Below are 60,948 nucleotides of genomic sequence, written 5' to 3'. Positions count from 1 at the left end.
CCCCAGACCCCCGCCTCGACTCCCCACAGCCCCCGGGGGACACCCGGCCCCCAGGGACCATCACCACTCCCCGGGCACGCGCCCCGAGGCAGCCACCCCACGGAGGACCCCGTGGGCCCGGCACGGCCCCGTGTCCTGCCATGGGCCTGGCACAGCCATGAGCACCTCTGGGGCAGGGGGAAGCCCTCTGCTGCATCTCGCTGAGGTTTTTGGATTTTTCATGCAAGTGTCAAAGAATGTTTAAAGAAAGTCTTAGTGCTGGTTGTTTCTCCGGCAGCTGAGATATCCCAGACTGCCCAAACCACGTGCACAGCTTATAGAGGACAGCAGCTCAGCTGGCTGGGCAGCAGTTCCAATTACCGATGATGAAAATCTAATTATTGACTTTAATGGGAGCTGAATCCAGCCTGAAAAATCCAGGAAAAATTATTCTGTGTTCCTGATATATTAAAAAGGAACGATAGAATAGCTTCATTCCCCTGTCATGCAGAAGTCAGAGCCGTGTAAGAGCTGAATAAAAACTTTGTCCATCGGATTTTGTTTTCTTCTAAATGCAGGAAGTAAGACAACGGTGCTTGTGAGAGCTGAACCCGTCCCAGGGTGCAGGGAGCGCGTGCAGGGGGCAGCCAGGCTGATACGGACCCCTCCTTCCTGATTTGTTCGGGACCTCTGTCATACTTGAGACAATAAAAAAGGAAAGCTCAGTAAAATGCGTGTGCGCCTAGGTAGAAAGTTCACAACCAGCAGTGACAACTTGCTGGGACAAGGGCAGCCTTGCCAGCACAGCCTTCCATATCGGTTCACGCATTCTTAGACATTTGTTTGAATCAGAACAATAAATGCCCAGCTAAATTAATGCACGTGCACATGCAGGCGTGCAGCCTAACGACAGCTTTGCATGGTTCGCAGGTACCAGGTCTCTTTCCTTCAGCCCCAGCTCGCCAGGCATGGGGGGCAGGACCCATGGGAGCATCGCCAGTGCCCTCGGGATGCTCAGGGTCTGGTCTGGCCTCAAGCCCTGCAGCTGCCTGCAGCTGCCCAAGCCTCCAGATTTATCACTCCTGCAAGTCTCTGAGAACTGAGACAATTTTTAAGATGTGCATTATCCACCCGCTAGACTGTGACGGCTCTTTGTGAGCTGTAACGCTCTATTGTATAAAAGCAGTATTTAGGATCTATTTTAAAATTCATATTTTCTACCACATAGAACATAACGGCTCCTTGGGAGGCAATTTAATGATTATCAGATAGATATGTTTTTGGAGTTATTTTTTTTAAGACACACATTTATTTAGAGACTCTTTTAGAACACGCATTATGTACCAGCCACCACGGGAATGCCCCGCCGGCCTGGCCGGTGCCTGCGGGGAGCGCGGGGCCTTGCTGGGAGGAGCTGTGGGGCACGGGGGGCCTGGGCTCTGCCCCCACACCCAGGGCCAGCAGCAACCCTGCGGTGCGTGGGGCCAGCTGGGCAGGAGATGCCAAGGGCAGCCCCACCAGGAGCGAGGATTCAAGCATTTCCTCTTCCTAATGCACTTTGCTCTGTTCATACAGAATTTTCAAGGATTTTGTAGTGTCTGTGCGCTCTCCCAACACTTTGTGCCCGAGGAAGCAGCGGAGGTGCCTCCCTTTCCCTGAGCTTGCTCCAGTCTTGCTGCACATCCTCGGTGCTCCAGCCCCTGTGCCCCAAATACCGCCTTAAACACAGCCTCCTTTATGTGTGACCCGTGTGATTAAAACTTGCCAGAGTACCTGGAAATAACGACCCCGGTTTGCTGGTCTAATCACCGCTCTGTCTTCCCTCCTGGCACTGGGAGGCATCTGAAGCTGCGCTGTTTTTTTCCACGTTCACATTAGAGTTTATTAAATTCTCATTCCGATCTTAACATATTAGGTTCCTAATCCCATTACAGCCAATTAGCCCGCTCTCCATGTATCAGCAGGGTGGGTGGGCTCACAGCCCGCGCCGGGGCCACGAGCGGCGCGCTGCAGAGCGTGGCAGAGCGCTCCCCTCGCCGGGGGCACAGGGCACCGCCTGTGCCCATCGGGGCAGCGTCAGGATCTGCCTTTCCCCAGAAACACAGGGGCTGTTTCGCCTTCTGAACCAGCAGCCCTTAAGGCAGCCCTGCTCGGCGTGTGCAGAAATGGGGGAAAAAAAATGAGAAGAAAGAGCCCTGTGCTTGAGGGGCTCTGCTGCTGTCTGCAAAGCAAACGAGTGGTGCCGCTGCCGCCGGGTCCCTGTCCCGCACTGCAAAGTGCTCCAGGAGCGTGGTGGGTGCAGCTCTGCAGCAGGCAGGGAGCAAGCCCAACGAGGGGACCGGCTTTAGAATGAAGGCAGAAAACCTCTTTCGGGGGCAAAATTTTCCTTTGTTTATCGCAAAAGGCAGATTTATGGGTTAATAAACATCTACAATCGACCTCTGAAAAAATATACCCAGGTAGACAGGAATTATTCATTCAAATTAACTATAAATTAAAATCAGCCTAATTTACGTCCATTAAAATGGAAAAGCATATTATCTCCCATTCAAAGGAATTTGTATTTGATGCAAATAGAACAAATTCAGAAACTTTAGAAATGTTCTCTGATTGTTCATTTGCATCGTTAACCAATGTAGAATGGGACTGTGATTCAAAAATGGGAGAACAGAAGGAACAATAATTAGTTATGTAAATAATGTGGCATTCTTGTTTATAATTAGTTCAAGAATAAAATAAAATTCACGCATGTCACAGGACTAATTTTCGTATGCAAATTAACAATCAAAATTATAAACGGTAATAATGCAGTTTGGGAGAATGTGGCATTTCTAATTTATTAGCCGCGGCATAAGCTAGAGCTGATTCCAGTTGACGTTGGGAGATTTTGAAGGTACCTCTGGGATGAGAAAAACAAGCAAAAGAAGAGAGAAATGAGAGAGAAAGGGAAAAAACAGTGTGGCAGGCACCTGTGAGAGCTTTCTGCCAAAGGGAAGAGAATGCAGCGCTCCCCTGGGCTCCAGGAGGATGCGGTGTGGTGGGATGGGGCTGGGGGTGGGACGGGGTTAGGGGTGGGATGGGGCCAGTGGTGGGATGGGGCTGGGGGTGGGATGGGGTTGGGGGTGGCTTTCACACCGAGAATGCTCATCTTGAACCAAAAAGTCAGAGGGATGCAGGAAAGCTGTAAATTCTTCAAACTTGCCATGGTCAGTAGCCACTGATGCAGTCTCTTTTTTCCCAGGACAATGCAGTGCAGAAGAAAGCGGAGCTCAGAAACCCTTTCAGCTGTGGCCTGAAATGCCACTGATTTTCAAAGCAACCAGGGGGAGCTCCACCACATTTTTAGAGTGGGTTCCACCCAGCGTCCCATTGGAAATACCCATCCCACGCCCTTACAACAGTCTGGTTCCACTCCTTCCTGCCGCTCTGCATTGCAGACCCTGCCGTGAATTTTAGTCCGTGAGGATCAGCACCAACAGCTTTCTGCAGCGACAGCTTGGGAGATCTCTTCTCTTCTCTCCCACTGGGGCTGAGGCCAGGGACAGGAACGTGACCCCAGGTTTTTGTACCCTGTTCCCACCTAACCTCACCGTGAGCCCGGTGCCCGGTGCCTCCTCCGAGGATGCGAGGAGGTGCAGAAACCTTCGCTCCCGGCCGCGGCTGCTGCCCACCCCGCACGGCCCCATGAGCCTGGGGATGCTTCAGGACAAGCGGAGCTATAGGAATGTAAGGGATTATTTGGTATTAATTATTAATTATGGCTTATCTTGCTTCAGAGTGTGGAACAGGAGTCAGATCCTGCATCAGGGAGGACAGGACATCTTGGGGAACAGTAATTCTTAGGCTTCTCTCTTAAAATATGCTTTCCACCTCAGCTCAACACTGGAGCTGAAATCTCTCAGCGGAGCAGTGGAGCCGAGACAAGCATGTTTTATAATAAAAGCGAGCACAGGAACTTTAATTAAGGCTCCTCAGCCTCGTGCTCCCGAAGCCGTGCACAAGGGCAGGCAGCGCAGGCTCTCCTGGAGCACCTCTGCCGGAGGCTGAGGCGGGCACGGGGGGTGCTGGGGGGTGCTGGGGGGTGCTGGGAGCTGGGAACTGGGAGCTGGGAGCTGGGAACTGGGAGCTGGGAGCAACGAGGTCCCGTTCCTGGCTCCCGCAAGCCGGGCGCCTGCAGCGAGGCGTCTGCAACTGTTTGCGTGCGTCACTTAGGCCCTTGGATGCCAAACCACTGACTGAACCTTTCTGTCAATCCGACACTTTTAGGGTAATTTAACTTAATAATACCTTTGTCTGCACAGGCATTTGTATCTGAAGGGTTATTACCATAGGAGTTATTTTAGGTTGGTTAATGGTATGTAGTAGACTCTAAATTGACAGAGCAGCTACGCAGGCTGCTGTTCAAAGTGTTTACCTTTCAAATCCTTCCCTCACTTTGCAAAACTTACTACCCTTACCTAAAAGTGCCATCATAAATTATTAGCAATTTTCCCCCAGGTTCTCATGCATCATTAATTCTTTGTTTAGAAGGAAAAAAAAAAAATAAATCAAACTGTCCAGGTCTTAATTGTTATCACTTTGTGAAGAGTCTGAAATGGGTGCTGGGCCTGTTGGCACTGTCAGAATTTTTGACTTGCTGCAGTTGATATTTAACTCATTGTGTCGGGGGGGTCACAAAGAAAGGGGGCAGGAGGAAATAAGCCTTCTAGAAAGAAGAAAGGAAAATCCTTGTAGAAAATCAACAGGAATTTTGCAAGACCAGGGAGGAGCCCGGTCTCCCTTCCTGCTCCCCATCCATGATTTTTGTAGGGGAACCCGTGACCACAGGCAGCAGAAGTGCCACAGCCCACTGCCCCTGGGGTCCTTGTTGCAAAGCAGAGGGGAAAGCAGCTTTGTTGGGAGCATCCCCTGTTGCTGGCAGCACAGGGGAACACCCTCCCTCACGTTCTGTTTGCTGTAATGCAGGTGTGGAGGAAGAAAAGCGAGGCTCCTCCAGCACCTGCTCTGCATCACAGGCTGCAATAAATGCGTGCCCCGTCCCTAGAGCACTGCGGCTGACACCGTCCTGGTTGGAGCCAGCTGCAGGGCCACCCCCGGCCTTTCCCCTTCTGAGGGGTGGCTTTGGGGTTGGGTCAGGTTTTGGCCTCAGGTGAGGTTATGGGCAGTGCCACCTGCCCCTGTGCCAGGGCTGGCCCCTCGCCTGGCGCTGCCACCGGGTCCCCACCGGGTCCCTGCGCTGCCACCCCTGGGGCAGGTGACCTTGAGGTGGCTTTGCTCTTTGGCTCAGCTGCAGCCGGAAGATTAAATTCTGCTCCTGTCCTGGGAATCTGATGATAAAAAGTCCTTTCTAGACAGAATCCAGATAATGAACAGCTCCCTGGCTTCGCAGGGGAAGAGGGAGAGTGGAGTTATTACTGCATTAAAAAATCTCCAAAGTCAACTAAATTCACCACAGAAGCCGAGAACCAGAATTCTTCTTCATTACAGCAAGGTAGTGCATTAAACATTATAAATAACACTATGCTAATTGCCAGATGGGCAGCGCGGGAGCTGCGCTCAGCCTGCAGCAGCCGCCCTCTCGCCCTCGCTCCCCCTGCTAGCGGCCCACCGCAGCTCCTCCGGGGCCATGGGGTGGCTCCTTCGGTAGGAAAACACTTCTCCAGAGCATGTCAGAAACATGCTGTGGGGTGTGAGAGGCCGAGCGGTGCTGCTGGTTAACTGCCAGCCCACGGCGAGCGGAGGGGCCCTGTCTCACTGCCCCCTGCCCAGGGCAAGCTGCCCTCCGGCCGGGCTGAGTACAGCCATGCTCTGTCCAACCAGCAGGGCAGCACGGGTTTCTCCAGAGCGTTTTGCCCATAATCTGTTTGGGTATTGTTTGTCTTTTGTTTTTAATATAACCCGCAAGAAGCTAAGAGAACCCCTCAGCTGTCAGGCTGCAGCAGCCAAGGTAAAGGATGGCCCCAGCACCGCGGCGCAGCGAGGCTGGGGGGGCTGAGCACTTGTGACGGGCAGGAATGGTGATTAGGCCGGAGGAGAGACCCATGTCTGTGTTCTCCAGGTGGTCAGAGACTCGGCTTCAGCGGCCAGCAGGGAGGTGAAACCTAATTCAGTGAAATGCCCGGTCCCCTCGGCACAGCCAGGTCCAGCAGCCTTGGTGGCAATGCCAATGGCACCTTCATGAGTGTAATCAAGGAACAGGGAGACCTAAGCCAGCTGTCCCAGCTCAGATGTGGTGGCTCGGGACTGAAGCAGGGGACCTGGTCCCTCGCCCTGCACTGCTGGGACGTCTCCAGCCGTGGTGCAGCCACAGAGAGGTGCAGCCACAGCCACAGAGGGAAACAGGGGCAGCACCGGGCGTCACGGGGACCTGGCCTGGCCGGGCATTTGGGTACAAACACCGTGCTTTAATTGTGCAGAACAAAAGGAGAGGACAGGCCAAGATAGAGAACAGCTGCAGTAAACAATGCTGTGACAAGTCCCTGGTGTTAGTCACAGGCAAACGGGGAAGTGGGACATATATCTGGGAGGGTATTCGGCTGCCCGCTAATTAAAAAAGCCTCTGACTGCCGCAGACAGTGCTTATTCATAGAAAGTGTGGTCCCCCTGGACTGTATTTAGGGCAAGAAAGGATTTACACCTTGTAAAAAGTTATTCTTTATGTGAAGCTTGCGCTTAATATGAATTTTTCAGGAAAGTTTGTTAAATAAGAAAGGAATTGAGCCCCTGATGGAAAGTCTTTCGCTTTCCTTGGTGCTTTCATTTAGCTAAAGCCATAACATCGCTCTTGCACACACCAGCTTTCATTTGTCCGTGCAGCATGTCACACAGCCCAAACCTCGCTCGCTGTAACGTCACCGCTGTCACGTCTGAACCCTGAGCTAAACCATTCTGGCTGGGTCAATAGATTTTATGTTCCTCTCTCTGGTTCAAGGGGATTGTAGAAAGCCAGCATCTTGCAGCATTCGCCCGCTCTCCCTGATGGATTATTTTCTGGGAGATGGGAATGAAGCAGGAAGATGCCAAGAGGTCTCATTGCCTTCCCTTGCCTTGATAGGAAGCAGCAAGGGCTATTTAGAGATGGCAGAAACTTTCAGCGTGAAGATGCTTTCTGACCTTCAAAAACATCATTGCAAAATTGCCAGAAAACAATCCAGCAGGCAAGCTGAGCCAAATCCAAACCCGGAGGTTCACCCATCACTGCGCGCTGCGAACAGACATCTCTGACAGCATAGAATAAAAGCAGAAATAGCAATTTCTCACTGAAGATCGCGCCTGACATCTCTCTGACCTGTAAGCAGCAGGGACTCTCTGCACACAGGTATAGCCTGTTTGTTTGCTGTTGCTTTAGTTGACACTGCTGATTAGAGAAGACAGCCAGACAGTTGGACACAGCGCGAGGGAGCAGACGCTCCGGCCAGTGATTGGGATGCCTCCTTCTGACCCCAAACCTGAGTGCTATTGCCCTGCATCTGCAGCTAAATAAACGAAGTAAATCATCCTGGCAGATAGATAATTAAATAATTATCAGCCACTTAATAACAAGGAGTGGGTGTTCAGCATTAGCATATTAGACAGTGTCTTTAAGGGCTAATTGTTGCATTACATCAGAGTTACTCATTCATTATTCTTGTCATTTCGGGTGATAATTTGCACTTTAGGAGACAGAGACAATTTTAGCAGGCAATTAGAGACATGTCAGGCTTGGCCTAGTGAGTTACTGTCACAATTATTGCATTTTTTCCGGTGTCCTCATTTGCAGGAGTGTATTTAAGGGCAGTCTAGTAATTTCATGGTTAGGCAAAACAGGCATCGGCACCAGGAGATGCAGCCTGGGCTGGGAACAAACCCGATGCTGCGGGGCTGGGGGCAGCACCAGGGGTGCTGCTGGCTCCTGCCTGGACAGGGGCTGCCTGCCTGGGCTGCTGGTACTGCACGGGAAAAGAAAACAAAGGAAGAAAGGGGTTCTGCTCATGGAAATGCATCGTGTATGCTTGTTTGGGCTCCCGTCCGGTTGTGGAACCCGGCCCCGTAGGATGGCTGTCACAGGGAGGAGCTGCCCACACCCCGTGTTTGTGTTGTTTCCCCTCCCTCACCCCACGCTGCAGCTGGCTGTGCCCTGACCCGGGCATGTCCGCACGGTGCCACGACCCCTGTGGGCACCCAGCACTGAGCCTGGCCGCGCTCCCACCACGGCGGCTCCTCAGGGATGTGTGGGCGCTGCCGGCAGTGGGGTGCAGGGCTCCTGGTGGGGCCTGGGCACGGACATCCCCAGCGGCAGCGGGCGTGCACAAGAATTCATCTCAGAGATGTGCTCTTGGAAGCTTGGAACCCATTTGCCAGCTTTCACTTTTCAGTGAAGCTCTGCGAAATAAGCCAAATTGCTATAAAGCAGCTGGATGAGGGGCTAAAGTGTCCACGCCAGCTACGACATAGCGGGGGTGCAGAGGGCCACGAAGGCTGTCGGCAGCAGCGCCAGCCTGCTTTGCCGTGCGTGCTCCCGCCGAGCCGCAGCCACCTCTGCCAGCCCAAAAGCACAGTCCCGTGCTCCACCCGGCCTTCCGGCAGAGCTGCTGTGGATGTGTAGGCCCACGGGGCACCGATGCCAAAGGGGTGAGGATGCCCCCAGCCCACAGCCCCACGTCCCACGCCCGGTGCAGAGCTGGCACACGCAGGGATGTGAGTTCCCCCGGAGAACAGCGCGCCTGCACATCAGGCAGATGTAAATTGTACGGCTCCTTCATCAGCCAGACTAAATACAGGGATGCGCCCCGCGATTCTGCAGACCAGCGCCTGAGAATTATGGCGAGGATTAAATATTTCTTAAACTACAATTGAAGGGAAAAGCTAGATATGTAACAGATGCACCTTGGGATACATGCATTATAAGGGCATATACAGTCAAATCGAGTTAATTAAGCTAAAACCACAGTAAATCTATCAGACCCATATTAACACTATAGTCAAAATTGTGGAAAATATAGTATTTTCTATAATAAATCCTGTTCTGTTACAGATTTATGTTGGCGTCTGCATAGTTACCATAGTTTTACAATAATCATTGATCAATCAAAGTTTTATGACAAAACTATAATTTTACTGTGTTTCTTTCTTACTTAGTTTCCTAGTTTGCTTAATTCCCAGAATGCAATACAGTAAATCTTTTGATCCGAGATATTAAGTAGATAATAAGAATGCCATGTAAGATTTGCTTATATTTTAAACTGTCTTTACAAATGATTTATAATTAGGACCAAATCTAAGACAAAACATTATTAAAGTCCAAACCCTCCATAAATTACTGGAGTTTGCTTATGCCTGTAGTAATTTATTAGGGTTTTACTACAGTATTTTCTCTGGTGATATCCAAAGCTTTATATGTCATAAATGGAAAATATGAGTTTATAAACCATACAGAAAACTAGAATGATCCCCAGTGACCTGAGATGACAAACTCATACTCTGATATAACATCAAAATCATTTTTCATTGGAAATATAATGGTGTGGATAATACAATTGTGCCAGACTCAAAATGCATCTTTCTTTTTTCAAAATTAAATCTTTATTTATATGTTTTTTTAAGTTATCCCATTTACAGGAGGTATATAACCTGTAGCTAGGCTGGCAGAAGGAAACACTCTGTGTTTCCTGGCATCCCGCAGAGCGCTCTCCCAGGAGGAGCCGCTGTGCTGAGCTGTGGCTGGTGCTGGTGCTGGCGCTGGTACCCAGTGCCGAGCACGGCAGCATTTTCTGTGCCATGGCAGCCGGCTCCTGACCCTCTCTGCTGGGTAGCAAGCGGACAAAGCTCCAGAACAAGAATTAAACACAATGCTTAGCCCCTCTTGGCGCTACCTGCCCTGGTGCCGATGTGATAATTTGTCTCTGCCCCTTTTTGTAGCTCTCTTCTCCGCCCATGAAGCTGCCGAGCCCACAAACCACATGAGCCCATCCAGACGGCATTTGTGAGCCACCCTAGCAGCGACCAAACATTTAATTTTCCGCTGTGCTGGAATGACACCGCTGCGTCGCATGGGGCAGCGCGCACGGCTCGGCAAGGCGGGAGCGTGATGGACAGGCGGGGGGCACAGGGGGTGTTGAGGGTGGCTGTAGGCAGCGAGGAATAAGTCAATTGTACATGAAGATGAAAACTAGATGTGGGCAATCTCAGTTTGCTGCTTGGCTGCTGGAAGGGCTGAGTGCGGGGTGCAGGGAGGCAGCTGAGTGAGGAGCCACTGCTCCTTTCAGCGAAAAGATCCTTCCTCGTGCCTCACTGCAAATAGCAGCAGTGAAACCTGCAGCCACTTCGGTCATCTGTTAAAACAGAGAAAAACAAAACTAAATAAAATTAAGTAAAAGAATATAAAATAAAATAATAACAGATAAGAAGACAAAAAGACTGACTGCAAAAGCCATACTAGTGCATGGTTGTGGCCATCTCTGGAGCTGCTCCATCACTGCTCCCCAGCTTGTGATACCATCAGAAGGCACTGATTGAATTGCAGGTTTGTTATCAGTCTCTCACTATCCATCACTGCAGATAATCCTTTAGCTCTGACATCGGATGATGATGATCCCTGTTGTACACCTGGTACGATGAGCCCGGGATGCTCTCAAAAGCCACAGAGATTGTTTTAGGCAAATCACTGCAAACAGACGAGCAATAGCAGAAGGGGACAGGCAGCCTCGTCGAACAGCAACTTCCATAGGAACGTCTTTTATTGCCCAGAAGAGCAGCAAAAAGGCAGAGATTTTTCCTGAAAGTGATTTGTATTCCTGAGAACAATCACTCATACCTTGTCTGATGTGTTTTGTGGGGTGGATGTATAATTTCAAGTCTATTTGATAACACTGAATTAATCTGCTCTCAGGTTTTGCCAGGTTGTGGACACTCAGGAAAACAATTTGAATTAAACTTCCATGCAAACAGAACACGGATTACTTAACTTGCTTTAAACTCATTTGCGGACATTCATTCAGAATCAAAATCCCGTTAATTTGGTTTAGTTCAATTTATGAGCACTTTAATTCTAAATAAAACTTTCACTGCAGGAGGGGATTTAATGAGGTTTAGCTAATCCAGTGTAAATTCATACCTTAAATTAATTCTAATTAAATTTCCTGAGCAACCCTGGAAAAGCAGGACCGAGGGCAGCGGGCCCGCAGCTGCACCCCCGGTGGGGTGCGGGGCACCGTGCCAGGGACTGCTCAGCCCCAGTGCAGCGGGACAGCTTTGCAGCAACACGACGCTTTAAACAGGAAAATTTCAAGGTGATTCACGCAGACTTCGCTTTTGTATTCCCCTACTCTCAACACATTGTATTCCGTTATATCAGTGTTATCATTTATCTTTTACACCGTTGTATGTGTTTCGCAGTATTGTGACTTTGCCTAAGTGGGATGATTCACTGTTATCAAGGCAAAGTCTTTCAACACTCCAGAGCCGAAATTGCAAATTTCTGCTGAGAGTTTCGAAGTTTAATATTGCATGCCAGTATAGTTTTGATTTTTTTTGATTTTTTTATTTTTTTACAATATAGTTCCAATAGATAAAAGATTTTATTCCAACAGAACCTTGTTATAAGTCATCACTAGAAGCTTTATTGTTCTGCTTTGTCTGGGGCACGCGGAGGCTGGGATGTGTGGCCCCAGAGCAGAGCTGCCACCAGCGCTGTGCGTGGCACTGTGCCCTAACACCGACACTGCCCCTGCCAGGACAGCAGCACTGGCTCCCAGTGACCGCGGCAGCAGCTAGCTCTCGCACAGCAAGGCAATTAACAGCGGCCATTAATTCTCAGCGTCCCCTGACGTGAGGGACATCTCAGTCCCCTCACAGAGGCAGAAGCTGAAGGAGGGTGCATGTGCTCTCCAAAGAGAGACATCTGGGGAGAAATCATTGCCACAGTGAACACCCCCCGGCTGCAGAAGCGGCTTCAGCCTGCACACCAGCAGCCAAATCCAGCATATCTGTGGCCAAAACCACCATCCCGCGTGGATGAAAGCTCCCACGTCCCCGGTCCACGTGTGCCGCATCCCCCTCCTGCTCCTCGCAGGATGCCCGGCCCTGGAGCCAGCTGTGGCCCCGCTGCCGGAGGACCGCGCGCCGTGCTGCTCCCGTGGGCAGCCCCGCACCCACGGGGACAATGCTCCTGGTCCCTGTCCTCTCCTGGGGAGGGGGGCGGAGAGGAGCCCGCGCTGAAATATAGACATATGCAGATTACACCATTAATTTTTTATGTGAATTCAAAAAATTCAGTGTTGACTTCATGACGCAAATAGGTATGAAAATTCTGGTGAGCACGCTCATTGTTACAGAAATCAAATGGCTGAACAGCCACTAATGAGGCAGACAAGAAGCTTCACTCATCCTCTGAGGATTTGAAGGCAAGAAGAGAAGAAGGAGCGCATTACATTATTCATGCTGCCTTGTTTGAGTTTCAAATCATGGGAAGTCACAGCGAGGGGGGATTTGGGATGTGCTGGTGACCCGCTCGGCTCGGGGAGGGGCCGCGAGGAGCCCTGTCACCTCGCTGACAGCCCCCGATCGCAAACCCGGCTCTCGCCTGGCCACCACCGCCCTGCCTGCACGGAGCCGGCAGGGACAGCGGGAGGGGACACGGGGAGGGCACCCTGGGGATGCCGCAGGAGCCTGTGCGTGGCCACTGCCACGGGGAGATGTCCTCGCGGTGCCACGCAGCCCCCACGCAGCCAGGGCTGCACCAAGTGCCCTGCCCGCAGCCGCAGCACCTGCTGGCAGCCCCCAGTGCCTCCCCCCCAGGAGCTGCACGGCTGCCGTGCAGGGGCACCGGTGCTCAGCAGTGGGGCGGTGTGCGCTGCTCGCAGAGCCCCAGGGAGCTGGGGCACCCAGGGCAGGCTCTGCCGGGAGCTGGAGCACCCAGGGCAGGCTCTGCCGGCACCTGGGAACCCCACGAACCCAAACCTGTGCCCTGGGAAATGCACCTGAACCTCTCCCCTGTGCAGCCCCCCCCCCCGCCTGCACCCTGTGCGGCATCACAAGGAGGAGGGCGGGTCGCATTGGTAACTGTTTTAAACACCCTGTGATGTGCTGGAACACACGCAGAGTCTTTTTAGAGGAAAACTAAAGGGAAAACATGAGATAATAACGAACTGGAGAAGTAGGCATGTGGGCAAGTGTTCCATAAAGCAGAGACAAGGCATACGGTATAACTGTTGACCAAGCACTCACAACTAATAAACAGATTCCCTGAGTACTTCTGCATTTTGTAATTATTACTTACCCATAAAAATCCCTTCTCCCTCCTGCCAACATTATCTTAGTAAACTTTATGAGTGCTCATGAGGTTAATGCAGAACCATAAATCTGCAGTGGGTCGAACAAGTGAGAGGAGAGGAAGTGTTCGTAAATCTGCTGGAATTGCTCCAGTTTGTTTATTTAATAAAATACAGTTTCATAAAAATGCTCACAGCCTGCGGCGGGCGGAGGAGGCGAGGGGCCGCACGCTGCCAGCTCTGCTGTGCGCATGGCAGTCGTGTGCCCCGTCTGTCCGTCTGTCTGTCTGACGCACCACATGCCCGCAGCCACCCTGCCCTGGCGCCGATTTCCCTGGGCCGTGTTGGGTGTTTTGCGCTGTGTAGAAAGCAGGGCACAGACAAAGGGGCGTGGGAGCAGCTCGGGGGGCAGCAGCTCGGGGGCTGCTGGCAGCGACGGGGGCTGTCAGGGCCACCCCTGGCCTCGGCTCCCCTGCCCGGGCAGCGCAGGGTTAAACCCACACCTTGCTCTCCGGGGCCGGGGTGTGTTTGCCTGGATTTTGCATTGGAATTTGAAATCCACAGTTACAAGGAAACATTTATTTTCTTGCCCTTCAATGATCAAACGAGTGGCGTTGAGGCACAAGGAAGCGGAGTTTCCATTAGTAGAGCTGTTTTCTTTTTGCTGTAAAATATCAAATATTTTGACATTTCCATCAGACTTTTCTTTGTATCAAAGCTTTAATGGCAGAATAATCTCAAGGCTTTTATACTTCATAGGTTTTCGTATTTCCGAGCCCTCCCTTCTGAGTAAGGGGACACTTCTGAAGGTCCCTGCTCGTCCTCCCTCCGAGACCGAAGGGAAGGCACCAGCACCGCCAGCCCCGCCACAGGCAGGCAGGATGCGGGGGGCAGCGCCCGGCCCCTCTGCGGGGAGCGGCTGCAGGGCTGGCGTGCAGGTAAGCTATTGTCCTCGCTGCAGCCTCTGACAGCCGGGGAGATGAACACCAGGGCACCATCATCACCCCCGTCATGTTCGCGAGGTGGAAAAACAAGCGCGTCACTTAAAGGCGAGATCCACCACGGTGCTCTGCGCTCCCCGGGGAAGCAGCTCCGGTCCCTCTCACGCCGAGCTGCAGGATCTGCAGCAGCTCCCCGAGGGCAGATCCCTGTCCCGGCCCTGCTCGGCCTGCCCAGCGTGGATCAGGAGAAGTCTGTGCTGTGCCCGGGGCCGAGCTGCACTTGGGTCCGATACGGACACAGCGTCCGTAGACACTGTTTTGACAGCAGGGCTGTTTTTGAGGACAGGTTCCCAGGCGTGCCGTTGCTTATATCACATTTTCACCCTCATCCTATGTAGCTCACTCGGTATCTGCGAGCTGCCGGTTCCGGCTGCTGCCCTCCAGTCTCCGGTGCTGGCTCTTGCTGCATTTCGTGGCAGCGACCCCGCACAGAGCTGGCGAGCTGCCTGCCCCCTCTGCCGTCCCGCTGCGCCTCCACCGGGGTCAGCTCATCTTCTGAACATTTCCATTGCTGAAACCAGGGCCACTGGGCAACACAGCTGGGTGCGTACACAGTCCTGCTCACGACAGCCATCTTCCCTTGTGTTGTTTTTTTTTTTTCCTATTTTTTCTTGATTTTTCCATTCCGGTTTGCTACAGAACAGCCTGGGAACCCTGCCGCTCCCTTCACGCCTCCCCCACCAGGCAGCCCCGTGCCGGATCGCCACCGCAGGTGCCCGGCTGCTCTCGTACATCAGTTGGGGAGGTGATGGGAAGTGAAGAGAGAATGAGCTGGAAAATGGGTGCTGGAGGAGGATGGATGAGTGCTCTGTCGCCATGGCAATGGAGGATGCCGAGGGTGCCGCGGGGCTGCCCCAGCCCAGAGCTCCCCTGGGTCCCGCCGGGGGGCGAGTTGGGGAGCAGAGGTTCCTGAGGTGAGGCATCAGCGGGGGGAGAGGGGAAGCGGGGCCCCAGCTCTGCGAATGTCTTCTTAGAGAGAAATTGCTTTGAAGTTACTGTTTATCTCACTTTGATAATAATCTGCTTAATGTCTTGTGTCAAAGTAATTACAGTGTAATTGCCTTCTTTTTTTTTTTTTTTTTAAATAACAGGTATTTTAATTGCCACAGGGTTAGACAATTCTGCTGTGGGAATACCTGGTTCTGCCCTCGTGGCCTCTGCTGTGTGGCTGTGCTGGGCTCACCCGTGCCTGTCCCCGTGAAGGGCGGCATCACCCGCTGCACCTCGCACCGGGTTCCTTGGGCGCTTCTCCCGGCTCTGTCTCCACCTTGTCTGGGTCCCCTTGTCCTGCCCTGCTGTGGGGCCGCTGCCCCCTCCCCAGAGCTGGGGGTCCTCAGGTTCTGGAACCCCCCGGCTGCTGGTTTTTCAGCACAAAGAGTGACAAAAAAATAATGCGACGGCTACATTTGGGACGATTCAACCTGTTGTTAGCTTTGTTAGAAACCTACCGAAGTCAAAGAGCGGCTGCTCTTTTGCGTTCGGGGGAAACACAAGCTTCGCCTCTTGTGGCGGCGAGCAGCGAGCAGGTCCAAGAGAGCCGCGCAGGGCCCCCACGGGTGCCTCGGGTGCCCGCGGTCCCTCGGGGCGAGGTCTCCGCTCAGCAGCATCGCGCCGCGAGGCGTGCGGCGTACCGCTCGAGAGGCCGCTCTGAAGCTTCCTAAGTGCGATGCTCCAACAATTATAGAGAGATTAAACAAAGACAGCGCTCAGCAGGGAGGAATTACGGGTAAGAGGGATCCTGACAAGAAATGACAATGAAGAGTGGCCCAAAGAGAGTTATTCAAGATTAATAACTTTGTTATTGGAGGCGTTTCTTGCGCCTGAGGGCAGGCAAAAACACACTCGGAAGGTTCTGGAAGGGCACTCAGAGCTGTGCTCCCCACGCCGGTGTTCGGTGGTTGTCAGCTCACGGCCAAGCACCCCCGACAGCAAACCCCACCAGCATACCCCCCTGGGGTGGGAGGTGCAGCAGGGCCCCCAGCACCAAAACATGCCCAAATTTTCCCCATATTTGCCCAAAATTTGCTTTCCACCCAGTCAGAAGCAGCCAAATATGGCCCACGCGGGTTTGCTGCCCCGAATCCCGTGGCCCTGCCAGCCCCCAGCGCTTCGGCCCTGCCCCGCTGAGCTGCCGTGAGCCCCTCGGCTTCCCCACAGAAGGGGGTTAGACTTTTCTCTCTCTTCTTTATTTTTTTCGTACTGCAGGGTGTTAAAACCAGTCTTCCTATTAGGGGCTAGACATATTCAGAGCCTTAATGATAGATTAAATACCAAATACCTTAACATTTGAAAAATGACATTTATTATACAGAGTTGTAAATAGAGAAAAAAAAAATGACAATAGAACACAGTGTAGATCTTACATAAACTGCACCAGTTCTGTGTAATGACTATGATAATGTCAGTGCTAACAAGCAGATAATTGGCATCACTGAGATAATTTTTGGCACCTTATGCAGAGGGGAAACTGTTCTGCATAATTATTTTACCTAGGAATATTCTTCATTTAACAGGTCTATTTGCATAGCGGTTGGAACTTTTTAAGCTATAAAGGGTGTTTAATACATTGATTTGTTTTATCCATGAAACAATTGTTTATTCATGAGAACTGGCACCTGAGGACTTTAGTAATTAAGCAACAGTGACCCAGTTGGAAGCAACAGCCTTTTATTGGATTTACAGGTCCAGGCGGAGGCAGGATTAGCAGACCACTCACAAACACCAAGCAGGCTTTTATAGGTGTTATAAAGCTGAGTCATTCCCCGTAGTAAAACTTTATTTCCTTAACTTTTACAGAGTTGATAACTTCGACATTTCGCTATTGGTGGAACACAGCTGCCTGGTGCTGCGCATCGCCGGCACTGCGGCTCTCCTGCGGGATGCGCGTCCCACCGCCAGCAGCTCCACAGAGCACAAGGGAAAACACACCCTGAGCACCGGGCCCCTCGGCTGAGGCACCGCAACGAGCCAGAGGAATTCCCAAGACCTGCTGGAAGCGGGGCTAAAGCAGCTGTGACTGGAGCGGACCTAACCGGGCTGGCTCAGCCGCAGCACCCTCCCCGTGCTGCGCCTGCCCGCAGTGCTGCTCAGCTCTTCCCATGGGATGTGCAGCAGCAGCAGAAGAGATTCTCCTCCGGCTCTCATGCACATCTCTGCCTTGCAATTAAGAAGGGGTATGCGAAAAAAAAAAAAAGATGAGCAGTGTGATGCATGCAAGCTGTGTTTATGCAGTAATTATAATTGGATCGGCATGTAGTAGGTCAGTATTACCAACACATTTCAGTGCAGAGATGAGTGCATTTTTCAGTCCAAGTGCAGTCTTGACAGGTCAGGCTGATGAGCTTTCATAGTGTCCCGGCAATGTCCCTGCAAGCATGTGCCAAGCTGTCTGGAAACATAAAAGATCCTGGACGCCAGCCTTGGCTTCCTAGCGCAAGCACAGATCTGGCCAGGGGCCAGGCGCTCAGTGGTGCTTTTTCTGAGGCTCTGAGCATCCCGCATTTGTCTTCCTTTGCCACCCCTGACTCAAGGGAACTTCAAGTCATCCTTGCCAGATTCTGTGCAATATATCAGGCCCAGGTTTGTCCCATCCAAAGTACATTTCCAAAACAAGGTACGAACTCTGGCTTAGACTGGCTGTTCCATACCAAAACCTCAGCATGTTCATCAACACAGCCCCGATCAGTGTGATTCATAGCAATCCTGAAGCTTAAAGTCTGCATTGGAAAAGTTCAAATTCCCCACAGGTTACACGTTGACACTTACTTGGCTTCCCTAGCTCCATTTCTGAGTCTGCTGGCGAACCGTTCCTGTAGCTAGGAAAGCAGCAGATACTCCCTGACAAACACTTTGCATCCAGCAAAGCATTCTTGACACTTGGAGAGAAGGAAGCACCACTCGAGAACCCACTGCTGTCTGAAATTTCCTAGCGGACACTCAGAGCCTCTAACGCCATCCTCCCTTCGTCCTTGTGCCTTGCGCAGCCATTACTTACAAAGAAAACCCTCAGAAAATATAATTACAAGCAAGAACTGTGCCAGAAACCAGCATGTCAGTAGGGAACCTTTTAAACTCTGGTCTTACGAAAAACACATCCAGCCCTTTAGATCCCACATCAACAAGGCCAAAAAGAGTTGTTAGTAAATCATTGCTATGGCTTTGATTCTGCAAGGTCTCGCGTATCCCTAAAGTTTCAGTCTGTGAGAACTCCTATTGACTTCCAAATTAATCATGTGCTTAAGTACCTTGCTGAATAAAAGCTCTAGAAATGATTTGCCAACAGACTTATCGCCAGGCAGCTCCACACTCTGCCGAAGCAGAACCAGGCAATGTCTGCATTCAGAAGCCTGAAACCAAAGCGCTGTTCCCAGGGATGTTATCCCGGCGCCGTGCTGGTGCGGTGACACTGCCCCGGGGGGGGTGGCCAGGCAGGGCTGGTGTCCCCTGCAGCACAGCTCAGCCCCGGGGGGGATGCCCTAAGGTTCGGTCTTTGCAGCTGTGATATTGCTCTTTAATTTCTGTTAGCTTTTCTCCTACCTGCCCAAATAAACCGTGCTTGAGATGAGCAGCAAAATAATCATCATGTTCGCATATGCACGCACAGTGTGTGTCCCGGGCTCGCAGGGTCGGAGACTTCCCAGTTCCGTGCACAACGACACTGATTTGAAAGTAACACTTCCAGGGCCAGCTGAAATATGTGTTAAATATGATCACGCTAGGGTGTTATTAGCAGCGCTGTAACTCGGGGAAAGTTCTGGCACGTCGTGCAGCGTGTTTTACTGATCAGGCATGCATTGAGTCCAGCCTGTTGTCAAACAACAAGCACTTTCTGGCAGCGAAGCTGACCTTTGTGGCGGTGATTGCCACCGGCAGGAGCCCATGCTCACCACTGAGTGGCCCTGCACGGAGCGGCCGTGCCAGGGGGGACAGGGGCTGCGGGGCGTGGGGCACCACCGTGCCCCCGGGGCAAGCCTCGCCTCTCTCCAGCCTGGCCGCTGGGTCTCCGCATGACTTGCTCAAGCTGTTTAACGTCTCTGCTTCTGGCTCTCGGCTTGCAGTCGTGAAATGTCTCCCCTGCGTGCAGCCAGGCTCCAACCCGGGCGATGGGAAACCCCCCAGGCAGGAGGGAGCCTCTGGTGCTACCATCCCAGAGACAACCCCGAATGTTCCTCTGCGCGGCTTGCAGGTACCTGGCTTCTGCCTTTAAAAAACCTCTTCCTGCTGCCTGTCGTCTCCCCTGCTTTAGGGAAAACTATTACATTTGCTAAAAAAAGGTATTTATTCCCTGAACCTGCAGACCAATTATTTCTCTGAAAAATATTCCTATTTTTTTTATTATGCACGTCCGTATGTGCAAATGTATGCATGTGTGTACATACTTGTCTGCGTTCCTCTGCAAAAATAGGGGCCTGCAACTTTCAGCTCAGTTAACTTTTTATAGATTAAGTTGAATTTCTTCCCAAACAAGGCTCTTGGCTCTAGAGAAGAGAGGTCTGTAATGTGTTTGCACATGAGACATTTGACTTCTGACTGTGTTTTGATGAGGTTTCCCTAACCTTCGTTCTAGCATATCTGCTGGAAGGAATAGCCTGTACCAAAGAGATGGACTCGGAGTCAATACATCACATACTCATTCCTTCAAGGCCATCTCACTGGCCTCTAATGTTCTGCAAAATGTTGCATTCTCTGCTGTTTTATAAACTTTATGTACAAGCATGCAATTTTTCAGCTATCACCTGGAGTTTCCAGCACATCGAGCCACCCTCACCTCCCCCTCGCCCTTGCTGGCACACGGGCTCCGGGAGCATGCCAGCATAAAAGCTCAGACATTTCCAATAGGAACACTCCATCTGCTGCATTAAAAAATGTTAAGCGCCTGCCTTAAATCACAGTCCTTGCCTAGTTAGAGACAGGTGTCCAACCTTCTTAGGGATTAGCAGGTGATAGCTGGAAGCCACTCTGCTCTTACTCATTGAAGGATCATAATTACTGCATCCCGTTCCGCCCACAAGTTCTGTACCACTTTTTTTTATGACTCCACCAGGCCATCTGTCTCAGGGATGGAGACCACACTCACTCCTGTTTGATTTTTCTCCTTTTCAATTCCCAAGTCAGCTCTAGTTCAGTGGGTAGATTTATTACTACTCCTCTCTGCTCCTTGGCTTCGTGCCACAGCAGGCAAAGCAGTGGCTCCGATAATGCTCTAAATGCACGGGGCTCGGTCCTGCGCTGCCAGCCCCGGGCTCACGTCCCCGCTGTCCCCCAGGCGAGGCGGTGATGCCCTGCCCGGATCTACCAGCGCTGCCTGCCATTGCCTGCAGCACTTGAGATGGTACAAAATGCTGTACAAAATGCTGCAGGTGACTGCATCTACCACGGCACGGAGAAACCCGCGCAGGACCCCAGACTGTGTGCACGGAGCAGGCGGGGAGACCCCAGCCTTTGCAGCAGCTCCACCAAGGAGAGTCCTGGGGCCTGGCTTTTGCTTGTTTGGCTGATGGAGCCCATCTTGATTCAAGACGCTGAGGACATTATTGATCTAAACAAGTTGTCAGTGAAGGAAAAGTTGTAATTGCTGCTGTAGTTCCATTGTAACACACCAGCCCCGAAGGGAAATTAAAGTTTGCAGCTAATAGGGTTGTATGATCCTTCAACCTTTGATGTATTGAATCTAGAGCAGCCCATGGAATACTGATTTGATGCACAAAGGATCATTTTTAACAGCGGCTGTACCTCCAATTTCCTCACATCTAACTCTGCTTTCAAACCCGAGGCCGGTGTCGGTGTGTGCAGGGGCGGCGCGGCGGCGAGGGGAGGGCTCACGGTGCGCGGGCAGCGTCCGCCCGCCCGGCTCCGCATCCTCGCTCCCCCAGCCGCGGGTCTCTGGGTTGAAGCGCTGCATTTCTGAGCCCCTCGCTCCTACTGTGTGGGTGACACACGCATGAGTGACAGCCAGGATGGGGCAGCACTGCCTGTGTGCGTGTGCGTGCTTTCGGAATTAGGCAGAGATTGCTCACCTTCGCGCGGCTCCCTGCATGAAGGATTGTTTCTTAGCTTTGGATATTTTTCTCTGTGCCTCAACGACAACCAGATCAGCTGGCTGCATGGCTGATCAACGGGGGGAAATTCAGCCCTGGTGTCCAAAAAGTACAGCGTGTCAGTGCACTGCCAACAGTGAGGAGCTCGCGTGTGCCTTGCACGCCTGTGCCCAGCTCCACGTGTGGCCGCGCCATTGCTCCGTCCCGCGGCTCTCACCACCCGCACCCACACCGCAACCCCAGCGCCTGGCGAGGCTCCAGCTCCAGCCTGTGTGGGAAGCAGCTTACGCTGTGACTCCTCTAATTCATGCCGTACCTGGCGCTGCCACATCCATTCAGAGAATATGAATTTTGCAGCAGGAGCATCAGTTTTCTGAATTCAGTTTTCAGCGAGAGTGCAATGTGTCATCTTCCTGCCTGGACGTGATTTCCTTAAAGAAGCAATTACTGGTGTTTCTAAGCACAATTGCCTGCTCCCCATTAATCACCCGTAATTACAAAGCAGAACTCTGCCACGCAGCCGGTCCCTGGTGTCACCAGCCAGGGCAGTCGGTGGTGGACGTGGAGTCCCCGTGCTGGGCGCTGGGCACTGGGTCCCAGCCTGGCCGCAGGGGAGAACCCGGCTGCCCCCAGCCCCTCTCTGCATCCCAGGCTCTGCGAGCTGCCTGCTGTGCCTGCTCTGTCTGCCCGGCCTCACACGGCACAGCAAATCCATGCCATGAAGGCACTCTCCCTAATTACTTCAGTTAATTAGCACCTCGCAGCCTCCTCAGGTTGCCCAGGAGCCCCCGAGGCCGTCCCACCGCCACCAAGACTGCGCCGGGGACCCTGCACCACCAGGACCCCGCTCCCGGCCGGGGACAGTGCCCGGCGCCTAAATCCCTGCTGAGGACAGCAGGCAATTTAGACCAGAGTGCAGCAACTAATTAAATCAATATGAGATAATGAACAGCAATTAGAGGTCCAGCTAGGCACATCTTCTCTTGTAAATACTGTTTCTCTCCCAACGGGAAGCTCTTTTTTAATAATCTGTTTGTGTTTCATTTCCAGGAGCCGTAATTCCCCAAAGAAGCAATTTGGGAAAGTGATTTGTTTGTCTGTATAATTGCCAAAGCACTTAGTTAGACTTGTTTGTTTTTCTTAGCTCCTGCTACTCCCGGAAAGAAACAATGCAGGTATTTCTCCTGTTGTTTCCACCTCTCTCTGGCTTCTTCATGTTCTAGGGCTGGGGTGGCGGGTCCGCCACCAGGCACCACCAGGCGCTCCTCCCTTCGGCCGCGACAAAACGAGCTGCCACGAGGGAGCTGTGGGAGCTGAGCCCCACGAGCATCGAATCCACAGCGAGCTGCTGCAGCGAGTGCCACGCTCCAGCCTTCTGCCGTAGGACAAAGCATTTCCTTCTATAGCTTCCAGAGCACGGCCTCCCCGTGGACTGCTCTTTCTTTTTTTTTTTTGTTTTACAGCAAAAGTTCTGCAGATGTTCCCCATCCAAATACCCTTATCTCTCCCGCGGTGCCGCACGCTTCTCTGCTTTGTGTCAGCCCCGGCAGGATCTCCTTATGTGGAAGTTTCTGCAGACACCACGAGCTGACAGCCCCTCGCCGCCCGCTCCGCCCGTCCTCCGCGCGGGGCTGGGAGCAGCTCGCCCCGCGCCGGGCCGAGCTCGGCGTCACCGTGCCAAGCACAGCATCGCCGCACCACGGGCAGCAGGCGCTCCCTGCACCGCTTCTGGTGCGCTCCCCGCAGCCCCCGACGTGCCATTTCCTTTTCACTCCCGTTCCTTTGCACGAGCTCTCCCCGAGCTGTCCACGGTCCCAGCCGGGGCCCGCTCCCAGCTGCCCGCAGCTCGCTGCCAGCTCCCGGCAGGCGCACAGGCAGGGCAGCGTGTTCCTGCTGCTAGGTGCTGATGGCAGCTGGGCAGTGACGCGCTTCCCCTGCTGAGGGCTGCCCCCTCGCAGCTTTGGGGGTCTTCCACCGGTGCCTCCGCTCCCCTCCGCGCCTCTGCCTCCACCACCGGGCAGGGCAGCAAACCACCAACACCACAGAGGTTGCTGTCAGCTCCTGTCCCTCTCTCCATCCATTTTCCTCCCACTTTTCAAGGTTGTGTAAACCTTGTTTAAGTCCAGAGAGGAAATCACGCTTTTCCCGGCTGCCATCTCCTCACGACATTCCCCGGGGTTAAGGAAGCAGCATCCTTTCAGGAGGCTTCCACCTCCCGTCTGGGCCAGTAGGACCACCAGGAAGCAAAACCCACCCCGAGTACGTCCCGCATCGGTGCCTGAGGGTTTCGCACTGACCAGATGCTTCGGAAACTGCACACACTGCCTTTGTATGATAATGGCCCCAGCAGTGTGCCATGCGAGTGCTCACCGCCATTGAGTCATATTAAATTGCAATAACCTTTCAAATTAAACCAAGCACCTTGTTTATTAGCAGTTAAATGCTTCCCTGAGCCTCTGAGCTACGGCAGGACATAGGATGCTCTGTATACAATCACATAATTGGATATCTATGGCTTGTTTAGTTTGCAGCCAATTAGAGAGCAAACAGGTTATAGTCTGCGTACATATTAAATATGACTTTAAGCACTTCCTGCAGGGATTAGCTATTATTTAATCCAGCCACACCACAGGCTCCGTGCTACGTCAGGCAGTGCTGAAGGCCTCGGGATGGGAGGTGCCTGGGAGCAGCCCTGCAGGAGCAGGGGCAGGGGCAGGGGCAGCGGCCTGGGGCCACGGGGCAGCACAGGGGGCTGCGGGGCTGGGGGCTTGCAGGGGGAGCAGCGCAGAGAGCCCCCGCTGCAGCCCGTCCTGCGGCCAGCACCCCCCGGCTGCGCACCCGGAGCTGCAGGAGTGGAAACGCTGCCTGCTGCCAAAAATCATACGCTGTATTTTTCTTCTCCGTCTCGTACGGCTGAGCTGACTCCTCCAGGGCAAATACTCATACTGTCTCTCTGTTTAACATCTCAAAACCTGAAGCTGCACAGTGTTTTCCTTGCAGCTTTGAAAGGAGACAGGCATATTTTGACAAACCGAGATTATCTGAAATCATCTCTGTTAGAGTGAGCGGTTGGTGTATAGAACTTAATTATAAATTAATTAATAGCAGCAAATTTACAACCCAAACGAGAGGGAGAAAGAGGTAGAAGAGATGATTTCAAAGTGAAGGCGGCAAGCCTGGAACACGCACAGCCAAAACACAAATGCCTCTGCCGGCAGAACCCCGCAGTGCCCGGAGCCGTGGGCACCGACCTCTGTGCTGTGGGGTCCGCGGGCCGTCACCCCGTGGGGTCAGCGCTGCCGGTGCTGCTGTGTGCGGGCAGCGGGTGCCGGGGTTGGCTGTGATGGCAGGGCCGGGACCGCCTGCAGCAGCCCGGGCACCCGCTGGCCCCTGCACCGAGAGGGGAGCAGCGCGAAGTGACCGAGGGTCCTGCCGGTCTGCCCGTCCCCAGCCAGCAGGGAGCGAACCCCGGCGGTGCGTGCCACCCATCTGTCTTAAAAGCAGTTGCTTTCTTGTCAAAACTTTCACAGCAGCTGTGTGGCAAAGACTTTTACTTTTGCTTACAAAACAGTGCTGGGATTTCTCCAGGGAGGCAATGGATTCTGAATTTGTAAAGCTGCTTTCACCAGCACTCAAGACTGAAGGAGGAATTGAGATAAACATTTGCATTTTTATTTTGCTGCTACAGATCTCTGATGGAGCTTTACAAGCAAAAGGATGGCCCCTTTTGTGTATGTTGCTGGGCTAAGCGTCAATCACTTACAGAACGCACGGCTTCAAGCCATCTCCAAACGCAACGTGTTTGAGCCCAGGTGGGGCTGAGCTGGTCCAGCACCCCGACCCCGTGCGGTGCTGCCCCTGCCGCCTGCCCCGGCCACCGGCTGCCCCGCTCCTCCGCGTGGTCGCGAGGGAACCTGCGGTGGGGGAGACGAGCAGAACACGCGGGCAGCTCGGGAAGTTTCAGTTCCTGCACTTGCATGCCAGGTGCAGTGCGAGGGAGCCAGGAAAGCACCGACCAGCATCAGAAGCTGCCTTTCCAACAGAACAGCCATGGCCCAAAGCTGGGAGGACCTGGGGGGTCTGGAGGGCAAACCAGTGACCTGAGCAGGCAGGACGCTGGCAGGACACCAGCAGGACACCAGAAGGACACCAGCAGGACACCAGGACACCAGCAGGACACCTCCAGGACACCTCCAGGACAGCCCCTTGCCTCGGTGCCGTGACCGAAGAGCGCCCTGGTGCCCGGAGCCCTGCCCGGGGCAGGGGCAGCAGCTGCCCTGTATTCGGGGCTGATGTGCGGAAACCATCGCTTTGTTCCGGCTCCAGATGTTTTCCCCAAAAGTGCCTTTACATCCCCATCAAAACATCCCGAGGGGACTTGCGCATCGTGATGATTTTTTCAATTAAATAATCCAAGATTAAAACTGATCCGTTTTGACTTTCTTTACTCTCGCAAACATTTCAAAGATAGTAATGAATTATGGTATATTTCTCTTTTTTCTTACATTTTATTATAATATTTTAACAGCTGTCAGATTGTGTCATTCTAATAAGATTGTTTCAGTGTTTATGAATTGGAACATTTCTCGAAATTTTCCGTTCTGTGAAACACAGATTTCCGTCTCTGCAAACCAGCTCGGGGGGAGAGAAAAAAGATTTCAGATACTGAAATTCCTCCCGGAAAAGTGTTTTGTTTTCCAAATAGGCTAAAGTTAACATGAAGTGAAAATGCTCCACATTCCACCCCAACGTCACACCATGGTTGACTGAATATTCATTTTTCTACTGCAGGTCTCACAAATCAGGGTTTCGCCATGCCGAATCCTGTTCCGTCAGATAAGATAAAGCTGCTCCGAAGGTTAGAACCCCTCTCTAATTAAGCCCTCCATAAGCACCTCTATTAATTTGTGGTATTTATGCCTAAATACAAAGAAAAAAAATCTCTCTTTTTCCTTACAGTAGTGTTATTTTGAACTCTCCACGTCTTCTGGAGAGAGCGCTCAAGTTTTGTAGACTTCTTAAAATTCTTGTCGTAATTTTTTGTTGTTGTTGTTACAGAGCATCATAAATTAGCTGTCACCATTTTTTAAAGGTTACTGAATGTGTAAAATAATGTTTGCCCGATTCAGGAGTGCAGTAGTTTATGCAATTATAAAATAGCACATCAAAAAAGCCAGCTTTTCCCTCGCTACTTGCATAATTCATCACTCATTCTGTTGTCATGGGCAAGACCTCTCATATCTTTCAGACAACAAAAAATTAAGTTTACATTCTCTTACCTAATTAAAAATTTAAAAGTTTAAAGGAAGAGAGTTTGTAAGCTGTACAATCATTAAAAAGCAGCAGACGTAGAATTAAAAAACACAAAATCCAGTGACAGGAATAAAACACAGCTCTGCGGTGGGGCGCCGCGGGGAGCGGGCGCGGAGCTCCGTGGCAGAGATGGGCGGCGAGGACGGGGACGGGGACGCCAGGGCATCGGTGGCCCGGCCAGAGCATGAGAGGGGCGACCGAGCCCTGGGTGGGCACAGGACCCTGGCACCAGGCACCAGAGACCGGGCATGGGAGGAGCACCGCTATTTGTGCACACACGTACATGCACAGACACATATGGACGTGTCTATTTATATGCAGGTGAGTGTGTGCGTACACGTGTGTGTGTGGATGGGTATACACCGGGGTGTGTGTCTGCATACACACGTGCAGCTGCAGCTTGAAGGAATCAACAGGCTCACTTATCTCGAATCTGCACCGGCACAGCTTGTGACATCGCTCCACGCAGACGTGGCTTTTCAGGCACCCTACAGCTTTTGGCCTGAGCAAGCAGATGCCCAGAGGCAAGCCCCACGGAGGATGCCCTGCAGCAGCCAGCCGTGCTGGGCCAGCAGCCCTGGGGAGGCAGGGGCGGCTGCTGGGACTCGCGTCCCCAAGAGGTGTCCTCCACGGAGGTCACGCCACACGGCAGAGCTGCCGACGTGCCGGCGCAGCAGGGACGAGCCGCCTGTGCAGGGACGGGGACCCCCCCGCTGACCCCAGGTGACACGAGGGCAGCGGTGGCAGCAGGAGGTGGAGCACGGCCAGGGCTCAGCGGAGATGCCCCCACCTTTCCCCACTGCACGTGAGAAGGAGGAGAAAGCACGGAGACAAAACCCACAGAGCCAATGCAGGTGGTAACGAACGCTCATAATGTGTGTTGTGTGAAAACACGGCCATAAATCAGGTGGAAACGCAGTGATCCCAGAAAGGGGGAGGCTGAACCGCGCCGCTTGCCCCTGCTCTGCCCTGCGGTAAGCAGTCGCCTGCTCCCCTTGCTCCCCGGTGTCACCCTAGGGTCTCCCCACGTGTGCCCCGCTGGCATGGGCTGGGTGTGCTGCTCTCAATGACGCCGGGTGACAAAATCTGCATTAAGTGAACCAACAAGGCCGTCTCGGAAGAGGCCAAGTAGGCAAGAGCGGGCCCCATTGCCTAATGGGACTTATCAATTATTATCTCAGGCCATATTTCTTTGAGGGGTGATTGTTTCACAGAGCCTGACATCTCATATAGCTTTAAATTACTCACAACCGGGACGCCTTACAAGATAGCAGTAAAATCAGGAGAGGATTGGGCAATGTAATTATAGTATGGAAATGATGTTGATCGCTCAAGCAGTGAACAGACCTTGAATCGAACCCCCCCGGCCCCCCCTGCTCCTCGCTGCCGCCGAGCACCTGAGCGGGCTGGGGAGCGGGCAGCGGCCGCGGCTCCTCGCCAGGCGCCCGCGACCAGCACGTGCTGCTGCCGGGGCTGGGAGCGTTTCGGGCCCCTTTCCACGGGCACCTCCAGCCGGATTCCCTCGGCCCCACACCGCTCCCCCCCAGCTAACTTACACCGGGCAAGGTGGGGCAGGAGGTGCGCCGGGTGAGGCCGTGCCTGTGCCAGAGGCACGGCCGGGATTTTGCACTTGTTGCACAAATACGCATTTAGTCATTGACCGAAGTGCGAATGTTTCAGCAAAAACGGCCCGAGACGCAAATCTGACTTTAAAACCCCCTAAACCTGGTAGCATCTAACAGAAGTTACTTTGCAAATGTATGTGCACCGTTGTGACAGAGGTACACCGACAGTCAGCCCCTGCCTGCACTGGCTCTAAAACACAGCACCGTGACCCAAATGGGGCTCTCAGGAGGACCTTTACAAGGGCCAAACGTCCTTCCTTGGACTTCGATGTGTTAGAGCCAGCACTGATCCAAAAGTAACATTCCCATTTCATGGAGAATTTCAAGGCTTTGAAACTTCATTTTGCCCTTAAATGGCATTAATTTTTAATCTTTTAAAATAATATTTCAAAAGATGAAACTTCAGTTTTGCTACTTCAGGTATTTTGCCATATTCTATTTCTGAAGTCAAAAGGATAAAAAGCAAGGGAAATGATAAAATGAAAATGAAATGCTCATATTAAAAACAATATAAAATTTTCCCATCAAATTGTGAAGAAACCAGCAAATCCCTTGAAGCGTTGATTTCACAGGACCTGCTTTTTCTGTTGCTGCAGAGCACGGCCGTCAGCGAGCCTTCAGGCACCGAGCGGGGGGCGCAGCGGGACCCTCGCGCAGCGCGGCGGCGCAGCAGGACGGGGGTCACGCACCGCGAGCATCGCGTGCTGCACGTGGCCGGGAGCTCAGATCTGCCTGGCCCACGCCAGCGGTGCCACGGGCAGGGCCTGGGGAGCAGGAGGAGCAGAGGGGATGCCTGAGCTTATTCTGAACACCGCCGGCGACGTTTTCCAAACGCCTTACGGATTTTCAGAGGTAATGGAATTGAAACGGAGAAATCTTTCTCTGCAAAAGCTCCGCTGGGAGGTTACTCAGAAACGAAGCCAGGGGATCAGCCCAGCCGGGCACGTGTCGGAGGCAGGGCTGAGCCCGCGGCCGGCGCTGCAGCAGCCGAGGGGACACAGCGGGAGCAGGGCACCCGGCCAGCACCAGCGGGCAGCACCTCGGGCGGGGAACACCTGGGGCAGGACGCTCCGGCTCGTGTCGGCTGGGCGCCCTGACAAACGCGGAGTGCGAGATGGATTAGGGAGGCTTAGGAATTAAGGAAGTCAGTGATTACGGATGTTTGTGCCTGTTTTCACTTCCTTGCGAGGATTAATGCTCCCCTCTGCTTCCCTTATGATAAAGACTCGTGTTTTATGGCTGCGAGTCGTAAGTGCCTTCACCCGAGACAACACTCCTGATTACCATTCACCCTCTTCAGAGACAGAATGAGCTCCAAAATAAGAAAACTCCACATACCTGTCAGGAAATCACAGGTAGAGAATGAAAGTCACTTAGCGTTCTGCATAAACCGTAACAGTCCCCGGAGCCTGAGTGGTAACCACAAAGAACAGTTCCCAAACCCATCGCCTGCCTTCTGGGGGGATCCCCACTGTCAATACCTGCTACCGGCACCAGGATTTACCTGGATGCTGCTGGGAATGAGTGGACAATATGAGCCTGGCGGGATGTTCGCTGGAGACAAGCAGCAAGTCTGCAGGAGAGAAAATGAACGTCCCTGAGGACAGTCACAGAGCGGCGCCTTCGCCTTCAAAGGCAAACCCTGGTGGGAGGGCTGGGGCAGGGAGCAGTAGCCTATGGGCACGGATGACAGGGCTATCACTGTGATGCTCCTACATGCTGGAGCAGGAATGCTGCTTCCAGGAGAGCTGAGCAGGAAAGGCAGAAATCGAGTCGCTTTTTTTTTTTTTTTTTTTTTTTAATTAAAAAGCCCTGCTTTCCTCGACTCCTTAAAAGTTGATGCTCTGTCAGGCTTAACAAGCGGCTGTCAGTGCCGTCCCCAGCAGGGAGGAGCAGGGGCAGGGGCGCACACAAGGGCTCGCAGACACGCCAGGCCCCCGCCATGCCCTGCCACCAGCCCCACTGCACGCCTTCTGCCCCGTCCCTGCCCAGCACGGGCTGGCAGGGAGCCCTCCTCCTGTGCTGGACTGCAGGCTCAGCCACTGTTACACCCTCTCCCTGCGGCGCTGGAATGATCCCAGCTAATGAGGTTAATTAATATGTTCCTCCAAGCCCAGAGGATCTAGGGAAGATTTGGATCCGCCTGTCCCCACCGGCTGTAAGACGTGCACCCAGGAGCAGGTATTGTCCAAAGGTTACACGGTGCAGATGTGCTCCAGGCCATGCCAGGAGATAATAAATCACTGTTTATTAAAAGCCTTTTAAGAAGGCTCGCAGAATAAAAGGACGTTGGTGGCCCTCCCCGTGCTTCTCTCCTCCTTCAGTTCATGCCCAGCCTCGGGAAGGGAAGCTGGTGCTGACAAATCGCTGGTCTGAGCTCATCGTCCCAGAAGCACCTTAAAAAGCTGGTGAACGCTGGACTTTGGGGCCAGGCTGGAGGGAAGCCAGCAGCCAAAGAGGAAGCTAAGAAAGATGGCCAGCAGAGCAGGGAGACAGGCAATAATGCTGATGGGCCTGATACGGCAGCCGCGGAGAAGTCCCGATCTTGAAACGTATCCAAAACAAGCATTGCATTTGGTCTAAAATGATGTCACTGCTGATCATTAGCGTGGTAATTACAGTGAAAGCCTTTTCCAATTGTATCCTCTGAAGGGTCATTAATGCAACCCAACTGCACCAGTAAATGTCTCATTAGTCTTATTTCAGACTTATGTATTTTTCAGAGCTACAGAATCCTAATAGTCTTTTCCCTCCAATAACATCAATAGCTGCTCCCCACTCGGCACGGCTGACGGTGGCCCCCACTCAGCGCGCTGTGCTTCTCCCAGGGACGGAGGGGCACCGAGAGCCAGTGCTGGAGAGGTCGAGGGCTGGCTCCCGGCCTCTGGTCCCCACAGAGGCTCCAAGAGCAGCTCCCGCTCCTTGTTCACAGCAAACGTCATCTGGCTGGAAATCGGGGCGAGGTGGGTAGGCATGTGAGCCCGCAGACACGGGATCGCCACCTCTGGAGCTGCCGGAGGCAAACGTCAATAGGCAGCGGTGGCTGCAGGGAGGGTGGGTCAGACGCTGCTCTGTGTTCCTGCTGACCCCGTGTTGGGGGAAAGGGAGAATGCCAGCTGTGTTTGCAGAAGACTTACGGCCGTTGGGGAGTATAAGACCACTGGGAGGAGACCTGAACTCAAAGCCTTGTTGACAAATTGGAGGCCCGCTCCAAAAAAAAGCAGACCGAGCCCCAGCAGAGACAACCACTGGTTGTGCAGCTCAGCAGGAGCAGCCAGCTGCACAAACACGGCGGGGCAGGCAGGCGCTGCTGAGAGGGGACCTGGATTAGAGGGGTCAGCAGCTGCACGGGGACGAGGAGCTCCCTCTGCCGCGAGAGGCCAACCCCCTGCTGCCGCACCAGCAAACATGCTGCCTGCGAGGCGCACAGAGACTCGCCTGGACCTCGCGCGGGTGGGACGCGTGGCTCCGGTTTGCCACTGGGGCAGCTCACACCGAGCAGGGAGACCCGGGCTGATGCATTTCGGGCCCCATGGAGCAGCCCCAGCCCTACGGGTCCCCCCCTTTAGAGTCTCCCTGGCCAGGAGCGCCACGGTGCCAGGCTCACGTCTGTTTAGCACCCCAAGGGAGCCGAGAGGCTCAGCGCCGGCCGCGGCCCTCACACCCCTGCTGCAACAGGAGATGTGGGGACCTGGGGAGACCCCTCCCCAGCCAGGACAGGGGCAGGGGAGCGGGGGAGCTGCGGGAGGAACCCACTCCCCAGCAAATGGCAAGACCAAGAGCGTTGTCACTGCGGTGCCAGAGCCCCCGAGATGCTCCACAACTGCTGCTGGTGTCCCAGCAGAGAGAGCAAGGGGCAGGTGAGCAGAGGGCAGCGGTCGGCCAGCTGCCCTGGTTTCTGGCACGAGGGTGCCACCCTGTAGGAACTCCACAAAGGAAAGCCTGGAAAATCTGCCTGGCTGCATCCTCAAAGGCTGCGAGCGAGAGCCGCTCCCCAGGATGCGTCCTGGTCCCGCACCCCCTCCCAGCACATCATGTGTAGCTGTTCCTCGCACAGCCAACTCCTTTCATCAGAGAAGAAAAACTCTCAGAACACAGGATTCAAATCCACCAGGAAAGGTGACAGATTCTCCTATTCTTCAAAGAGGCTCTTTAAATATTAAAAATAGCATTGTTGTTTTAGCAACGTTAATTTAAATGATGCACACATGACACATTTAATCGCCTGTGCGTGCTCCAGACACAGCGCTTCTCTGCAGCGACAGCAGCCAGGCAGGAGCTCTCCCTTTCTAGTTTGGCCTACGACAGGAAAACAGAGTACAACTGCTGTGTGCAGGAGGAGGTTTCTTCCCAGCCTGCCCATGCACAAGGTGGGACAAGACACGGGCAGCCAGCAGCCCGTGGCATGGAGCCAGGGAGCCCAAGGGCAGATACATCCTTGCCAAAGCCAAGTTTCCAGACCAGCCTGGTTGGAAACTCGTTCTCCAGAGACAGGACTTAAGTAGGTCAAACACAAGAAGTTATCCAAAAACATACCCTGAAATTTCTCTTTGTTGTTTCTACATTTGGTGAACCCACGCTAAATTCTTGCTCTATCAACTCCTTTCCTTGCTCTGCTCTTCTTCCAACCTCAGTAGTCTGATGATCCATTTTGGCCCCTATCTTCAGGCCTTGGTGGGGGATAAAAGGAAACCAAAATATTCCAAGACATCTGTGACTAAGAGGTATCTTGGAATAAGCTGGCTACAACCATCATCTTTGTCTTCTCCCTCCAAATGCGTTTCTGGACCAAGCATAACTCAGATGTGCTCTCCACCACGATTCATTCTAGCAAGTGCACTGAGCACACTCGCTAGGCAGCTTAAAAACACACACAAGAAAGGGCTTAGCTTTCTTTTGAAGGCTCTACCAAGGGCAAGGGGGGAAGCATATGATTGTAAAATGATGGAAATCATCTGCTACTTGACCTTCACTAATGATGGATGGCCTGTTTGTGAAGATCATCAGCTGAAAGCCTTCACTCTGATGCATCACCTGCAGCTGCAATGAATTGAGGGGAAAGCCTGGAGTCCTTCCCCACATCTCTCAGGCTTGTGCAATACATGTGGGAATAGTCCAGTTTCTGGTGACCAGGATGCTTAAGTTTACCTGTATGAAGTGAATATAATCTGCATTTGGAATCTGGACTGTTCATGAGCCAAACGCAGGGGCCAGCTTGTGGCTCAGCTTCCCATGTCCGCGTGTCCCAGCACAAAGTCCGTGTGTCTCATTAGGGCTAACTTCAAAACAGACCTTGCCCAAGAGCTCAGCAAAGCTGCAAATAATTTAACTTCCAGTACTGGCTCTTTGCCTCACTCTGAGTCATATGTTGCTGAAGGAATTGTTTTAATCTACAAATTATTTTCTTGTACTAATTCATTCTGGTGAAATAAAACTATTGCAAATTGCTATCAGCCTAAAACCAGATATGCTCGGAGCTACCTTGTGGAGAGTTCTCTCTTTGCTCTCAGTGAGAGGACATTCAAAAGTGATCTATGAGTTCTTTGTGCTTGCGTGGTGCTTTCCAGCTGAGGATCTCAATATGGCTACAGGGATTCTCTTTTCTTTTTACGGTGATCTTTATTATTTGAACTTGTTGCCAACAGAAAGAAAGGAAAGAAGCCAAAAGCACAGAAATAAAGTGAGATGGAGAGATGCGGATTAGCTATATTCTAACACACTCGGATGCAGAATGTCAGGAAAATCGCTCAGGTTGCCTAATCTGTCTTTGTGAAAAGGGACTAGGACTGCAGAGACAGGAGCTAAGAAACCGCTCATTCTCCTTATCTGTCTCTTATGGCCTTGGACTAGCTCTAAGGTGTTCAAAAAAGATTGGGCCACCTTTCAGCCAGGGTTACGTGTGAGGAGGTGTCAGGGGAAGATGTTCTTCAGATGCTCCTGGGTGCAAAACTGGCTTCTTCTCAGCACTCTCCCAGTGGCTTCTGCCAGCCTCTGGAAAGCAGCCGCGCCTCCAGCTCAGCCCCTGAGGCTCCCCTGCTGCTGCAGGAGGGGGCAATGTGGCCAGGCATTTCTGGGTCTGTGGCAGGTAGTGGAGCTGGCAGAGGAAGGAGGAAAATGCAAACTCAAAGAAAACTTCCAGAGGGCTTAGTTAGAGCTGGTAATTAAAGGAGTACAAGGTACATAGTGCTTTATCCCACCTCCTGCCTCTTCAAGAAAGGGAGATTCGGATTATGCATTCGGACATGTAACAAGGTCCACTGGTTTGGAACAAGAAGTCTGCCAAAACGCACAGCCTTGGAAGGGGAAGCTGAACAGGAGAGAAGGCTGAAATCGCCCTGGTGCCGTCTCTGCAAGTGCAAAGAATATTAACATCCCTCTGTGGGAGAAAAACAGCCATCTCCAGCAGAGAGGGTGGAGAGCGCAAACCCCATTCCCCAGCTATGTCCTCGGATCTCATTTTCCTTGGCCAGATGTACTTCCCGATTGCCTCTCCCTGGGAGGAAAAACCCGTGCATGATAATTATGGTTGGCTGAGTCACGTAACTGCTGCTCTTTGACTAAGGTTTCAGAAGCGTGTTAGAATGGTACAAGCTCTTTTCAGAACTGCTGTCTCCTGTTTGCACAGGTAAGCAAGCTCATGACTGCATTGTCTCTGATGTCTGCCTAACATCCCCGGGCAAGAAGTATGCTGGCCTGGGACACAGTGCTTGGAAACTCAAGCCAGGTGCACAAGGAGGGGCAGCACCCACGCAAAGCTCCTCTTTGTGTCTGGGTCTCCAGTGTGGAGCGCTCAGCAACGGCCAAACAAAGCCCCACGACCAGGACTGTTTCTCTGTATTTCAGGGAAGGCCTTTTCTGACTGCCTGAGTAAAGAGGCAGTGGTGCCATCATCAGTGGAGCCCCGAGATGATAACTCACTGCAATATCACAGTGAGATGCACGTCATGGTTTCCACTCTGCCACTCCAAGTGTAGTTCTGGTGAAGCAGAGCACCCAGCGATTTCAGCTCAGCAGGGGCTTAAAGTTAAGCGTATGCTTGAGGCTTTTATGAGTCACATAGAAAAGGAATAGATTTGCTACAAGGATGCAGATTTCATTCTGAAAAGGTGCCTCTGTTATAAGAGGACACGTCCTGCAGACATGGTGGTCTGCAAACCAGGGACAGCCAGGCAAAGTCCTTCACATGCGCTCCCTGGACTCAAGGCTGCATCAGAGTTTACTGTGTGTGTTGGAAATGGGACAGATAATGATGTTCAGCACCCAGGTTTGGTTTTGTTTGCTTGTTTCTAAATCCTAGATTTTTTTCCTGTGATTTCAGAAATACTGTTTTGTGCTAGATACCAAAATGTCAGTTAAAAAGACTGTGGTCTTTGTGTGTGTGTAGGTTGTATAACCTCTGCTGTTCCACGGGCAAGTGCTTGAAGGAGTGTTTGTGCAGAGCTAAGCAAACAGATGAAAACATTTCTGTGTATATAAATTTCATTCAAACATAGATTTCAGTGTAACCATGTTTGCAACCTTTTACAATTTTCTTTGCACCTGTGTTCAAGTGGTGGCACTGGCCCGATCATGAAAGCAGATACTGTACTCAAGTATGTCCAACAAGTTTCACAGTCTACACTTGCCTGCAAAATTCAGAATACATAACCTGTCTGGGACTGGTTTACTTCTGTAGGTCTGCGAGATGAGAGCGGTGCCAAGAGGAAGAGATAACCAGCAGTGTGCTGAACACAGCTTCATGGCAGTTTTTGTGTGAAAACCATCAATGTGGGCAAAGCATTAGAAGCTCAGTCTTGAATGACACACTCATTCAGAAACGTGAAAGAGATGTAATAGAAACTCATTAATATGGAATTTTCTGTTATTCATTGGTTCCTCAGCTCTCCACACACGTGCATGGAGAAACAGCTAAAGAACGGATGCTGTGCTGCTTGCAGTGGTGGTTACCTACATGTGCAGCCCCCCGGTACCCACTAGAAGGATTCTCATTGCACCATTTAAGGCACATCAGGCTTTCTCCGACACTGGGAGACAACAATTTTTGCCTTCAGATCATTTTTTCTAGTTGCCAGAGCCTAAAATAGCTCTCTTATTCATGGTGAAGCAATGGATGCAATTCACATTCATTATCGGCGTGTCATTCACAGCCCATGCACCCATGGTAGCTTTCCCCTCCTCTCGCACCGCCACTTCTTCCTCCTCAGCTCCCGGGGGATGGCAAGGTGCCTGATGACATGGATTGCTCTCATCTAACCTGCGACCCATGTCAGTCTGTCAGCTGCTCCAGCAGCCGAGCTCAGTGAGATGGAGGAGCGCCGCAGCCTCGGCAGCGATGGAAATGTCCACGGCCATGAACACAGCGGTGCTGTCGGCGAGTGCCCAACAGCAGGAAGCAGCCGCACCAGACGCCCCAGTTTTGGAAGCACTGAAGCCTCTGCATGCCTGTGACTCAGCGCTGGGCAAAGCTGGGTCTGCCCAGTATAACCAGCACAGTGACTGGCTCTGAGGGCTGGGACACAGCGGGAGAGCCGGGGCGGGTGGAGGGCTCCCAGAGGGGAGGCCACACAGTGGGGTAGGTCAGCAGGGGAATGGGAACCATTCAAACACCTCTGAGCTAAAAGCACTGAGTGCTGTTTGCTTAGACTTATTCTGAATTATCTGCATACCTCTCACTTGAGAAAACTTAGGGGGACTCCAAAAGTCTAATTTGGCCTTAAACTCCTCTTGAAAGCGCATTGCTTCTCACTGCCTGATAATTTGCTCAGATCTCCTGCTCTCCAGGTGGAAGCAGCAGCACCGATGTGTGAGTTCACTGAGCCCTGTGGGGCCACAGCAGCAGGAGCGAGGCGTCTGCAGCCAGCAGACGTGGGGCCTGGGGAGGGCAGATCCTCTTGCGGGCCCTTTCCAGAGTTATTCCCCCAGCAAACACCTCCGCCAGCTCTAGCAGAGCCCTGCAGGACAGGCAGCGCCGCAGCTCTGGCTGGGTGCTGGTGCTCGGGGCTGACCCTGCCAGCCCTCCCACGGCTCCTGTTAGAGCCGCCACCCGGTCCCCTTCACTCCAACACCTTCCCGCACAATGTGGCCCTTTTCTTCCCCAAGCCATATGTTTAGTTTTACAGAGGTGAAAAAACCTGTGCAAACAGCGAGCTGCAGCAAGCAGCGAGCCGCTCCAGCCCGCTGCTGCTCCGTATCCCACAGAGCTGCAGCTCCTGGCTGCACACCTCCAGCCTGGCCTGCTGTTAATACTCCTCACATGCTTCCGTGTAAGTGATGGAGAAAAGTGTCAGGCTGGGGAAAAGACAGATCACGAGTATTTCTGGCCCTGACATTTTCCTCCAGATATCTGGATTTCCATATATTTGAAAACCTAATATAAACAACAGAGAGAAAATTTGCATTTCGGGCAGTGAGGAATGAAAAATGGAGGCGGCGTAATGTATTGCTGCTCGAAGAAGAGGAATGACAGTGGTAAAGTCGAGCACACACGACAGCACCCAATCGGCTTGTGGCAAACTCATTTCCTGGCAGAATATAGGGTTTCATCTGCTGGAACATTTAATAGGCATCAAAGAAAGATCACTTCCCTCCTCTCGGTGCAGATTGAGAGCCTTCGCTCTTGCTTTATTTTTGCCATTTTATTAAACCCTTTATATAGTTTTAATACAATATGTATGATCCTCCTGAAAACAAATAAATTCTTAGGCGCTTCCCAGATTCTAAGGATTTCTAATGGTTACGTATGTTTTATTTATATTTTCAGAGAGACATTAAATATGTGATGTGTAAAAATATGCAAAAAAAAAAGATCAACTCTAATTTATTGCTTCATACAGAACAACGCTATGTTATGCCGTTAATTCGCAGACCTGGGCAGAGCCAGCCCAGGGAAGGGGCTGAGCATGCTCACGGGTTTTGCTGCCTGGTCCATAATCCTCGCCTTCCCCCGGGGCGTGCGCCTTCCCCACGGCCACCCCGGGCTACGTCAGGAGGGCGCTGGGAAGCCTCGGGGAGCAGCACCCAAGCCCCTGGCATCAAGGAGCCCTCTCGCAGGTGCCGGGCTGTTTCAGGGCAGCAGCGTGGGCGCAGCCAGCGCTGACCACCGTGGCTCCTTACACTGATTTTCCTGCCACGCGTGGGAAGGGCTGGCTCCTAGGCAGCTGGCCGGGCCCGGTGCGTGCCCCACCACGGGGCTGCGGCTCTCCTCCCGTCACGCACAGGGCTGCCCGTGGGAGTGCTGCCATCCCCCCGTGCCCCCTTCGCTCCCCTGAGGTAGGGCTGACAGCTTGTCACGGCCACGGCGCGTCTGCCGGGGGACGGGGCGGGAGAGTTCACCTGGGAGAAGTGCTCTCGGTAGTGCAAGGTGCAAGGCAGCTCACACGCAAGGCCGGCCGTGTGACAGAGCACCTGGCTCACCGTTACCAGGTTTTCTGTCCCTTCTGAATGCCATCTTTAGTGCCTGTGACTTCCCAAAGCCAGCATGAAGAATAGGGTAGGAGGAGGGAGCACAGCATGCTTTTTGATGGCAGCATTCAGCAGAGCTGGAAGCAGAGTGTCTGGTGAACTTTAGTTAGGGCTTGGAGCAGCCTTTTGCTTTGAGGCTCCCTTATTTAGGAACAAAAGAAATAGATCAGAACATTTCACTGCTTCATCAATTCTGGTCAGGTTCAGTCTGGCCACACGATCTCTCCAGCTCAGGCACATCCTTGGCAGGGAGATCCTGCCTCCTAAACGCACACCAGCACGCAGGCGCCTGCTGCACTCGTGTGACTGACGCCTGCGCTGCTCGGAGGGCGGCTCGCCACCAGGACACGGTCACCGGCATGGTGCTGCCTGCCGCAGTGTGCTGGTGCTCGTGCCGCTTGTCTGCAGGGATCAGCACCAGCCTGGAGCATGCCTCACCAGTCCACATCTCGCGCCGTGGGCACAAATGTGGGGTGTGACATTAGCTGCATGCTGCAGCACCCCGCTGCGATAGCACAGAGGACCCTGGCAGGGGCTGGAGATGGTCAGCGATACTCAAGGTATTCGTAGCAGATGAGACCTCATCACAGAAATAACTTCACTGGTAAAAGCTACAGGGACAAAGACGACCAAGCGTATGTGGCTTTCACCAGGAGGCTCCACGAGGTTCTTAATGTCACTGCAGAATGTGCTGAGCCTGTAAATGCTTATTGCAACACCCTAATTGCGTATTACAGATCCATAACTCTGGCTACGTGGTAAGCATCCTCTTGCAGAGGCGTCAGGGACACAAGAGGGACTTTTACAGCCTTTCTATCTTGGGCACTTTACAGTTATTTTTAATTCCACCAGAGAGACCCCCATAAATCTCCCCAGGCCCCTCCTGCGGAGGCAGGGAGCCAGTGCCACCGCCCCGCGCTGCCGGGCTGCGCGCGCTCTGCCTTGCTGGAGCACGGCTCCCGCTGAATACATTATTTTTGGTCTTGTGAGCACAGCGATGCGAAGTGACCTCCTGGTTAAGGGTAACCTGCGCTAACAGAGCTGTAGTCATGTTGATTCAGAATATCTTTCATGTGTGTCCTTTAGAAAAATGTATTTGCAGACGACACGATCAGAGCTGGAGCTGCGGGTGCCTTCCGATGCAGAGCGTGACACACGCCTGCACTTCTTGTGGATCGTTAGATCGGACACGGGCGTACACAGATAGAGGCAAGAGCTGGGTTAGCCTCCGGATCCAGCCCCTCGCGCCGTGGTCGTGTCGGGGTGGCAATGCTGGCTGTGTGCAGCCCTGCTCTTCCCGCTCTGCCTGCAGATCCAGGCTTTTACCAAACCTCTCCTTTCCCTCAGAGCTCTGCGTGTTCCAGGGAGAAGGTCTGGAAGGTCTGGAAAGGACAGATCCTGTATGCAAAGCCATGCCTGGAGCCAGGTGTCAGTTCTGAATCACTATGAGGCTGGAGACCTGAGCTCGGCAATAACTGAGCTCTGGGTCTGCTGGCCAAAACCAGAATAACACAATCAAAAGAGTTAGCTTTCTAGTTATCCCAAAATGAAAATGACAATGAAAATGAAGAGGCAAAAGAAATTATTCAGTTGTCCCTAAACAAAAGCTTAATTTTGCTTACAGCCTTATCTCTTTACTTACATACCTGCATTTTTAAATGAAAAGAATTAAAAAAAAAAAACAAATCCAGAGCAGGGTAACATCTTTTTAAGGATGTTTGAAATTTTGAAACACATTTTCCAATTAGTTTTGTGGATGAGGCAACTCCCAAGGTTCATTTGAATGCCTCCAGGTGCCCCCGGACATCCCAGGCGAGGGAGCTGCTCCCCGGCAGTGCCAGGAGCTGCCCGGGCTCCCTCCTGCGCGGGGCGGCCGGGGGCAGGACGGGGCAGGCAGAGCCTCCCCATCCCTCGGGGCACGCTGCAGCTTCCCCGGCAGCTCACTGCCCACAGCATGAGTGCAGATGGAAGAGAACAGAGAGAGGAAGGAGAGAAGCGTTTTGGCCAATATTCTTCTTAGTTTAAATTCTACAATTAGATACCAGGGATCGCCATCGCTGACTGCTCCAGCCCTGGAAGTGATTTTATCTCAAGGCAGTGGACATGCGAGCGGCTTCTCCAAGGGGCTGGGAAGCAGATGGGAGGTGGCGGGGTGCCCAGCTCTGCTGGCCGCCGGCCGGCCGGCGCGGTGGGGAGGGGGCAGCGCTGCCCCCCCGGCTGGGCTCAGGCTGCAGCCAGCAGCTGGGCACGGCGCTTGCTGACCATGGCCCCGCGGCCCTGCAGAAAGCCCTCGCCTTCTGCTCTCCTGGAGGGGAGCGCAGCGCCCGCTCCGGCCGCCTGCCCGAGGGATGCGGCGCCGGCTGCTGCAGGCGCTGGGGCTCAGGGTGTGACGGTGCTGCCATGCGGGGTGGTCTCCGGGTGCCTGGCAGGAGGACGCTGCTGCTCGCTTGTTATTAAAAGCAATCCCTGACTGCTTTTGTTTTTCTCCCCCCAAGTTTGCCAGTTCGACTCCAGCAGTGGTGACGGGCAGGCCCGGCTCTCGCTGCCCGTCAGGAGGCACCCGGCGGTGCCAGGCAGACCAAACTGTGCCCGTCCTTGTCCTCAGCAGCCGTGCGTGGCCCTGGGCCCCCTGCCCAGGGAATACCCCAGGCCCTAAGGACGCGCGGTCCGCACAGCTTTCCTCCGCGCTGCCAGGCCCAGGGACCAGCCCTGGCACAGAGGCGTCTTTTCTTCCTTGCCCCCACTCCTTCACGGCTCCCGGCAGATTAGGAGCGGGGCACAAGACACGGCACCTACGTGGCGTGGATGGAAGAGGATGCAATTCCAGCAGGCCGAGGCCACACGCGAGATGCCACTGCCATTCCCACTAACACGAGCGTTTGTTACTACACGGGTGTCTCAGCCCTTCAAGTGGGGAAATTGCCTAGTGCTTCTGAGAGCTTCAGCCCAGCCATGCCTCTCCTTCCCTGCACCAGCACTTCCCCCAGAGCCACCAGTTTGGCGGCAGCTTCGCTCCGCAGTGCCCGAGGCTGCGGGTCTGGCCCTGCCTGCCCCAGCAGCACGGGCACGGCGCTGGCCGCGGCTCAGCCAGGCGGCGAGCTGCCCGGCCGTGTTTAGCTTTCCGGGTTTGTAGTTGGAATGATGATTCTCATCACCACTTGAATTTAATTTAAATGGTTTGCTTCTGCTTTCATTTTATTGGCACCCATTATATCCCCCTTGTACCTCTGGCATTTCCTTAATAGTCTTTTGACTCATCTGCTCTCAGGAGGAGAAACATTTTTTACAAGAACAATATGAAGTAACAGTTATAAAATCTGTAGCCTGGTGATAAATGTTAAGGACTCATATTCTTTTATTGGAAATTGCTGTCTTTCAAATGTTTAACAGATTTGTAAAAATAATTTCTCCAAAAGGTTACGGTTCTATTGAACTCCATTAGAGAGAGGCTGTGCTCTAAATCATGCACCGCGTCCAGGAGCCCTCGGAAGGGGACACACCAAAGTCATAACTTTCTCCCTTCATACACAACATCGGCTGGCTCCTTTCCAGCATTATTCCATTTCCAGGACACTTTCCTTGACCCTTGGGTCCTTCAGCCACAGCAGAGGGGGTGCGCCTGCCTGAATCCAGGCGTGAAATTATGAAGGAATGGGCCTGCGGTCGCTCCGCTTGTGCTAAGACCTCAGATGTGAAATCGCCACTTTTTTTTCCCCTTCTCCTCATACTGGCCTGTCGCATGCCGGGCGGAAAAGATTGTATTTATCACCTGTCAGGGTTTGGCAGAGCTGAGTTACGTGGAGCAGGACAGCATAAAATTATCATACACAAGCATGAAATTACAAAATCGCTCGGAACTGAACAACAAAATTATTTCATTTCTGAGGGAGGCCATTCCATTTTTTAGTCGTGACACCTCAACTGCCAAACTTTGAATTGAAATTGAGTGTGAGGTGCATGGAATATAGACAGCAATAACAAGCAAAGGCATGTAAACTAGCCATGCAAATACACTACATTAATGGCCCCAGAAACCTCCCACAGGAGATATGTAACTAAATAAATGTCACATGTCCCAATAACTCAACTTTTCTTATACATTGTAAAATGAATTATGCCGCAATCGGAGCAGGCTGCTCCTGCGACGGGACTCCCATTTGCTTGGCATTCTCCTGGACGGCATATGTTTTTTTGCTTTTTCTCTCCCAGCATTTATTATCAGAGGTAGGTAAACACTGCAAACATGGGATCACAGGACGGGTCCGATCTGCAGGGGGGATGCGGCGCAGCAGAACGGGGATTCTGAACCGAAATCTGGTGACGACGTACCCATCCTTTGTAAGAACCTGCCTGCAGTCGTTAAGATGTGTGGGAGCAAGGAACGATGCTATTGCATCTCATCCCAACTCTAAAATCCCCCGGACCTCTGGAGCAGAGCTAACATTTCTATCTGGCTGTCGCAACCTGGTCTCAGGGCTGCTCTGTATGCACCGAAAGGTCTTGCAGAATTGTGCAGGGTTTATTAGGCTGCTTATGCAAGCCAGGCATCACGCAGGGAGGTAAAAGCAGCTCTCTTCCCAGTTAGCTTCCTCATCAGAGAAAGCTCAGCCCGGCAAGCCCTCGCTCTGTCAAGGAAGAGACATCGGCAGTAATTGTGGTGAGGAGTAAAAGAGCAGTTCCATTTTATTGCAACTAGTAGCATCCTGATGACTGTAGGCAAGGCGGTCCCAGAGGAGCAATATTTTATAAACACTATTTGTGTCAGAGCTTATTGTGCGTTTGCCTGGCCGTCCCCGGGGAGGGCCGGCGGTGTGAGGAGCGCGGCACCCTGCGCTGGCGGGGCAGGGCAGCGGGCGGCAGCCCCCGCTCGGCTCGGCGGGACGCGGTGCAATCCATCACGGGGGCAGCGGGGCTGTCAGCTCCCTCCGCCGCGCTGATGGGCTGTGCAGGGTCTGAGCGGAGCAAACCAAATGAGATGTTAAATAAAATTAAAGGCAGAGTGAAACGGCAGTCCGGGATTGGGAGAGGCACCAAGCTGCTTCCCGCTGGCTCCCGTCACCTGCCCCAGGGGCACCGCAGGCTCCTGCCGTGCTTTGGCTGGTGGCTGCTGGCATCCTGCCTGGTGGCCACCGGACCCACAGGGGGTCAGCCAGGTGGCCCCAAGGGCTGCGGGTGCCAGCAGCTCCTTGGACCCTCCAGGGCCAGGCACGGTGCAGGATCCCCGCAGGGAGCCCAGGAAGGGCACGTCCAGGGAGGGCATCCCAGGGTGGGCAAGGTGGGGCTGGAGGGGCACAAGAGGGGCTGAAACCAGCTGAGGGCAGCCAGCTGGGAAGGTTTGTCCATCCTTCCTTCACCATGGAAGCCTTGACTTCGTTACACCATTTTTTGTCCCACCTGCAATGGCTCCATCACTCCAGCTTCACGCAGCCTTGCGCAAGGTGTGGCCCTCGCCCCAGGTCCCCATTTTAGTGGCTCCACGACCCCACGCTGGGCCATGCAGCTGCAGGGCTTGGCCGGCACTCGCTGTGCAGAGGGTTGTGTCCCCCCGCTGCCCTGTCCTGCCCGGCTGAGCGCCAGCCCAGCTCCAGCCCTGCAGCCCAGCGTCATCCTGGCACACCGTGTCCCGCCTATGCCAGCAGTGAGGAGTGGGAGCCGGAGGATTTGTTGCTGTTTTCAGCAAAGACAATAACAAATCAATCAGACCGAGAAAGGAGACAAAGCCCGTCATCGAGGCCACGGACTAGAAATGCCAATTTTCCCAGTGCCAGGTGGGGAGAAGCTTCCCACCTTCACCTGGCTCTCAATAATGAAGTGAGGCAGGGCTTTCACCCAGCTGCAAGTCTCCCAGCCTTTCACAGAAACTTTTGATCTCAGTGGATTGATATTTATTAACCATTGTTCTTCTGCTCCGCTTGTTTTAAAATATGGAGAGGGATTTTGTAAGGGTCAGAATTTCAAACTGGCGCCCAAGCAGTACTTGGAAGGCAGCCCCATGCCACAGAGAGTTTCAAGAGAAAAGAAATTCCTGGTGATTTATGATGAAGGAGGCAGACCCGGCCTTTGCTTCTCTCAGGCAAGCCTTTGATGCTGCCCCTTTAATCCTTAGCCACCTGGTAGTAATTATAACTGTAAGATAGTCTTTATATTTAATTAGAAACAAGGAAATGCTTCTCTCTATAATGAGAAGCCTCAGGCGGTGGACCCTATGCTTCCCCCACCCAGGTACGCTCTGCCCAGCCCGCCCGGGTTCCCGTGGCGCAGCAGCAGCAGCGCGTGAGCCCTGGGGAGCCGCGCTGAGCCCTGCCGGCACCTCGGGGCACCCTGCTGCTCCCCATGGGTGCAGGAGGCCGGGAGCACCGCGGCACAAAGGGTGCTGCAGGGAAGGGCAGAGGGCTGCAGAAACTCCTTTGCAGGAGCCATCTGGATAAAAGTCCAGCCGTGACCGGGCCGGCGCGGTGAATGGCCGGGTGCTGGAGCGCAGTGGTGACATCTCGGGTGGCTCCTGGTGGCCCTGAGCAGCCGCGGCAGGCGCGGGAGGCACCAGGCGGTGCCGATCGCAGCCACGGTGCTGCCTTGCAAGGGGAAGGAGAAGGTAGGAAATTATAATCAGTTTAAGTCAGTTCAACTTCAGTTCCCAGAAAAATATTGGAACAAATGATCAAACAAACTATTTATAAGCACCAAGAAGATAACAGGGTGAGTAGCAGCCAACATGGGTTTGTCAAGAACAAATCGTGGCAAACCGATCTAATTTTCATCTGCGACAGGGTAATAGGCCTTCTGGATAGAAAAGAAGCAGTAAATGTCATATCTTGACTTTAATAAGATTTTTGACACCGTCTTATATGACATTCTCACAAGCAAGCTGAGGAATCATAGTCTAGATGAAAATACTATTTGGTGAGTGTAAAACCAGTTGAAAAACTGCAGTCAGAGACTAGTCATTGATGGTTTGCTCTTGAAATGAAGAACTGCAACTAGGTTTAGCCTCTGTACAGTGCTATCGAGTGTTACCGACCTATATGATGGAAAAAGAACATAATTAATAAATTCGCAATTTCTGAATGCATTAAAGGACAGAATCAGAATGGCAAAGACCTTGGAAAATGCTACAAATTACTTGAGAAAAATAAGGTTTACCCTATGGATAAGGTGCAAGGTACTGAAGCTCAGTGCAGTTGGGGAATTACTGGTGTGATAAGAGAAAAGCATCGAGGAGCTATCTGAGAACAGGAGTTGAACTTAGGCCAACAAAATCATGATGCTGAAGGAAAAGCAAACTATTTGCAGGCAATTATAAATAGAAACGCGTCATCTGCGATGCGCGGGATGCAATAGTTCTCACCAAGTCAGCAACGGCGAGGAGCAGCTGAGACACTGCTCCAGGTCGTGGGAGCAAGGACCAAAGGGCAAAGCCCACAGGTGGGTGAGGAGAAGGATCAGAGATCTGCAGCACCTCGGCCGAGCGAGGGGTGCGGACAAAGGTCTGCAGACCTCGTGTCTTCCTACCCGCGCCCGCCGCCATGCCTCCTGCGCCAGGCTCAGAGCGTGATTGTGAAAAACAATTTTGTGTGCTTGTTCCTGTGCTGGCTCTAGGCAGCACCGCCCTGTGCCCAAGGGCCCCCTGGGGCTCTCTGCACACCCCTTGCCCCCCTGCCAGCCCAGAGACAGCAGCCAAAAGCACACCTGGCGTCATGCAGTGGGGCTGGGGGGCCTGGGGCAGCAGCCCCCTGCAGACAGCTGAGGGCCCCGAGGCACCAAACCCTGAGAGCAGCATTTTTTATTATATTTTTTTTTTTAAGCAAGATGGGTTTCTGCCCATGGGAGATGGGCTGCAGGGCCTTCAGTCCTGTCCCACAGCCAGGCGTGGGTCTGGGGGACAGCAGCGGCTGGTGCCCTGGCTGCGGGGCCTGACAAGGGTCAGGGGATGAGGAGGAAAGGGCTCACTGCCGGCGTGACGCCCCTTCCCTTTGTGCCGCAGGCTGCTGCGGGCACGGCTCGGGGAGAGGCACACGAAAACATTTCTGATGCAGTCGGACCCCAGACCCCCCCCCCCCTTCCCCAAAACCACAGCCCCAAGACCCCGCAGGGCCCCCTGCGGCCGCGGCTGCCGGCGCTCGCTGCAGATGTGCCGGGAGAGCCTGTCCACAAAGAGTTAAAGGCTGCTTCGCCAGACTGTGAATTCTCAGCGAGTCTCCCACATGCAGCCAAACAACAGCTTGACATTTTCCATCCTTCACGAGAAAGACAAAGGCGTGAAGATATTCCCATGATTCCTTTCTGCATGCCTAACTATGAGCTCAGGTGCAGCAGCATTTGCCCTGGACCGGCCTCATCAACATGAAGGGCGAACTCATCGTTTCTGCATCTTTCCTCGCCACTGCTTGATTAATTGGCTCACAACGATGCTGGCTGAATACCTAATGCTTCTCCTGTCCCTGTTCTTTCTTCACAGCCTTTTGCTGCATTTACATATACTTTATATTCCATAATTTTCACACACACAAAAAAATGGGAGCACATCTCAGTAATTTGATGTAATGACGGCATGTCACCAAAAAGAGGAATTAGAAAAATCTGTAGGTATTTAATTTATTCTTGGTTTTTTTTTTTTTCAAGTAGATCTCTCTGAGAAAGGCATTAATATTCATGTGCATGAAAAAAAAGTACTCTCGAAAGGAAATTTCCAGCATTTTAGTTTAAATTAAATACATTTTTAAAGAAACAATATTTAACTAATAATGCTTAAAGGCAAAATTAACAAAAGTAGCAATTTTTACCTACAAAAGCAAGGTTTTGTCTCAGGGGTTTCCAGTAAAACTGCCCTAACAGGAAAATAGCATGCTGCTTTTCTGAGGAAGGATTCAATGAGAACAAGACGGAGGGCATGGGGAAATGAAAGGCCTTTTAAATTACCCCAGCTGTAATTTTTGCCTAGGCGTGTTTCACTCGCCCGCCGTGTCTGAGTGCTTCCAGCAGGGCTCTGAGCTGCCCGGGCCCCGGGAGCTCCCCCGCGGATGCGCGGCGCACACCGCACCGGGACGGGGAGGGGAAGTCTGCGGATGCTGGGGTCGGTTTCCTTGCACCTCATTTTTTCAGTTAAGCAGGAGAAAGGGAAAAGTAGAAATCAGAGGGGTGATTTTGCAGGAAACGAGCACACGCAACGTATTCAGCAAACGGAACGCAATGACTGGTAGGGTAATTCCCCCCAATTAACTCCTCCACCTCGGCTTATCAGGACCAAATTAAAAGGAAATATGGAAAAAATAAACATTAACTTTTTTTTTCCCCAGGATTTCATGGCAAAAGGCAGTCCGGACTGCCAGAGGCTGGTGTAGTTTACGGAGGCACCCTGGGAGGCTGAGCGGGGTGCGGAGGAACAGGCGCGGCACAGCTGCAGAGGGGGGGACCCCTGGGGGCTGGTGTCCCCCAGCCCTGCTCCCCAGGGGTCAGCGGTGGCACTGGGGGCTCTGGTGGGGGCAGCGGGGTGGTAGAGGAGGGCTGGGGCCAACCACGGCTGTGTCTGGGGGCAGTACCCCTCAGGCTTCGGGGCGGGGGTCCCAGTGGCCTGCCCTGGCCATGCTCTGCCTGGGCTGCTTATAGATGGGCACGAGCCAGGGGCAAGCACGGGTACCCGGGCAACCCCCTGCATGTTGCCCCTTCAGCCAGGGCCGGGAGCTGCCTTTGGGGTGGCACCGCCGGCCCCACGGGGCGCCCCGCTCCGCCCGCGCCTGGAATGATCCATGGCTAGGGGAGGCTTCAAGGATGCACGTCCTTGAAAAGGGAAAAATAAATCTTGAGGCCTGGGATTGCCTGTAAATTCTCCCTCGTTAGCAGGGTTAGGAACCACCTGGGAGCTGCGCAGGGCCTGACTCGGCCCCCTCCCCGCCGGCTGCCCGGGGACCCTGCTGGAAACGCCGCCTCGAAAGGATGCTGCTGGGATCTTGCAGGCGCCTCGGCTCTCCTCTCTGCCAGAGCAAAACTGTCTTAATCTGGTCTTCGGGAAATAAAACTTCCCATCTTTGTCCTGGCACATTACAGAAAGATTATCCCCTGGATTAAATAAAATTATAGGGTTTATTTCTCAAGTGTGAAAGCCTGAGCCTGCCAGAGCGCCAGAGGCAGGGGCTGGATAAATGATGGGAACAGTCCCCGCTGGTGGGAGAAACCCGCTGAACGCCGTGCCATTAGGCAGGGCTGCACACACGGGCGGGAGCTTCAGCAAGGTTTTAAATTGGTCTCCTGATATTTTATGAAATAACTTTTTTTTTCCTAAAGTACTTCTTGATATTTTTATGTTTATATATTTTAACTTAGGATCGGACTCATAAAAAATACATGAGGAGTAAGTGGTTTCTGCAAATGTTTTATACATGATTTGGGAACAGATACTGTTCAAAGCAAGAAGAATATTCCTCGCCATGCCAGCCTGGGCGAGGACACGGCAGGGCTGGGTCAGCCGCAGGCGGGTGCCTGGCACCAGTGGTGGGAGCCTGGAGACGCAGAATTGCTGCCACTGCTCGATGTCATCAGATGGGCAGCATTGGGTACCCCAAAATCCCCAGCCTGAGGTGCCCGTGAACACAAGCACGCTTCCCCGGAGCCCTGCAGGCTCTCTCAGCACAGCTGGCCTGCCCGGGACAGCTCCAAAACCAGCTCCTGGTGCAGGCGGGGGGCATCGGCACAGCGCCCCGTGAGCCACACACCCCCAGAGCCAACATGGGGCTCTGCGGCAAGCGCCTACCTGGGCAACTGAAGCGTTAATGCCATATTTCATTTGCTTCCTCTGTTGTAGCATATATTATCTTTTTTTTTGACTGTGTAATACGATGCAAAGTTTTTTAAATGATACAATTGTATTCTATTATATTCTGCTCTTCAGGGAGACTTTAGGCTCATTTTTTGCATGAATGATACTCACTCGATGCATTTCAATACTGACACAGATAGCACTGTAGGCACACACAGCAGATAGGGTTATAGCAAGTGCACAGATAAATGCAAAAACATATGGCAACACAAGGAAACCCTACATTTTTTATTATAAAAAAGCAGAACACATGTTCCCAGATACAGTGTGCAGGATCTGAAAGATGGCGTTACTGTCTCCTTCAGATGGATTTTTATAGGATTTGCTTAAAATAAAATCTAAGCAGGGATTCTGTGCAAATTTTCCCCTTTGGAGGATTGGACTGTGAATCAAATTTTGCCTGATCCACAGATGAAAATCAGTTTGGGGGGTTCTTCTCCGGGTCTCCAGCGAGCGTTTGTCCAGCTTAACCGAATTTAGCATAATCTCTGCTCAAATGAGGCCCGGGGGTGGCAGAGCAGGGCGTGCCATGGGTCAGGAGCGAGGGGGCAGCAGGAGCAGCGCGGAGGCAGAGCCCAGCACCACCAGGATGATGCTCCCACAGCCCAGCACAAGCAGCGAGCAGGAGGGGCTGCAGCCCCACGCCTCCTCCTTGCCACAGGGTGCCCGTGTCCCTGCACAGCCGCAGGGAGGGCAGAGACCCCCGGTGCCCCCCTGCTGCTGCCCCGCTGGGCTCTGCTGCGGCGGGGTCTCGAGGGGAGCAGAGAAGGACGCTGCGAAGGCTGCCTGGCTGCCTGCGAAGGTCTTAAAAGAAATTATAGCCTGCATAAAAATATTCACTCCAGCCAAGGGCCCTAAAACATTCCCCTGAGCATTGAACAGTGACTGAAAGTATATTACCGTGCACTTAAGGTTACTGTAGTAACCCAAGGTCAAATAGCAGCGCGTTATATCCAGATGACTCTGGGATGGATTTGCTTCAGTGCTGGATGGCAGCAGCAGGGAAGGCAGAGGTTTCACCAGGCGCTGGAATTTAACTCAATATTCAATTTACTCTGGAATCAATTTTGATGGAGTACAATTCCCATTTATAATACCAGGTTATTGCCAGCACTGCTGTTTGATTAGACACCGGCAGACTCAGGCCCAACACATCCCCAGCCCCCTCCTGCCCCAGGGCAGAGGTCGCCCACCCCCGTGGCTGCCGGAGCCCACCCCACTGGCGCTGGGGCCGTGACGGAGCCACCGGAGCAGACCCACGGCGAGCCCCCCGCTACCAGGCACGGCTCCTGTGCACAGCCTGACATCCAGAGATGACACAGCGGGGCGGGAGAGGTGATATTTCTCTCTTAACTTTAAGTTCCCATGAATTTCGAATTCTTTTCTCTGAGGGGCTAATTATATAATTTCCATGTTTACTCTGTGCAGACGGATCTTGTAAGATGGTGCCCCAGGGACACGAGAGCTGGATTTAAACCCCAGTTAGGTAGCACTCGACGGATAGCTTTATGGCAGGGCTCACATCACACCCGCTGCCTGTTCATTTGTTTTGTAGGGGTATCTGCTGCTGCTTTTTGCCTCCGCTGCCTTTGATGATTGGTCACTGACGCTTCATTTCCCCATTGCTGCTCCAAAGACAAACCACCCACCCCACGCTCAGCCAGCACAAGCTCAGCACCCGGGGACGCTCAGCCCCCCTGCCCAAACCGTGCCCTCCCTGCGCTTCCACAGCCCCCATCACTGCCCCCAGCCAGAGACCCCGAGGCTCAGGCTGCAGCTGCTCCTGCGAGGGCTCGGCCATGCCCGTGGGCTCTGGTGGCCCCGGGGCCCCTGCCCCGCTGGGACCTCTCTTGCACGCAGGGGATGAGCCTGCACCCCATGGGCTGCTCCTCACCCCCCGAAGCCACCGCAGTACCTGCGGGACAGAGAAAAGGGGAGGCTGCTCGCGCTCCTGCCTAAACCACCGCACGAGGGGCACGTCATGAGGCTTCGTTCTCCCCTTCGCCCCTTGGGAGTACATTTCCCATAATTGCAGGGCTGGAGAAGCCGTTTTTGCCTCTTACTATTCACAGCTATTTATATTTAACATATTTAGGCTCCCTGGGTCAGAAATGGAAATTATTCGGCACCTAACCTTAAAGTTACAACTGCTGCTTAGTAACCAGATGCTGAATACAAAAGGGAAAGCTTTTAAAGCTGCACAATTTAACAAAACAAAAAAAAGTACAGTGTGGGGAAAAGTTTGTATCGTTTTTCCTGTGGAAACAGGAGAAAAGCAAAGGCAAGGAGATTATTCATTTGCAAAGTTCACAATTCTCAGAGCCATGAGCTGTCCCTTTAACCACCGCTAAATTGTTTTCTGACAGCCCTTGCTGCAATTTTATCCCCTGACATTTGATTTACATATGATCTTTAAGCACTACCACTGCTGTAATAGCTATTTGGTTAATATTCAAATCACTCTGTGATGTCACATACCTTGATAGGTCATTTCACTGCAGCTTGGCAAAATGCATGTAAAAATAAATGTATAACTAATGAAATAAACTGATTAAGGGGAGAAATCAATCGTTTTACTGCTGTAGTGAAGATCTAGCAGTTAATTTAGCATGGATCTGCAAGGGTGCACGTTAATAGAACAGGCTCTCATCTAATTGGTGCCACAGTAAATGAAATACAGTAATATTCCATGATGCATTGGAAGAGTTCCCTTCATTTTCTCTGCTCTTTCCTGATAACTGTTTACAGCACAAAGGAGCTTTATTTATTTCCCCCCGCAGTGGCAGAAACTTGTAGCTGCCAGGCTCACCACCACCACCAGCGCACCTGAAGCCCTCCTCGGCTGCATCTCCAGCCCCGTTCTGTGGGTGCAGCAGCCGCTACTTCGGTCACTTCTGGCTTTTTCCCCTTTTCTCACCGCTGCCAAGCGCCTGCAGCGAGGCCGGGGTCCGGCAGCCCGCACCGAGCCCTCCGGGCAGCCGCACTCAGGTGAACCTCACGGAGCCTTCCGACGGTTACAGTAAGTAACAGAGCTCCAGAGGGCTCTGTTAATTTCCCAGACATTTAATCAATATGATGCTGCCCTGTTCATTACAGCTGTCAAAAATATGCAAAAAGTCCCATCTGGTCCTAACAGGTACAGAGTCTGAAATCTCTGGTCTAGAATAATCAGCTGACTGACTAATTACTGCACCCCATTTCTCCTAATTTAAGGTCATCCCATTTAGCAGGAGTTACCACCTCAGGTTTAAAAGAAAACTGTAAATATTTGAGAAATGCCATCTTGGAGCAGCCCGCACTTGGAGCGGCCGCTAGCCCGTCCTGAAGCGGAGCAGAAGGGCAGCAGCAGCAATGGGCTGAGAGCGGGGCTGCCCGCCCACTCCTGCGCCGCCAAAGAGCCTCTCCCCTCCCCAAAAATATTTAGCTGTATTAAAAAAAATAGGGGAAAAATGATCTATACAAAAGCTTTGCATAAAAAAGTGATCAATGCAAATTCCTCTGAGAAAATTGCACCAACAGATGGAATCAACCCATTTCCAGCAAATGCCTCTGGCTGTGCAGATGGTAATTATAGGATGTATGTAAATACGCAAGCTCTAGGAAGCACAGCAACACGCACTGCTGAATTTAGGCATTGTAGGGGGATGCCGGCTCGGCCCTTCCTAGGCCCTTTGGCAAGAAGGAAGCTGGGACTCGGAGAGGTTTCCCACCACATCTGCACACCCACACTGCTGCCGGCGCCCAAAGACTGCAACTCCTGCCCCCAAACTTCCTGCCGCGGAGACCCGTGAACCCGGGCGTGCTGCCGTGCCCAGCCCCACAGCCCCCCCGTCCCGCACAGGGGGACGAGGCCCCGCTCCCCTCCACGTGGGGGGACACAGCGTGGCCGCTCCCGAGGGACAGCGGGCTCATCCCCACAGACGGTCACACAGGACTCTCGTTTTTCCACTTGGGCGTCAAAAGCCATTTCCAAGGCTAGCGGATTTTTACTTTATGTTCCTGTTGACAACTGTTTTTTCCTTCTGAGAAAAGTGCTTGCAGAAGTTGTCTGTGGTAAAATGTTAATTGGAGCCAAGTAATTAGACAAAAGATAGTTAGTGATCTCTCCAAAGCAATAAGCTTTCAGTGCTTTGTTTTAGTGCTATAATAATTACTGTCGTTCCATGAAGTGCTCCAGCGTTTGGCAGGAGGGGTCCACGAGTGGCTGAAGCCTCCCCCAGGAGCAGGACCAGGACCAGCAGCAGCGGGTGGGCACCGTGCCCAGCCGAGCCCCCGACCCATCGGCCTGCAGCCCCCAGCCCTGCGCTGCTCTCCAGTGCTGCAGCACACTCCAGATCAGCTCGCTGAGACCAGTTCCTCTGTTTACACTGGCATAACTAGCTCCAGATTTATTGCTACCTTTTTAAAAAAAAAAAATCAACCGAGGCTTCTTGCTTCCTTGCCGTTTCTCCCAGCTCTGAAGAGGAACAGCTTTACAGGCAAGGCAGAGCCTTCAGGTTGGCCATGAAGCACACACGAGAGGGGGCCGTGCCCCACGGAGCACCGCCCGCGTTCCCCGGGCCCTCCAGAGCCCCCCAGCAGCAGTGGTGCAACAAGAGTCTGTGCCCAGTGAAGGAACGTCTTGTCTGGCTTCAGGCTTTTCAGTGCTTTAAAAATATATCTTTAATTTAAAATAAATTTGCAGCCTGAATGACCTGTTGATTGAAAACCTCTTAGCCTTGATCACGCAAACAGTTCTGCCTGCCCTGCTCTCCTTCCTGGTCTCAATAGGTGCCGACTGGGAACAGCAGGACGCAAAACCCAAGCAACGGTTTCACTGAGAACGCATTTTCCTAGCAGAAAATCATCAGGAGGTGTCTTCCCACAGATGTAAACACTGATCTAATTGCCTTCACTCTGCATTTACACCGTGATTCTGTGAGCAAGGGAAGTCCCTGCAGCCTCATTATGCAAAGAGAATGAGCCCTGCATGAGCCACATATACAGCACGTGAATCAGACGTGTCGGATGGAGAAGGCTCCCAGGCTGGGATGTGATTTCCTTGAGGATGGGCTCCTTCCCCAGTAGCTGAAACAGTGCTCCAGATCCTTCCTACTGCAACTGCTACTTCAATCTTAGAGAAAAATAGATGCTGGAGGTGTTTTATGATCTGCAGCAAGCCCAGACTCCCAAATACATGCCATACCCTCTCAGCTGCTGCAAACAGGGTCCAGGTTAACGGCGGTAACCCAGCAACACTGCTAAAATAAATGCTTTCCTTATGGTAAGTCGCTGGGAGAATCAGGGAACAGGAGAGCTCATGGAAGGGGATGCTCCACAGACCGGCCCTGACAAGCTGGGGGGAGCCCTGGGTGGGCCCGACCCTGCTGGTGCCACCCCCAGCCCCATGGGGAGGGGGCCGGGAGCTCCTGCACCCAGCAGTGGGACCCTGCCAGCCCCCGCTCCCGAACTTCATTGCAAACCACCCAATTCATTAAGCGCCGTGCTACAGATAGCACCAAATGAATGCAGGGACATCATTGTGCTGGGAACCTGCTAACGCTGCTGCACAAGCGTGTTGTACACGAGGAGCACAAAGGGAACTGCACTCATACATCCCTCCCTCGTGTTGCGTACATCAGTTTTCTATCTTTTCATCAGCAATCGCAGACAGATTTTCTCAGCGTGAGAACTGCCGTGAAAATTGAAAGATTGTACAGCAAACATTTTTTTCCTTGATGCCCTGTCTAATTGTGCTGCCTTTGATTTTATTAATCTGTTTTCATTAATATCCTGAAGGCAAGAAAAAAAAAAAGAAAAACAAGCAAAGCTTTGCTTTCTGAAAGGGCTGGTACTGCTTGGTTTTTGCCTTATTCAATAAGGAAGCTGTATGGTACCTAAGACAGGGCAATCTTCTGGTGGGAAGAAAGAGAAAGAAGCCTCTTCAAGCACCCTCCTCTTGCTGGGATGAGGGGATGAAATTTTCTATTTCATTATCCAGTATAAAGTAGACTAGTGTCTAGGTATTAATTATCAAGATTCCATATCAACATTTACCACGTCTGCACTCAAGGATTGTTACCCCTTGAAGCTGCTGAGATACAAACAGACATTGATACCATCAGCACAGACAGGGAACTACCTACCTCAGAGCCAAACAATGACCTTGAAATATTTAACAGATAAAGCACGGTTTCTTATTTATATATAAAGAAGTGGGGAAAAAAGCAAACAAAACTTCCCAAAGTGCATTTTCACGTACCACCTCATGCCTTTTGGGATAACGGATGTCTGGACCCAACAAGAAATTCTTGTGCACTGACAAATACAAAGGGAAAGAGTCTAAAGGTGCCTGCAAGCCACAGAGCACCACAGCTGCAGCACTGCAACCTGGGCTTTAGGCTGCTCAGCGTCTGATGCTGGAAAGGTCTGCCAGGGCGCTTTCTGCCCATAACACACACCTTTTTAATTGCTAAACATCACCAATGCTCTGCAGGCACAGGCATGCAGCTCTAGGACACGTGTTACTTCCCAGCTCTCACACCACCACCCATTTAGCGCAGCTGGGCCCATACTGGGGAGGGCACAGCAGGGACGGCCCTGTCCCTTCCCCACGCCCTGGGAGGCATTGTGCTCACCGTGACAGCAGAAACACAAACAGGGCTTTCAGCTGCTGTGCCAGGTCTTTATTTTAATGGCGAGATGTGTGCAGTAATAGCACATGTGGGGTTATTGATGTTCACTTTGTACTTGCCTGTAAAATGCACTGACACAGTATATTGCATGGTCAATAGGTCTTTAGGGTTTTTCCAGCAGTATTAAATATCATTTTAAACGACGTGCCCACATGCCCTATTAGCTGGTCCCGCAGCAGGGCACAGGGAGGTGCAGGAAGCGGCAGCACGGCCCCGGTGTGCGGGCAGGGGTCTGTGGGGCAGGAACCGAGGGGGCCTCTGGGGCTGGGGGCTTACAGTCGAGCACATGGCAGCGAAACGCCCGCGAGCACGGACTGCTGCAGCCAGCATCAGCCCCTCCACTGTGCTCAGGGCCCTGTGGGTCCCCCCCACACACACCCTGGTGGGGTGGGCAATGCCTTGCCCCCACTGGGATGCTCACCAAGCACCAGGGCCACACTCTGCTGCCAGTCCTCCCTCCCTCCCCCTCTCTGCCTGTCCTTCCTTCTCCTCCTGCCCCCAGCACCCGTTCATGCAGAGCACACACTGCTCCTGCCCCCGAGCTGCTTCCCCCCCCAGGAGGCCGCACCAAACGCACAGCTCCGGCATCTCCCTGGCACCCCAGGTGGCACCAAGCAGGCGTCGGGCTGCAAGGAGCGAGGGCAGACGTTATTGGCATCCAAGACTTGAAGCGTCTTCTCCCCTTGCCCCCCAGTAAGACACTTCAGCAGTTTTTTTTTTGCAAAGTTTGGGAGGCCAGGAGGAGTGTTTGATTATCTGATTTGAAATACAACCCTCCAAAGAACCCTCCCTATTGAAGAAACCATAAAAAGAAAATCTTTCCTAATGTCACTCTTTCCTCCCTGTTCTTTAGGAGCCTGTGAACGCTGCCATTCATCACCCGCGTGACACTTTCATAATGTAGTCCTAGATAATGGCACACCTTCCAACTTTCCAGAATTGGCTGTCAGTGAAATCGAAGGAGACAAGTGTGAGATGCCGGAGCAGGGCTCCTTGGTGGATTCGGGAGCTGCAGAAACACAGCCCCCAGCTCGGCTCTGCCCTGCAGGCGAGCAGGCAGCTGGCATCACTCGGGGGCACGGGGCCGTGCCGAGAGGGGCTCAGCTCTGGGGCAGCCTGGGGACACAGAGGGGCTCACAGCACCCACAGCGGGGGGCGAGCCTGGGAGCAGGGATGGACACAGACATCCCCCCGCCTTCTGCCCTCCTCTTTTTAATGCCAGACCACCACACAGCCCTCAGAGGCCCTGGGACAGCCCCAGGGGTCACGCTCGCACCCCTCTCCCATACACAGCCCCATCCCCGTTCCCAGCAGCATTAAAGCCTGACGCATTTACGGTCTGGGCACCTGCCCACCTCGCTGCGTGGGTGCGTTGGCAAGTGCTTCACATCTCACTGACTCCACAACACCTCTGCAAGGAGACAGCCCCGCGTGTGCAGCCCTGCCCCTTCTCTCCGCAGTTCTCTTCCTGTCAGTGTCAAGGCAATTGAAGGCTCCCCGATCAATGCTCCAGGTTTTCCTGCCTTTTTTTTTTTTTGATAGCCTCTCCAGGTGTGCATAAGCATTTTCCAACTTGTCGGCTCATCTTGCCTTGGGGTTTCTAACAGTTTATTCTACTTTTTTTTTTTTTTGCCTTTTCAAGTAGAAAAGAGTACACGACATCTGAATGATTGCAGCCAAATTGTGCACGAAAATATGCGTCTCCAAGTAACAAGATCTTCCAAACTTATTTCACGGCTGCTGCAAGGAGCCCTTTCCCACCCAGGCACAGGCACGTCTGCCTTCGCACACGCAGCAGCCCAGCTGAGCCCAGGTCGGTTAGCCCACCACAGAGGTCAGACCCCAAAAACAGGAGCCAGGGCTGGAGCCTGGCCACCCTCTGCCCAGCGCCTGCCCTGGCTCCGTGCTGGTGCCTCCGTGTGTGAGTGCATGTCTATGGTAACGGGGAGCTGAGCAAAGCCAGGTTTCCCCTCAGGGGGCCAAAAGTGCAACCGAAAGCTTTTTCATTTTACTTTAATCTCCCGGGTACACTTATAGCAAAGTCAACACTGTTAACGCCTCACCCTTAGTGACTCTCACTGTTCAGACACACAGACTCCAAAAGCCAGGGTTTTTAGACACGCACCCTTCCTCCTATTAAACTCCCAACTCTTAGAAAAGCCCTTACACCAGTTAGCACCCCACCCGAACGCTAGCTGCAGGTGCCGGGCACGCACCACTCACCTGGGATCCCGGTCCTCCTCTCACCGAAGCCTGCACGCCTCCACCCCAAACACCTCTCGCGCCCCCAGGCAGGGCTGATCCAGCACCCCCCGGTCCACCACCTTTCAGGCAAACCAAGGCCCTCCTCTTCTGAGCTATATATACACCTGTGTCCCTGACACCTTATTCAGCCCTGTTGGTGCTAATTAGGCTGTAATCAAGGCTGAAGGAGTCACCTTCAGCGGGTGGGGGAAGTCAGAGAGGGGCAGAAGGGAGGGGGCAGGAGCTGGTGCTGGGAGGCAGCCGAGCCCCTGCCGAACCGAGCGTGTCTCAGCCTCTGCTGGGCACAGCACGCTCGGGTGAGAAGGGAAAGTGAGCACTGTCTGCTGGGTGCCTTATCTTTGTCTTTAAATAAATATGATTTTGTCAGGTTTATGAAAAATAATATAGCATGTTATTTTTCATTGGCCTGACTGATATCTCCATTTCCCATGGTTCAACTTAGGCCATAAACATGACCCTGCTTGAGTGATTTCACCTTCCCCATTGAGCAAAGAACCTCAGCAGCACTCAGACCAAGGTCCTGACTGATTATTGACAAATTAAAAATATAAGCTATTGACCAGACACTGAGATAGAGTCCCTGAGCCAGCGTCCAGAATCTAAATGAGGTTATTGAAGTCGTACCGATCGATACTGCAGTTATAACACAGAGAGCGGGCGGATTGCCGCATACATAATGCAAGGGGGAGCGTGCTGGGTGCTTAAGTAAATAGTTGTTCAAATTAACAAGGATGCTCTAAGATGCATTCCCCTGCTCACAGCATAACAACTTTCTAAAGTCAGAAAAACAATAAGCCAAGCCAGCGAGCGGCAGGGCAGCACGCTCACCTTCTGAGCCTCGGCTGGAGCTGCCGGAGCCGGAGGGATGTGAATGGGAACGGGGTGTGCGTGGAGGGCACGGCCACCCCCAGCCCATCGCCCTGAGCTTTGGCAGCACGGAGGGGCTGCAGGTCTTCTCCAGCATGGCCCTGTCTTGCCATTCATCTTTCCACCGTGCCGCTCCGGTCTCCACAGCTCCTCCCTCCCGTTATGCAGGAGGTGCAAGCAATTTGGGGAGCATCAGGTGGGCGCCCATGATCCCATCTGCTGCGTGCTCACCAGTGAGAGTGCTTGGTGTCCCGGGCTGGGCCGCTGGTGCCACTGTCAGCAGGGCTTGGCAGCAGGGCTGGTTTCCGTGGGGCACAGCTGGAGAAGTGGGGGCACAGCCGGAGCACCACGGGACACAGCTGGAACGCTGTGGGGCACAGCCGGAGCTCCATGGGGCTCACTGGGGGGGCTGGAGCCCTCCCCAAGGGCAGGGTTAGGAAGCACTGGGCTGTGCACTGGGGCTTTTTGCCCTGGGGGCTGCACAGTTTCACCTTTACTTTTTGCTGCATTTTAGGGTGAGGTCTGGGGAAACCCTACTCCCCATACCAGTGCAGCACTGGTGCTGCACTGGTCACGGGTTCTCTGAGTGATGTGAAGGTGAGAAGAAGGTGTGAACCATCTTGTGGGGAAACACTCTGCCTCCAGCACTGGGCAGGGTCCCCAGGAGGCAGCCAAGGCACATCATGGCTCTCCTGGGCACCCTCTGGCAGCAAACCCTGCCGTGCTGCGCAGGCACTGGGGAGCTCACAGCGTGTGCCGTGCGCGGCTTCCCCGGCTTCCCCGCGCTCCTTCTGCCCCGTGCTCTCACAGGGCTACAGACATCCTTTGTTTGCTAGTTAAGTGATTTCTTGGCTCTCCTGCTAATGCTTGGTGGCATTTATTTTGCTTTAATCAATATTAATTATCTTTTGTCCCAAATCAACAAAAAGCATTTTTTTTATTTCCTTCTCGTGTTGATGTCACAGGGGATGTGTGCCTCGTGCCGCCCCGACGGCTGGGCCATCGGGGAGCCTCCCCCTGCTGTTGCCCTCTCAGCTCCAGCTTCCTCCAGCCCCGATGTTTCCCTTTCCCCAGCCGCTCTCCCTGCTCTCCTTGCTGAGCGCCCTGCTGAGCCCGGCTGCTGTGCATCAAGAGTTAAACACTCTGCTCGAAAGCAGCATCATTTACTGGCAAAACCCAGCGCGCAGTGTGCGCACCGAGGCCCCAGAGCCCCGTCCTCTGGGGAAACCACCGATCAGATAGCTGCCTGCATGTTTGAAAACACTCATGTCACCTAGCAGGCTGCAGGCAGGCGCGGTGGGTTTCCTGGTGCCGCCTGATCGACAGGGTCAGATCCCAGCAGCTGTTGGGAAGGAGGAAGCTCGTGCAGCAGCTGTGTGCCGTGATGGAGCTGCCAACGACTGCGCCGTCCCGCGTCGCCGCACGCCTCCGTCCCAGCCCTGGCTTTCAGAGGGACGCTCGGCAGGCCCGGCACCCCTCGCCGGGAGCGGGTGGAGGCAGGCACAGCGCGGCGGCAGGTTTGTCGGCTGCCTCGGGTCGGGGTCGGTGCCAGGCAGCACCCGCTCGGTGCCGCCTCTCCCGCAGCCTGCTCACGCCTGGCGCTCGATTCCTCCGGCAGCGCCGCGCCGCACTCAGCTGCGGGCTCTCCGAAGGTGCGTGGTAATGATGT

At 53.0% G+C, this 60,948-nt stretch overlaps 1 long non-coding RNA gene across 1 annotated transcript; it reads left to right on the top strand.

Moving 5' to 3' along the window:
• Nucleotides 1–10,630: 10,630 nt before the first annotated feature.
• LOC310883700 lies at nucleotides 10,631–29,685 on the top strand. Its single transcript, XR_014573673.1, has 3 exons — nucleotides 10,631–12,848; nucleotides 12,880–19,412; nucleotides 22,488–29,685. It is a non-coding gene; the product is annotated as an uncharacterized lncRNA (long non-coding RNA).
• The last annotated feature ends 31,263 nt before the right edge of the window (nucleotides 29,686–60,948 follow it).

Source organism: Anser anser (assembly GCF_964211835.1).
Source record: "Anser anser genome assembly, chromosome: 18".
NCBI lineage: Eukaryota > Metazoa > Chordata > Aves > Anseriformes > Anatidae > Anser > Anser anser.
This window is presented reverse-complemented; position numbering and strand designations above follow the sequence as displayed.